General features: G+C 30.7%; 7 protein-coding genes across 8 annotated transcripts in view; 5 read left to right on the forward strand and 2 right to left on the reverse strand.

The window, feature by feature from the left end:
- Positions 1-6,252: 6,252 nt before the first annotated feature.
- On the forward strand, positions 6,253-14,053 carry LOC109801985 (Sugar isomerase (SIS) family protein). Its single transcript, XM_020363163.3, has 23 exons — positions 6,253-6,428; positions 6,519-6,595; positions 6,721-6,802; positions 6,906-6,953; positions 7,091-7,246; positions 7,340-7,436; positions 7,523-7,565; positions 7,748-7,815; positions 7,917-8,001; positions 8,261-8,309; positions 8,654-8,726; positions 8,829-8,889; positions 9,306-9,372; positions 10,134-10,190; positions 10,291-10,344; positions 10,435-10,563; positions 11,278-11,341; positions 11,441-11,514; positions 11,751-11,804; positions 11,909-11,977; positions 12,690-12,779; positions 13,028-13,135; positions 13,819-14,053. The coding sequence occupies exons 1-23, from the start codon at positions 6,387-6,389 to the stop codon at positions 13,867-13,869; spliced, it is 1,698 nt and encodes a 565-aa protein (XP_020218752.2). The 5' UTR covers positions 6,253-6,386; the 3' UTR covers positions 13,870-14,053.
- A 9,130-nt stretch (positions 14,054-23,183) lies between these two features.
- Positions 23,184-32,030, forward strand: LOC109801761 (protein ESSENTIAL FOR POTEXVIRUS ACCUMULATION 1). Of its 2 annotated transcripts, none has more exons than XM_020362884.3 (9): positions 23,184-23,403; positions 24,776-24,864; positions 25,013-25,927; positions 26,011-26,140; positions 26,784-27,524; positions 27,676-30,352; positions 30,833-31,029; positions 31,162-31,221; positions 31,441-32,030. In XM_020362884.3, the coding sequence occupies exons 1-9, from the start codon at positions 23,337-23,339 to the stop codon at positions 31,800-31,802; spliced, it is 5,238 nt and encodes a 1,745-aa protein (XP_020218473.2). In that variant the 5' UTR covers positions 23,184-23,336; the 3' UTR covers positions 31,803-32,030. The 2 variants fall into 2 exon arrangements, with proteins under 2 accessions (XP_020218473.2, XP_020218475.2); XM_020362886.3 differs by having other exon boundaries at positions 23,185-23,403; positions 30,836-31,029.
- A 1,510-nt stretch (positions 32,031-33,540) lies between these two features.
- LOC109803062 (uncharacterized) lies at positions 33,541-34,824 on the reverse strand. Its single transcript, XM_020364527.3, has 3 exons — positions 34,429-34,824; positions 34,124-34,324; positions 33,541-33,815 (listed from the first exon to the last, which is right to left on the reverse strand). The coding sequence occupies exons 1-3, from the start codon at positions 34,642-34,644 to the stop codon at positions 33,756-33,758; spliced, it is 477 nt and encodes a 158-aa protein (XP_020220116.1). The 5' UTR covers positions 34,645-34,824; the 3' UTR covers positions 33,541-33,755.
- Positions 34,825-40,260: 5,436 nt separating this feature from the next.
- LOC109803023 (DUF620 family protein (DUF620)) lies at positions 40,261-42,123 on the reverse strand. The gene is made up of 3 exons (XM_020364477.3): positions 41,689-42,123; positions 41,159-41,506; positions 40,261-40,949 (listed from the first exon to the last, which is right to left on the reverse strand). Exons 1-3 carry the CDS (start codon positions 41,962-41,964, stop codon positions 40,437-40,439), a joined length of 1,137 nt encoding a protein of 378 aa, XP_020220066.1. The 5' UTR covers positions 41,965-42,123; the 3' UTR covers positions 40,261-40,436.
- Positions 42,124-50,725: 8,602 nt separating this feature from the next.
- LOC109802739 (uncharacterized) lies at positions 50,726-53,287 on the forward strand. Its single transcript, XM_029272274.2, has 2 exons — positions 50,726-50,855; positions 51,082-53,287. Exon 2 carries the CDS (start codon positions 51,121-51,123, stop codon positions 51,880-51,882), a length of 762 nt encoding a protein of 253 aa, XP_029128107.1. The 5' UTR covers positions 50,726-50,855; positions 51,082-51,120; the 3' UTR covers positions 51,883-53,287.
- A 3,622-nt stretch (positions 53,288-56,909) lies between these two features.
- Positions 56,910-61,635, forward strand: LOC109802385 (DNA ligase-like protein). Its single transcript, XM_020363733.3, has 11 exons — positions 56,910-57,544; positions 57,640-57,694; positions 57,787-57,886; positions 57,972-58,155; positions 58,597-58,650; positions 58,733-58,872; positions 59,253-59,835; positions 60,022-60,133; positions 60,245-60,294; positions 60,475-60,618; positions 61,150-61,635. Exons 1-11 carry the CDS (start codon positions 57,059-57,061, stop codon positions 61,390-61,392), a joined length of 2,151 nt encoding a protein of 716 aa, XP_020219322.1. The 5' UTR covers positions 56,910-57,058; the 3' UTR covers positions 61,393-61,635.
- A 2,122-nt stretch (positions 61,636-63,757) lies between these two features.
- Positions 63,758-71,289, forward strand: part of LOC109802452 (alpha-1,6-mannosyl-glycoprotein 2-beta-N-acetylglucosaminyltransferase) — a 10,769-nt gene continuing 3,237 nt past the window's right edge. The window contains exons 1-13 of the mRNA XM_020363831.3: positions 63,758-63,937; positions 65,027-65,235; positions 65,786-65,922; positions 65,996-66,106; positions 66,230-66,331; positions 66,432-66,540; positions 66,631-66,831; positions 67,130-67,298; positions 67,383-67,464; positions 67,554-67,647; positions 67,942-68,038; positions 68,818-68,911; positions 70,871-70,943. Coding sequence (XP_020219420.1) covers positions 63,925-63,937; positions 65,027-65,235; positions 65,786-65,922; positions 65,996-66,106; positions 66,230-66,331; positions 66,432-66,540; positions 66,631-66,831; positions 67,130-67,298; positions 67,383-67,464; positions 67,554-67,647; positions 67,942-68,038; positions 68,818-68,911; positions 70,871-70,943 — 1,491 coding nt within the window. The 5' untranslated portion in view covers positions 63,758-63,924. The remainder of the gene's footprint in view (positions 63,938-65,026; positions 65,236-65,785; positions 65,923-65,995; positions 66,107-66,229; positions 66,332-66,431; positions 66,541-66,630; positions 66,832-67,129; positions 67,299-67,382; positions 67,465-67,553; positions 67,648-67,941; positions 68,039-68,817; positions 68,912-70,870; positions 70,944-71,289) is intronic.

Here is a 71,289-nt window from a genome sequence, read left to right on the forward strand (position 1 = left end):
ATAATAATATAGCGAAAATGAAATCTGTTATTTGCAAATAACAATAAAGAACACCTACAAAATAGGAAGAAAAAAAAAACAGATAATTCAATCAGACAAGAAACATAAAAACTTTTAACATAAAAAATCCTTAATATAAAGATAAAAATCATGAGTAATCTAAATAAAAAAAATTTCAATATAATCAATAAAGATTACAAGAGAGTCTCCAATTAAGCACTAAATAGTGCTTACAATCAATCAAAACAAATTAAACACAATTGCTTATAAATAAAAAAATAAAAAGATAAAAAGTTCAAAAATAGAGCTATTACTCTGAAATGTTTTTTTTTTTTTTACTTCATACCTCATTTCAATAATCCAACCATTGAAAATAAAAAATCACATTCTATGAACTTGTTATCCAAAAATCAACCTAATTTAACATTGAACGAATCTTTAGTTGAATTCGAAAATAGCTACCATGTGGGTATGCAAATTGAACAACGAATTTTCTTTCTTATATTATCTCAATGTTTTGTTGTTATTCTCTTTTGATGATGAATTACTCTTTCAATCATAATCTGACTCTTATCCACTTGATTAAGTAAAATATAAATGGACTTACACATTTGGGTCAAATTAGGATTGAGAGAGTGACTCATCATTGAGAGAGAATACCAGCAAAACACAAAGAGAATAGGAGAGAAAATCTATTGTTCAATTTGCATATCTACTAGACAATAATTTTCAAATTGCAATCGAAAATTTGTTTATCATTGAATTAGGTTGATTTTTGGACAGCAAATTCATAGGATTCATAGGATGTGATTTTTTATTTTCAACATTTGGATATATAAAGGAGATCTCAAGTGAAAAAAAAATTGGCAGTAACACCTTTGTTTTTTGAACTTTTCATCTTAATGACAATAATGAGTCACTCTCACAACTCTAATCTGACTCTTATCCATTTGATTAAGTAAGACATAAATAAGTTTTCAGATCATTTGGACCTATATCCCACCTAAAAAAAGAGCTCAAAATCCAACATAAAATAAGAGACACACAAGATTGTCCTAGGCTATTAATTTGGAGAACTCATGGTTATAGTTGAATATCCCTTTTCCTCCCTCCTCCTAATTTTATGGGAAGATTTTCCTCCTCAAAATATAATATTTCGATCATCAGCTCCATGTTATCTTTGTTGTTAGGGAAAATGAACTTCACCATCTAAATTGTCTTCATATCCAACATGAACTTCTGCATAATAATATTATGAGGATTGTTTGATTTGTAGTCGAACTCAATCCTTAGAAAACACATGTATAAAATGAAAATTGTATTAATTTATATACTTTATTTTAATTTTTCTTTATCCATTAAATATGGTTTTATTTTTTTATTTTTATGATAAGGTACATGTCTCATTATATCGAATAAGATTAAGTTTTAAATTTTCACTCTATTTCGTTTTTTTTATTTCCATGTTATTTTATTGGTATCAAACACAGCGCAATGGAGAAGATGAGAATAAGAAAGTGAGGGTGAGAGAAAAATTAGAAGAAAATAAAATTATGGTGGTAAAAAAATCAATAAATTGTTAAGTTCAAACATGTTGTGTTCAGCGGTAGGGGTTGATCCACGCTTAAGCAAGGTCAGAGGTTCGAATCCTGTCTTGTGTATGCAGCCGCGTTAAATCTTGGGGCCAGCTATCCCACCCTTTGAGGTGCCTCCAACCTAGATACTCCAGGGACGAAAAAAAAAAAAAAAAAAACATGCTGTGTGGCAATTTGTGGACGTCAAAAACTGCAATTTAACCGTCGCAATGGAAAATCTATTTACCCCATCAGTAACGACATTGACTGTGTCAAAAAAGAAGGACTAAATTTGTATGTTTATCAAGTTGGGACCAAATTCATTAAAATAGAAGTAGAGACATATTTTTCTCTTCTTATTTTTGGCATCGCAATCATAGTTGTCAACTGTATTTATTTATGGGTTTATATTTGGTAATTGGCAATGGTTTTGACCTTTTTTGTTTTAAAATTGTCACTAGTTTTATTAAAAGGTCAATAATGTTTCTCAACACGTCATTCAATATTTTTAAATAGAGTTATGTTATTTCTATAATAATTTTATTATATACAAGTTATAGTTTTATACAAATGTTGCATGAAATAAATATAAATAATGTTTTTAGGACAATTTCAATTATATAAATTAAGAGTTTAATAACTGATGATGTAAATTACTTTTATACTTCACCATTGGTATATTTTTATTTATTTATTATAAAATTAATAAAGTCATTATATAGTGATTTGTGATGAATTTAAGTCCATATAGTTTTTTTTTTTTTCATAAATAACTACTATTATTTACTTGTATTTTTATTTTAATTTAAATATAAAATACAATCCTTTTATTTATTTTTAAAGATTTGTATACCAAATATAACAATAATAATAATAAATATTGATGGAAAACAATAGGACTGTCTTTTAAGGAGATATCTTATTAAAGTATAAAATAAAAAAATAAAATAAAATATATATTTTATCCATTTGGTTTTTATTTTTGTAGCACATGTTGACCATTTTTCTAATTTTCTCTAATAATTCGTCATACTGTCCAAAAGAATATTGATGACAACTTATTTTTGTTTCATTTGTTTATATCGGAATTTGTTGTATGTGTGTTTTTTATTTATTTTCTACAATAATTTATGTTACTTTAGACATCAAAAAAATTATCTATCTTAGTTTAATGAGTACGAGATTATGGATATTTAATCAAACATTATAGTGGCATGGTATAACTAGATTTAATATGATTATAATATGAATCACTTTTTTTAAAAGAAATAATATGACTCACTTATAGACTGATTTATACTCTTTTATAAATCTTAGGCCATTTTTCCCTCTGAAAATATTTTTTTTCGAATTAATCCTTATATTTATTTTGTTTGAGTCCTTATATAAAGCCGACCAATTTTCTTACCTTTTAACTTTCAAAACATATTTTGGAGAGAAAAAAAGATTAACAAACAAGTTTTTTTTTTCTAACACTAAATTTTTTCTCTAACAGAATTACCAAACGAATTTTATTTTTATTTTATTCACAAAACATTTTTTTAAATGCTTTACAAAATAATTTTCAAAAGCTAAAAAACAAAAACGCAAAAAAGGCCTTAATAGTTTTGATAAATATTTAAAAAAATATATGTCACATCAGTGTTACTTTTTTTTGACGCTATAATTATTTATTTAATTAATATGTAATGTAATATCCTAGTGTATATATATATATATATAAGTAGTGTTATAGTAGAATTATAGACATAAATGCAGAGAATTTATGTATTTGGAATCTAATTTTTTCACTCATTAATCTAAATAAATTCTGCAAAAACAAAAATTTAATTTTTTTAAATAATATATTTATTGAAACAATTTATCTAATATCTCTTCATTTTTCTCTTTTATCTTAATTGTTATAATTTTACAATTCATTGATAAATTTCATAACTTCTTGAACCAATAATTGATTTTATGAATCAAAGTTAAAAAAAATATATATTAATTTTAATATATATATATATATATATATATATCATTAAAATTACCTAAAAAAATTTACATAAATTTTCCAATAAGAAAATTTTTTCTTTAAAGAAATTATAATGATTGTTGATTGTCATCCATTGAATTTATCATCTATCATGGGTAAATTTTTCAACAATTGGTAGCCATATTTTACGATTTACTATAATTAATATAACATCAAAATAATTGATTTCAAGAGATTTTTTTTAATATAATACCAATTTTTTAATATATATATATATATATATATCATTAAAATTATATAAAATATTCTAAATTAATTTGGCAAAAAAACAAAAATCTAATATATGTTTAAAAAAAAAATATCTAATATCTCTTCATTTTCTCGCTTCATATTAATCATTAGACTTTCATAATTCATTAATAGATTTCATAATTTTATGAAATAATAATAGGTTTTAAGAATAAAAAAATATTTTTTAATATAAAAATTTAATATATATATATTAATTTTATAATTTATAAATTAAAAATAATTATGTATTTCAATGATAATTTAGAGTCATACTTCTTTAATTGTCGAAATAATTTTAAATGATATATTTGGTCTATTTAAATTTTACATATCTTCATAAATATTGTTATTTTTTTCTCTATCTAAAGTTCCCTTATGTTTACATTCTTTCAATTTTTTTTGTACTTCTTCCACTTTTTTATTTATTTATCATATATTAATATATATATATAAGGCAAATAACTTTTTCAATGATCGACACTTATAATACTAAATACTAAAGCAAGGCTATACATATTTCATTATAAAAGTGAATAACTTATCTAATAAATACATGTAGGAAAAAAAATTATATTGATAAACATTCTTAATGACTATCATTTAAAACACTAAATATTAAGAAAAAACTTTCAAAGATTCAGCTATACAAATTTCGTTCATGGAGTTATTCTCATCACATAATTTTAACCTATATATAAAAACAACCTTCAATCATTATATTCTTACCATTATATTTCTTTTCATTCCCAAGTGATTCGTTAATATTGAAACATGATATGTTTTGCATATTATCTGTTTAGTAATTATTTGTTGTTTCATTTGAAAATAATTTCTAATGCATGATAGTTTCATTTTTATTTTGTATATAATTTAAAAATGCATATTATGTTTTGTAGATGGAGAATCTAATTCATAATTACCATCATGTATTGGAAGATAATGAATAATGCATAAATGAATTTTCATTGAAAGATCATTATTGTTTATATAAGTAAAACTAAAAGGAATGGTAGACGATCAAAATTATTTGAGAAACCTATTGTGTTATCTAATGATTTCATAAATTTTCTCTATGTTTTATGAAATATCTGTATTATGAAAAAAGTTTAAATTTTGATTCCTTATATTTATTATTATCCTTTCATTTGATTTATAAAATTTTATAAAATACATGTTAAATTGTAATATATGATTGATTTTTTTTTTTCTTATTGTATACATTTAATAGTACATTCCTTTAAATTTTTTTATGAGATTATTATGTTGAAATTTGAAAATCCTATTTAAGTAGTGGAAAAAACAGACAATATGATATACTTTATTGTTGACTAAACCATGAATAGAAAAAATGATGCATATCAAACAAATTAAAAAAAAGGATTTTATATCATTTTTTGGAGTGTTACAAGTCAAGAATTACATTTACTTAAATATTATTTAGTTGTATTATTTTAAGTACTAAGATTTAAGTTATTCTTTAGAGTTTATATAATGTATTATCTCAGCCAAGATATTTTATGAGTTAGTTGATAGATATTGTTTATATAATATTGTGATAGTTAAATAATGCAATTTTGTGTTTTTTGTTCTTTCATTTTAAGTATATTAAATTTATAAAACTTAATCAATTGATGTAATTAATTATCATAAATTTTGAAAGATGAAACAACTCAATCAATCAATAATTTCAATATATGTAAGTTACTAACATTTTTAAGTCAAGAATAAAACAAAAACATAATTTTACATCTTTAAATAAGAAAAATATTAAAAAAAATTTGTACAATTGATAATTAAGACTATATTTTTTTTTTCTTTTCTTTGATAAGGATGCATATCTCCTATAAAGATAAAGAAGTATTTATGATGATCATACTCAAGTTAGGATCATCTCTATTTAAAAAGGTATGACTACGGAATCATTTGAATTAATTTTTTCTTTTATAAATGTTACATAATTAACTTATTATTATTATTATAAAATAAACATAACAACAATTTTAAAGTATAAATAAACTGCAATTTAAAACAAAATTAATATAAAAAATTTATTATATGTTATTATATAAAATATATTTTAAATTGATAATCCGTGCATACATTAGTTGGTTAATAATACTCGTACTCCTACTTAATACATAATAAATAATAAAATGTTTTAAATAATAATATGAAATAACCTTAAACACGTAGTTTAGCGGTAGGAATTGATTCATACTTAAACACGGTCAGGGATTCAAATCTACTTTATGTATGCAGCCGCGTTAAATCTTAAGGTCAGGTATTTCCAACAACTTAATCAAGAGATTAATCACTTCTATTTGAAATAGATCCTCTAGGAGCCAAAAATATAATAATATGAAATAATTTTTATATTTCTAATAAATGCTTTGTACTTTTATTCCGTGGACGTGTAACCTTCGCCACTCGCCAAGAAGAACCAAGTGAGCTCCGAGGAAGCTCCTACTTACATTCAACGCACAACGCGAGTCTCGAACTCACTCTCTCTCTTTCACACACACACACTCTTCCTCTTTCCGCATATGGCTCTCATCTCCGACACCCAGCCATGGAAGGACCTCAAGGTAACGCAACGGAATTGATCCACCTTATTCTTATTTCTCATCGTGATTCCAAAATTACTCTTAAACGCCACGCGTTTCCACTCTGAGCAGGCACATGTGGACGACATCAACCAAACGCATCTACGCGATCTATTGACCGACGATAACCGGTGCCAGTCCATGCTGGTGTAAGCAGTGTTATGTTTATATTCATTCTCGGTTTCTAAGTCCAAAACAGGATAATTCTGAATTCCGATTATTCCTGTTTGAAATGCGATGGAAGTTAATTTTTGTGAATTTGCATGCTATTTAGTGACTTCGATGACATTCTGCTCGACTATTCGAGGCAACAAGCCACTCCTGAAACTATCCAGAAGCTCTTTCAATTAGCAGAGGTTGTTCATTTCACATTCATGCCTGAATTTTTTATCAATCGGTAAAACACAAAAAGGACTTTCGTAATTCTGGTTAATTTTTTCTGGTGTTAATGTTTTGTAGGCTGCATCGCTCAAAGAAAAGATTAACCGCATGTACAGCGGGGAACATGTAAGCCATTGTATATAAATCTTACAAAATTCCATAATCCACACACATAAACACACTCATGCCTTTAGCTCGTGTTAATATTTTTTTTTCGATTTTTTTTTATTTATCATTTTTGGATAATTTGGATTCACTTTCAGATAAACAGCACGGAAGATAGGTCAGTGCTTCACGTGGCCCTTCGTGCTTCAAGGGATGCTGTCATACAGAGTGATGGGAAGAATGTTGTCCCTGAAGTTTGGAAAGTTCTTGACAAGATTCAGGAGTTCTCTGAGCGGGTTCGCAATGGTTCTTGGGTAATGTGCTACTGCAGTATCCTACATGGATGTTTCGTGAACACTTGAACTAGAAGTTGTTGAATATTAACTACTAGGTCTTGTTTTTTAAAGGTTGGTGCTACAGGGAAGCCTTTGAAGGACGTTGTTGCAATTGGTATTGGGGGAAGCTTCTTAGGTCCCCTGTTTGTACACACTGCTCTTCAAACGGGTTGGTTGGTTATAGCATGCGCACACACACATGTAGTATTTTGTGGAGCCATTGTCCTTGGTTGAATATATGTTTATATCTTGCAGACCCTGAAGCTATTGAATCCGCAAGGGGTCGTCAGCTGCGCTTGTAAGTATCTAATGTTATTGATGTCTTCAAAGTGTGATCGCAAGGATTAGTTGATTGCAACTATATGATATTTTCTTTTCTGAATATGGCTTACTGTAGCTACATATCTTGAAGCAGGCTGTAGCCGCTGTACCATTTCCATAAAATCAATCTCATCATCTTCTATTTGAATCTATCTGCAGTCTTGCAAATGTTGATCCTATTGACGTTGCTAGAAATATCACAGGATTAAATCCTGAAACAACTCTTGGTAAATGATTATATATAATGGATAAATAGATTGATAGATAGATAGATAGATATGGAGGCTTATCTTGCATGTCTTATTGTTGTTATTTGTGATAATTGCAGTTGTGGTTGTTTCAAAGACTTTTACAACAGCTGAAACCATGCTGAATGCACGAACTCTTAGAGAATGGATTTCATCTGCACTTGGGTAAGTGAAATATTAAGAGTAGTTGTTCAAAGATAGTAGTGCTGGTTGGGGGTTTGGCAGATGCCTTCCTTTTTATAAGGAAACTTGCAGAACTGGATTTGGAACCTATACTGCCCGACTTAATGTGATATACACCCAACTCCCTGTCCCCAGCTTCTAAATATACTCACTGATTATTCAAAGGATAGAAAGTGGAAAATATTGAAAATAGACTGATAATGAATTGAAGACTGTCTCATCATGATATCATTGCTTCCAGGCCCTCTGCAGTTGCAAAGCATATGGTGGCTGTTAGCACAAATCTCACGGTATTACCATGTTTTCCTTCTTTTGGCATTATCTGATTGATTTTTCTTCAACGTGTAACTCTTTGTTCATTCATGTATCATTTCTTCTTTTGATTGATCACTACTGTTTATCTTAATACAGACATCCAGTGGCCTTGCTTTCTTAAATCCTTAACTATGTGCATTTTTTACAGTCACGTGCTATTAAAACATTTTTGTGCAGTCAAATTTCTTTAGTATTATGTTTACATTTTTGTGCATTTTTTCTTTAATAAGAGAAAAAAAATCATAAAACATACATTTTATGTTTATAACTATTGTTGTACCTCTAACTAATTTTCTTTCTTCTTTCATTTATGACGCAGCTTGTGGAAAAGTTTGGAATTGATCCTAACAATGCTTTTGCATTTTGGGATTGGGTCGGTGGCCGGTATAGTGGTGAGTAATGTTTCTTCTATTTCCCCTGATTTCCTACTCTGTTAAAAAACATTTGAAGTTTTCAAGTTTCAACTGATTTGATTATGATGACCTGAAATGCAGTTTGCAGCGCTGTTGGGGTTTTGCCATTATCTCTACAATACGGTTTCTCAGTAATAGAGAAGTATGTCCTTCATTCTTAGTATGATTCTAATCTGTAGGCACTTCTTCTAGAGGATAATGTTCCTAGAAATAGTTTAATTTATTGTGGTTTGACTCAATTCTAGGTGCTTGTTGTCTATTGCACCCTAGAATAATATTTGTAGGTTGGACTGGCTTTATTATGCTTCACCTTCTTCCTTAATGAAATAATCAACTTCATAGATTACATGAAGGATGTAGATAAGAATTTTTTATATCTATGCTACTTCATGACTTTTTCAGAAAGAGATATAGTGTAGTTAGGTCTCCATTAGTATGTATTCAAATTTCAAATATGCTCTGCATAATATTGATCCTGGTTGTAAAATACAACCTAGTTTTGAAATTATGTCACACGTACTTCTATGTTTTCTTTATGACTGTGTCTTTTTTCTAAAGGTTTTTAAGGGGTGCTTCAAGCATTGATCAACATTTCTATTCACAGCCATTTGAAAAGAATATACCTGTAAGTGCCCCTTTGCTAACCTTTCACACTTTTGAGTTTTGAGTTTAATTGTACATGACTACATGTGGGTCTCTGCATGTTCAAGCATTTTTTTTAGTGTTTGTGATACTTTATACAGGTTATCCTTCCAGTACTGTGAAGGAATCTTACAAGAGATAATTTTATATTCTGTAATTGTAATATAATTTTGGGTTCGAATGTTTTGTATGGATCTATTATTTTTAAATTTAATGCTTCAAATATTTTTTGTATTCATATCTTAAATTATTAATCAAAACTAATATTAAGTTTTGACTGTGAGTAATAGGTATGGGAACTCCTTTCAGCTTTTTCCCCCCTCTCTGGACTACTTTTCTCTTTTAATGCATTCCTTTTTTGGAAGGGAAAAAAACTGTTGGGGGGGTATTTATGAGAATTTGACAGATTTTAAATCATAAGATGTTTGATTGCTGGAAGATTTTTAAAGAGGGAATGGGAACCTCCATTCAGCTGTTATTTCCTCTCTTTTACCCCCTTGTTTCTTTCACTCTTAGGAGCATTACCAATTCCCTAGCTATGGACCATTTTTTTCTCTTAAATCTTATTATATATTACTTTTTATGGAAATAGAGATGAAATCATAGGGATGGGTATGAATTTGGTTCATTGTTATTTTTTAGATCCATTGATTCAGGGACCTTTGGTTCTCTTGTAATTAAGGTGTTTTGTACTTTTGTCAAATACATGATGAGATGCTCATTTACATTTTATGAGTACTCTAGGTGCTTCTGGGTTTGTTGAGCATATGGAATGTTTCATTTCTTGGATATCCTGCCAGAGTGAGTACTTATTTGTCCTGTTCTCTACAGAATTATTTATTAGGTTTATTTGTTCTTAACTGGCGTTTGGTGAAAAATGAAACTTTTGGTACTCTTACAGGCCATCTTACCTTATAGCCAAGCTCTGGAGAAGTTTGCCCCACACATTCAACAGGCAAGTTTGTTGCAGCATTGTACTTGATTGTTATTTTAATGCTTTTTTTTGTTCTTATAATATGTTTTATTATTATTGTTTTTTCCTTAGGTTAGCATGGAAAGTAACGGCAAGGGTGTTTCAATTGATGGTGTTCCTCTACCATTTGAGGCTGGTGAAATTGATTTTGGTGAACCAGGAACTAATGGGCAGCATAGCTTTTATCAGCTCATACATCAGGTGATTTACTTGATATTCTATAATAGGGTGTTTGGCCTTAGAAGGTTTAATAAACATTTGTGAAAACTGACTTGAAAATGCTACTTGTCTAAAGGTTTACCAATGTTAAAATTATTAATGTCAAAAGTACTGCTGTCTGGAAGTTAGTTTTGGTTTAAAACACATTCTAATGAAAAAATGTCGACAATTTCATGTTGCAGTTGATATTTCAATCCTAGTTTTTACTTTTTACTTGTTTTAAATTCTAATCCTTGGGTCAAAATAGAGATTTTGACATGTACAAAATCAGGAAGAAATTTCATGTGTATTTTCATCCTTCCTTTGTCCTTCAAATCAATATGAGCACAAATATGCTCTGGTATAATGGCTATCTACTTATCTTTAATCTGTGTTTTTCCTCTAGGATATTTAAAGTCCAAGAGCACAATTCTTCTATGTTAATGTTTCAAGTGAGACATTCCTATATGCTGCTTTTCTTAATATTTCCATAGCTGACCTGAATTTTCTGCTTTGTTATTGGCCTATTCAAATAACATAGTATGGCAAACAGTAGGTATTTATATTTTAGCAGTTTAGAATCTTATTTTCTTGTTGCCTCTATTTCAATTTTAAGTGGCTTATCTTTTATTCCTCCGATTAATGTTTTTACTGTATGAAAAATATGAATATTTAGGAACTATGCTTTTTGTTGAGAAATTTCTATCTTACTTTTAGGGGCGTGTAATTCCTTGCGATTTTATTGGAGTTGTGAAAAGTCAGCAACCTGTCTTTCTGAAAGGTTAGGAGTATAAATTAACATTATCAAGTTTTGTCATGGTAGTTTGCTTGTTTGAAGTCAATGCTCTGATACTATTTGAGGAATGCATTTTATAATCAGGTGAAGTGGTGAGTAACCATGACGAGCTAATGTCCAACTTTTTTGCACAGCCTGATGCCCTTGCATATGGGAAGGTACATTTATGCTTGCTTCATTCTTCTAAATCATATATCAGATAAAAGTAAATAAGGCTATAAGTGATGAAATCTGTGCTAATGCTACCAACTTGAGGGTAACTGACAAGCAGATTTAGACAGCACTGAACTTATAGAAATACCTGATAACTATTTTTCTCAGTCGTGGACTAGTTTTTTTAGTAATCTTCTCTTCTTTAGTATGAGGAATATGACCATCAATCAAATTCTTGTAGACAGCAGACCAGCTGCAAAAGGAGAATGTTTCCCCACACCTTATTTCTCACAAGGTGATATTACGTCTGCTTCAATGCAACTTGCAGATTTAATAGTTGAATCCTTGGTCCTTAGCATGCTCCATTCTTATTTCATTTTTTAAAAACAAAATCTGCAGACATTCAGTGGCAATCGACCTTCTCTCAGCCTACTGCTTCCATCATTGAATGCTTACAATATTGGGCAGGTATGGAAGTCCTCAAGATTGTGTTCAGTAATTAGAGCAAAATGGTTGATTCCTGTTCTTAGAAATTGTCTTGTCAGTTACATATTTTCTTGAGCTTGTTCAGCTGGAAATTTTAGTAATTCTTATGAGAGTTATGCACAATAATATATTGAATATTCATATCATTGAAATATGGACGAACATTTAATTTATTTTCTCTCTTTTGAAAAGCAATTTGTCATATTCCGAACTAGTCGGTCACACTGGAGATTGAATATGAGAAAAAGGCATTCACTTTGGAAGGATTGAAGGGAGTTTTTTTTTTTTTTTTTTTTTTGGTGTTCTTTACTGTCTATTCCTTCGTGGATGTGTTCTTTGACAGTTTAGCCCTGTATCAGAATAACTGCAGCAAAAAATACCTCTGGAAAATAGTTTTCATTAATTTTTCCTAGTGTTCATATTGTTTTTTCTATTGCTCCAGTTTTTTCTATTTCTATTTCTATTTTTATTTTTATGGTTCTTGATAAAATATGAATGTGCCATATTTGGGTCTTCCATGACGGAGTTGTAAATTCTACATAAGTTGGTCACTTATCTCTCTCATGATATAAGGAGTAAGTCAGTTTTTGTTTTTCATGATGCGATCACTCGCCAAAGTTAGTGTATGTTTTCTTCCATGAGGATCTATTCTAATTACTTCATTGGTCCTAATTCCCTGGTCTATGTTCCTCAGTTGTTGGCAATCTATGAACACAGAATTGCTGTCGAGGGCTTCATTTGGGGAATCAATTCTTTTGATCAGTGGGGAGTAGAGCTGGGGAAGGTATGTTTTAGAGAAGCGTTGTTATTGTGTTGTTATCGAAGAAATTTCTGACAGACTTCCAATTCTTATATGAGAAATATATGTGCAATTTCAATCTTAGTTTTCTTCCCTGTTGTTATTGTGTTGCTATCTAAGAAATTTCTAACAGACATCTAATTCTTATCTGAGAAATATATGTACAATTTCAATCTTAGTTTTCTTCCCACTTTTTCTCTTGATCGTTTTCATCATATTTAATGATAATGCAGTCACTGGCTACTCAAGTCAGAAAGCAACTTAATGCATCTCGTACTAAAGGTGAACCAGTTCAGGGCTTTAATTTCAGTACTTCAACAATGTTGACAAGATATCTTCAGGTATAGAAACCCCTTTGCCTTTCTTCAAAGAAGGAAAAAAGGAGAACCATATATTTACCGTAATGAAATACTACTTCTGTCCCTATATATATATATAAAATAAATAAATAAATAAAACAAATGAGTCTTAGTTTAGTCTTAATATAAGAAACATGGTCTACTTTTTAATGTATTAATTATTGTCTTTTATATCTAATTTATTATGGATTTATTAATGAGTGTTCTATTCGTCTCCATGAAAGTTAATGTATTTTTTTGAATAACTAATATTATAAATTATGCTCATTGGTTGAAAATATTATTCATCAGCTTTTGAGTCATTAAATACATCTATCACCTATACTATTTAATTTTATATTTTTATGGGTATTTATTAGTACAACTAACTTATTTAACTATTTTTATTAGTTTTGATAAATTTAGTATTTGTTTCTTATATATAAAACGAGGTATAAAGTGTTTTTCTGTTGCGTGCTTATGAACATGTGAATACATGCTCATCCTGTTCTTCTATTATGTCACTTACTCATGTTAAATAACTACATTGGTTTTGACCTCTAAATTATAGGCTTGAATCAATTCTGGATATTTTTGTCTAACCCATTTGGGTTCTCTTTATCAGCTTCATGCTAATCCGGTCTGAATTAAGGGGATTTTTTTATTTTTTTTTCTTCATGTGACAGGCAAGTTCAGATGTCCCAGCAGATCTGCCAACTGCTTTACCGAAGATATAGAGTACCTTTTTGCCGTTTGTTATTTTGATGCTGAATTAATAAGGAAATAATCGGGTGAATCCTATATGTTATGTATATACTATATACAGCATGCCTACGGACAATTTTATTTTTCTCTCTCTTTTTTCTGGTGTTTTAACTTGTTTAGCACGATACTTGGATATCCTATTTTATTTTTTCTCTAGCCGTTGAGTTATCTCCTGATGAGAAAAGAGAAAAGTGAAAAGCATTTTGGATTCTAATTTTTGTTTGGACTTGCCCATTGACATGATTAGATATCCTCACTGTTTTCTTTAAATTGTTTAGCACGCACGATACTTGATCATACTTGCAAGGCTTCTTAATATTTCTGGGATTACTCAAATAATTTATTTTACTTTAAGGACAGTTTAAGAACAATTTAAGAGAGGAGGCAATACTTGGGATCAAATTGGTCTATTTGCATGATTAGTGTCGTTGGTCCTTGCTAACTGGGTCTGAAAATGTTTATAACATGAAAAGACTTCATAAAGAATTAAACATGCTTTAATCATTGTCTTTGTTGTGAACCTATCATCAACAACGTGTTTTACTCGCTTACAAATATAACAATTTCGATCTTATAAAGGACGGATACACATGTATCCTAATGGGGGCACTTGCCCCCACTAACATTTTTCTATATTTTATTAATTTAAATATATATATATATATATTATATTAAGATTTAAATGTGTTTTTATTCTCTTAATTGTAAAATTATTGTTTTTAATTTTTATAATTTTTAAAAAAAATTGTTTTAGTCTCTCAAGTCATCAATAACATATATAAAAATGACATATCAAGATAGTAATGTAGTATCAATTGGATTTGATATGTTGTTTTTACGGATAAAGATATCAATAGATAGATTTTAGACAGCAATATTTGATAGATTTCCTGACAAAATTTGAGTATAAAAATTGAAACAAGATTTTCTAAAATTTACAAGGATTAAAAAGACCAATTTTTAATTTGAGAGACTAAAGACAAATTTACCTTAAATTTGAGATATTAAAAACATATTTAAGTCTATTATAAATTTATAATAATGTACTCACACTTGTCATGTTAAAAACTAAGTGTTCTCACTCTTTTCTATATTTTTATTTTGTTAAAAAAGTCAAAGTTAATATATTAAGTTTTTTAAAAAAATAAATCTTAAAATAAGTGTCATGTTAGTTTTTCAATATAATATTAATTATCTTTTATTTTTCATTTATACCCTTCATAATATTTTTTATAAAGTGAATATTGTATTGTATTATTTATAATAAAGAAGATTAATTATAAGTTTTTTATTTCTAGTTTGTATGAAACAACCTAAAACGATACTTATTATAAAATAAAGGGAGTATTATTAGTTATAGTTAAATCAAACTAGTAAAGGGATTAAGGAGTGATAATTGATCTAAATTTATATTATACTATTTTTAAAATGAAAAAAGGTTAAAATTTTGATACGAGATATAGAAAGAGATATTTTTGAAAGTGTTAAAAATGAGAAAATCATTCAATATTTTTAAAATATAAAATCTCATAGAAAATAATTTAATGTATATTTATATTTAAAAAAATGTAAAATTATATATTTAATACTATAAATTTATGTATTAATATTGTCCCACTATTTAAAATTTCTGGATCCGTCACTTTATATCTGTGCAAAATGTATAGTTTTCTGTTTTTAGACCCAACCGATATAACTATTTTTGTTTTTAGTCCCAACTTTTATATTAGTGCAAAATATATTAATTTGTTTTTAGTCTCTACGAATATATCATCTCGGCCAAAACCAAAGTAAATGACTACAAACATTATACAAATAAATTACCTGAACTAAAATTGTGACATATGTAGGAACATAAAACAAATTTAGAACTTAAATCTACCTGTATATTACACATTATAATATGCAATTAGAAGGACTCTTACTCTCCTCGTTCTTTCAGTTAGAATGAGGCTATTTGATATAGAATAAAAGGATTTCTGAAAATTTTTCTATTATAAATAAAGAGTTTATAATATAATTTTTTTTAAAAACGTTTATTGACTTGTATCTAATTATGCTTTTAGACATGTGAATATTTTTCCCTTTCTTATTTAGAGTTGAATTTTACGCACTACCTCCGAAATTAGCTAAAAGTTTTTTTTTTCAACCATTATAAACAACCTTTTTTTTATTTTATATTTTTATCTTATTTGTGTATTTGATCTTCCTGATTGTCTATCCTTTTCAACGTATACTTTATTTTTTTATTTTTAAATTAATTTTCAATATCTTTCTTAAATATAATTGATAGTTAAAAATAATTTTATGTTGTAATTTAAATTATTCATCGAGAATATCAAATACTACTATAAGTTATATATTAAAAGATATTTATTTATTGTGAATTATAATTAGTATATATATATATACACTAAGAATTTTAGCAATATATTTGTTCTAAAATAAGGTTCTGTATCAAATAAGTTTATTTTAGTTGAATTAACTTATAAGCTAGTTAAGAAAGCTTATAAGCTTTTCAAACATATGTCTGTGTTTATAGATGTTTGTGAAATTTTACTTATTAGATGATTTTCACCATATTTATGATATATTTTTTTTGTTTGAACATTAGATTTTTTAATACTCTAAATTTTCTAAAATTATTAAAAATATATTTTGATTAGTTAAAGGGATTTTTATAAAATATTCTAGAGACTTTTAATAATAAAAATTGTTTTGTATAATATTTATTGAAGAAATATTTGTTTTATGATATATATAATGTTAATTACTATTATTGTATTTTGTTATAATTAATTGTGTTGGTTTTAATAATCATTTTAATTATTTTTATGTGGATATGTATGTATTATAAAGTTTTATATTTAAAGGATTTATTTGTTTAATTGTTTTGAGGGAAGAAGTTTGTAATTAGAGCTAATTGTTTTAACCAATGGGTTAAAAGTGGTTAAGTTTCAAAAAGGAGTTTATGATCAATTTTCTTTTTACGCTCATCTTTTTCTTCACTTGTAATCTTGTTCTTTAAAGGCTCTAGAGAATCAGAACTAGTGAGAGAACACCCCGAAGATTCACGTCCATCTTCTAGCACACATCAAGGTAAAGGAAAGTGAATAATTTCGCTCTCGGTATGAAATAATTATTAGTAATAAGATTGACCCTAACCTCTTTTTTGTTGTATGCGAAAATCAATTTGTGTCTGTTCCTTAAATTTTGTCTTCTATATGATTTTTTATTGCTCTAGTTGATGATATTGTTTTAAAATGACTAAATTGAACTTAATTCAATTTTTTTTGTTGATAAACTAAGGGATCAAACTTTAAGCATGTATTTAAAAGACAATATTATTTACTAATTATGACATATCTTGTTCGTTAAAAATATATAAAAATAATTGATATTTTAAGTTGTGCAATACACATGTTAAATATTTATTATATGTCACTAAATTTTAAAATAAATTGTCTATATAAATAAATATTATATTTTAATATATAAATTATATTTATAATTTGAATAATTATATATTTAAATATATAAATTATATTTTTAAATTTGTGATAAATGATTTGTATTGTAGCATAAAATTATTTTTATTTATTGATTATTTATTTTAAAAATATTTAAAATTTAATTCATAAATAATTATGACAAATAAAAATCAAATTAGATATGAAGAAAAAAATATATAAAAAATCACTCATCGAATAAAAGTCTTTAAAAATACTCGTGCAAGATAGTCATCGATTTTATTTATGACACACACATAGAAGACAATTCAAGTGAGAACACTGGTTATATGAGAACATAAAAATAACTAATAACAACTCTTAAATTAAAATAAATTATTTAAATTAAAACAATATATATAAATGTATCACATATCGCCGCCATCGTAATTTTTTCTTTATTATTGTTGTTAACTCCATCACCTTCACTACACCTCTATCACATCACCACTATTACCATTCTCGTTGTCGTCACCGTCTCCAACACAACCATTAAGATCTGAGTACAATGACAACGTTAGGGATGGTGGTGATCTGACATAGGTGGTGGCGATAGCGATGTGGTGGAAGCGACGACGACGACAACAATAGTGGTGGTGGAAGCGACAATTATGATGATGGCAACATTGATGATAGTGATAATGGTGGTGGTGGTAGTAATAACGATGGTCATGTGACAACAGTGCAATGGAGGTATTGGTGACAATGACAATGATAGTAGTGATGCGGCAATAATGTGATGGAGGTGGAAATGGTGGTGGTCGTAATAACGCGGATGAGAACAATAATGATAGAAAGAACTATGATGATGATGGTACATGATAACATTTTTTTTAATCTAAATCCCTTATTTTAATCTAGGGGTTGTAATTAATTGTTCTCATGTTCTGATATTAGCAAGTGTTTTTCTCACTTGAGTCGCTCCTTTCCCCCCTCCCACGCATACACACAATGTATGTATGTATGTACATATGAGGAATGATTCACTTACTCCAAAAGTAAGTCTACCTAGACTTACTCTACTAAATAACTCATTTCTACATCTAATTTTAACCTTAAACACTAAAACTTTTAGACCAACAATGTGTCATTAGACGAAATATACAATCTTACTTCACAAAGTTTTAAATACATATAGTTTATCATAAGTAATGACTACTTGGTACATAACTAACCGGTTCCTTAATAAATTGAACAAAGAAAGCTTATTGGAACTCACAAATTTGTTAAAGTGAATGAATTCATGCTACGCACAAGAAACAAGGACAAATAGATCTTTGAAATCATGAAAAAAGTTAGCAAAAGTTGATGCAAAGCCTGCTTTATGTTGACACACGCCACAAAAAAGTTTGTTTGGTATCCTAAAACTGATAAGTAACCTTATTGATCAAATAATAAGTGACAATTTGATGAAGTGCAATTAATGCAAGCATTTAATGTTTCAACGGACACTTCTCATCTCAAGAAACTCATAACGAAGTCAAACAAAACGAGCTTATGAGGAACACTCAAGATTTTGTAACGGTCATCTTCATCTAGGCTACTATATAAGGAACTTCAAGAACAACAAGAAGAAGATTTTTAGCATAACTCTTGTACAAACAAATCATTCTTTTTATAAAGATATTGTTCTTAATTGATTGCATCACGTTTTGTTTGTAAGACAAACAACATATGTAAGATTTTACTCATATATAACTGTTGTTATAGAGTTGAGCTTGGAATGATTTGTTTGTTAAAAGAATATTCGTTTGAGCCTAAAAAGACTTGTTAGTAAAAGAATACTTGGTTGAGTTTAGAGACACTTATTTGTAAAAGAATATTTGGTGTTGAAGTTTGAATAGACTTCGTGTTGAAAGAATAATTAGATAGATTACCTAAAGAGGCAATTCAAAGAACATTTAGGTTTGAGTCAAAAGTGATTTGTTGAAAGAATACTTATATCTTTTTAAGATAGTGAAACTCAATCTAGTTGGATTGAGAATTGGACGTAGTCTTGGTTGTTCAGACGAATTAATATAAAAATTATCATGTGTTTTGTCTACCTCTTCCCTCGCACTCTTTATTGTTAGTGTTATTATTTCACATCTCAGAAAAGTTAGTTTTTAATAAATACTATTCAATTTCTTATTCTAATGTCTATTTTTTTCTCCACAACTTTGATGACTTACAATTTGAAGTTAAATAAATTAAGTAACGTCTTGGTATCGAGGATGATTTAAAGTGAAAACTTAGTCTTAGGACTTTATGTTTTCTTGATTTTGGTTTATTATTGTTGGTTTTTCTATTTAAATTCTTTAGTATTTTTTTTTTGGTTATGCAATGAATTTAATAGTTTGATGTTATGAATAATATTTTAAATTGTTTGAAGTTTGAATTATTGTACTATGACTATGTTGGAACAATGCATTTAGTTTGTTAATTCTGAAAATTTTCATTGTCTACATATTGAGTATATGTTTAGTACATGTTGTATGCATGACCTACAATATATGGAGTATTTCTCTTATAACCTTTGAATTGTATAAGTTGTTTTTGATGATGAACAAAGGAGGAGAAAGGTATATATGTTGTTTTGCAAGTTGTTATAAAGCAAAAGTGTACAAATTACAAGTTTTTTGCATTTTAAAGAGGATTGATTAAAACATATGAAAGTTTATATAGCCTATTGAAAGGATTTGTCATCATCAGAGAAAGTTTGTTGATCAAGCTCAAGTAGAAAAAAAAGATTGTAAATGTTTTGATGATTACAAATGTATTTTATATAGCCTATTGAAAGAAAAGAGTGCAAGTTGTAATTTATTGTATGTTTTGCTTTGTGCATTAGTTAGGTGCTAAATCATTCTTAATTTAAGATTCTTCATTTAGAGTGATGATTGGTGATATGCGAGGTTTAAAAAGGATTTGGTATGAAAAATCAAAGTATTGAGTTTTTACTCAAAATAATCGATTATTTTTAGTAATAATCGATTATTTATTATGTTTTTCAGTAATATAAAAAATCTTTTTTTAATAATCAATTATGTAGTCAAATAGTTTATTATTTCAAAAGTGAGCCTCTAGGATAATCAATTATCTTAAGAAATAATCAATTAAATCGTTATTGGTGAATTTATAAATTTGTGAAAAATAAAATAATTGATTATTCTTAACAATAATCGATTATTTCTATCAAAAAATTCTATAACATTTTTTCATTTTTAGAACTGAAAAGAATTAAAACTTTACAAAAATTGATCATTGAGTGAATTCTAAGAAAAATGTTTTTCTTGAAGAGATATTTGAAACCATTTATGGAAACTTCTAGCATAAATAGAGTGAATTGTCAACATCATTTACTTGAAGGATTATGACTAAGTGGTTTAGTCTTAATATACTTGTTCGTTTTGTTTTGTACTTCAAGTGATATATTTCCTTTAACTTTTTGATTACTTGAGTAGGTTTCTCAAGGTAGATAATATTCTTGAGAAGGTTTCTCAAGAAAGATAGGTATCCTGTAGTGGAGTACTACCAAGGTACTTCTTGAGATTCAAGAAATAATTTATCTAATTTGCTAAAGTATTTTGCATATGATTATGTGATTGTAAAACTTATGAAATTAAAGAATAGTATAAATACTCAATCGAATTGATTGGGGACCGAATGTAGGTCACTAGTGAAAATGATTGAATTAGTATAGATTGTTGAGAAAGTTTCTCTTACCCATTCATTGACTTGAATTTAGTTTTCCATTAATTTGATTACATGTTTATTAATATTTTTTTTTATATCTTGAATATTGCATGTAGGGTAATTAAAATCTGACTTGCATTAATAAGTGTTTTCAGCATTCTATTTCACTTTGACTTAAAATCAATTGATTTAATTGGAAAGTCTTTAGAAAAAAATTTATCTAAGAAAATTAAGAAGAATTCTTAAAACCCAATTCACCCCCCCTCTTGGATCAACCATCTTTTCTAACAAAGTCTACTTAAACTTACTTCACTAAATAATTCATGTCCTACATTAAATTTTAATAATTTAATTATTGAATTAAAAGTTCTTAATACATATATCAAGTATGCAAATTTAAAAAAATTTAGAGAACTATTTGATACTTTATTTCATTAATTTAAATTGAAGAATAATTATAAAATTATTTTATACGTTTATTTAAATTTATATAATGAGATATCAAATAATTTTTAAATATTCTTAAAAATTTATAAACTTAATACGGGTATTGAAAATTTTTAATTTAACGGTTATATCATTGAAATTTGACGTGTGTGAATATATATATATATATATAGAGAGAGAGAGAGAGAGATAGAGAGAGAGAGAGAGAGAGAGAAATCTATTTACTCAAAGAGTAAGTTTACTTATACTAACTTTATGTAGACTAACTCCAAGAAAGTTATTTGATACTTCGTTATATAGATTCAAATTAACGTAAAATTTTTTTTATTATCGTCCATCAAGCTGAATTAATGGAATTAAGTATCAAATATTTTTTAAATTTTTAAAAATTTATAAACTTGATTTATACATTAAAATTTTTTAATTTAATAGTTTGATTATTACAATTTAATTTAAAACGTGAGTTATTAACGAAAATAAGTCTACCAAAACTTATTATTTGAGTAAAAAATCACCCCTCTACAAAATGTAAAACAAGATAAAAGAAAAAAAAAAGTCTTTAGTAATCAACACTGATATCTGATATGTAGAGATGATAATATATTGGTCGTTAAACAATAGTCTATGACCTTACTTGTTTAAAACATGGTTTGACCTTTTTAATAAAAAGAAAAATTTGATTTTAAAAAAAGTCTACTTATTTAAAAAAGTTGAACTTAAATTTATAAAAAAATTTGTTAGATCTAATAGGTCAACTTATTTATCTATACAATATAATAAAAATAATATACATATTATATTTTAATAATATAACTAAATAAATAAATTTATAATAAAAAATCAAATTATTAATATTTTTGATAGTTTCACTAACTTAATTAAATGTTTTGTATTTATATTTATACGAAATCAAGAAATGGAAAATGAAAAATCTAATGGTTGCATTTTTGTCTTTTCTTTTATCTTCATAATTATTTATTTAGAATATTCTAAATGAGATATAAGAAATATTTATAATTTGTTAAAGATTATTTTCTTTAATTATACTATGCGTGAATGTATATTAGCGTATATATGTGTATGAATTGTACCTCTTATGTTAATTTTTTATTTATTTTAAATTCTAAAGTTTAATAATAGTAGAATAAACATTTTTAATCATGAAATTAGAATAAAGTTTACAAAAATATTTAAAAGTAGATTTGTTGACTTATTTAAAATTAAATTTATTAATTTATTTAATATTGTGAATGTAAAATATTGGAGATGTAAAAATAAATTTATTTACTTATTTAAAATTAAATTTATTAATTTATTTAATGTAAAATAAATTTTTAAATAAATTAATAAATAAAGTCAAAATTTTTGAAAGGTCAAATCAAAGTATGATTTACAAAAAGAAAATCAATAACAAATAATAGGTTAGAATTAAATTTTAATATTAAAAAAATCTCAGTTAGATATTGAAAATCTAACAACAACAAAAAAATACTGTTCTAAGAGTTAAGCACAAAACTCTTGACCCGTGAGAAACACCTATAATAAAGATAGACGGCGTGAAATTCACGCATGGCTCCTTGCGCGTAAACATTTATTTCCCAGCATCCCAATATAAGTGAGGAACTGAAACTCGCAAAGTGGTGCATCCGCTAACGTGAGCCTGTGGGGTTTCACCCTTTTAAGTTTTAACGTGCACCCCATCATTTATCATCCATTTGAGCCTTAACCTATATTCACCTCTCTCACCCCTTCGTTTCAGTGCACAGTTGCTTCAATCGTAATTGTCGAATACTCTTTTACTTCGATCAACCATGGCTGACCGCACCTCCGTCACTCCCCTCCACATCTCTGCCGCACCTCCCTTTCCGATCCCCAAAGGTCCTTTTCCGTATTCTCTATTTCTAATCTCTCATTTCCAATTCTCTTCGCCTCCCCCTAAACCCTAGCGCCTTCCCGTCACTCACGCCAACCAATTCGTTTCTCTGTTTTAGTTTGGGTTTTGCTTCGTCTCCCAAGTGGTTTTCTCTTCGTAACTTGTTTCGATGCCCCTATGATTAATTTTAGGTCTCGATTACGAGTTTGGGGATGACATTGATGAATTGCGATGCATTCCGCTCATTTTTTTAAATTGTTTTTGAATTTTGAACTGCCTGCGAGTGACTGCTACATTGATTCTTATTTTTTAGACTAGTTATTCGTTTGTGATAGTGGATTCTATTGTTAGTTTGTATGAAACATTATTGTTTTTTCAAATATAAGGTATTAGGTTTGGTGATGTTTGAAATTTGAAAATGTTAGAACATTGTGACACTGTAACTGTATTACTGTAAGTAATTTTCCAGAATAGGTGACACTTTATAGTAGGGTGTTGCCTTGTGATTCTGTTAGATTTAGTTTGATATACTGACGTATAGATTTGCCCCTCTCCCCATGAGTTGATTATGGTTCACTGGCTTTTTAATTAATTGAAATTCTATGTAGACTTTTTTAGTATTGCAATATGAATTAGAGGTATTCAGAGTGCAGACATTTGGACATGTGCTAGCTTCCCTTATAACTTTAAGGTTACAGAGACTAGCTATGCATAATTTCTGACACTGATTTTAGATCCATCCTGTTGTTTATTTGCAAATTTGTGTATGTTTATCCCTGTTCCCCTTTCCCCTTTGTCTTTCCCAATTTATTTTTTTACACTGGCATTTTTTTACAAGTAATAACTGTTAATGTAGCCAACATAATCAGATGTGCCATGGATTTTTCTTTTCAATCAGAATTGCATACCAAAATATTTTAGAAAGGATTGATTTCTTTTCATTATTCTTTTTTATTAATATATAATATTTATTCTATTAACTTCTTATTGTGAGAGACCACATATATGAAAAAAAAAAATTTCTTCGATGAAACTTTTTTTGCTTCTCTTTGTTTTTCTTGGTCTGCATGTGCTTTCTATTATTTAATTTTCAATCGTAAAGAACAACAGATGATAAAACTATTTAATTTCTTATGCCAATTGCCCATATATATATATTTTTTTACTTTTTAATACAAAGGAGTTTGGCAAGTTGTGTTCTATTTCTTAACTGACCAAAACAATATTAAGTTTTTCTTTTATCTTATGTGTTCTTCTCATGTCTGTTGTGAATCTTATATCAATAATTTCACCGCCCCTAGATTCTGCTTTGAGAAAATTTTGAGTTTGGGTAACATTTTCATTTCTCTTTTAGTAAGCATTTTCTCATTTTTGCAGATTTCCATGGCCCTGACAATCCGATTCCACTTTCACCACAGTGGCTTCTTCCAAAGCTAGGGGAGAGTAAATCTGCAATAGGAACTGTGGTGTGTAATGATTACTTACTACTGTTTTTTTTGTTCTCTTTGCACTTCTGTAAAAAGTAGATGTGCAAATCAGATTTTTGTGCAAATTTCACTACATAATTATAATTGCTTCAAAGCCTACTTCTCTTTCTTATTACTCATTATTCAGGAAAACCCTGTGATCTCAACTCCACCAAATGGCAATCGCTCAGAGACTTTTAAGACATCTGGAAATGGAGAGGATGTGAATGATGGCCATAAGAAAAAGGATGTCTTTCGACCATCCATGTTTGACTCTGAAAGTGGACGCCGTGACCATTGGCGTGATGAAGAGAGAGATACTAAGTCCTCCATACACAAGGATCGCTGGAGGAGTGGAGACAAAGACCCCAGTGACACTAGGAGAATGGATCGAAGGACTGAAAATTTATCCACGAGGCACTTTGGAGAAGCACGCCGTGGCACATCTGATAGATGGAATGATTCAGGCAATAGAGAAACAAACTTTGAACAGCGACGTGAGAGTAAGTGGAACACACGCTGGGGTCCTGGTGATAAGGAGCCAGAAGGTCTTCGTGAAAAATGGAGTGACTCTGGTAAAGATGGTGATCTGCATGTGGAGAAAGGTTTGTCTAACATTTTTAATCTTGTTAAGGATGAAAAGGAAGGAGATCATTATCAGCCATGGAGACCTAACTCCTCACAAAGCCGTGGAAGGGTAGAGCCTACCCATCACCCGAATGTGACACCAAACAAACAAGCGTCTGCGTTTTCATATGGGTGGGGCCGTGGGGAAGATACACCTCCAGTCATTTCTTTTGGACGTGCTCGTCTTGGCTCTGGTGGTAACTCTATTAATGGCACATATATGCATTCTCAATCTGGGATTTTAGTGGATAAAGTTGAATTTGAGCATGGAGAAGCTCATCACTTTAGATATAGCAGGACAAATTTGCTTGATGTGTACAGAGTCGCAGATAAGCAAACAAATAGAAAACTAGTGGAATTTGTGCAGGTGCCTTCTATTACACAGGATGAACCATTGGAACCTCTTGCTCTTTGTGCACCAAATTCTGAGGAACTGGTAATTGATGCTACTGTATATTTTTATTCTGAATGCCTCTGTCATCTCTAGTGGTTTAATAGAGTGCTTTTCTGTTTGAACAGTCTGTATTAAAGGATATTGACAAAGGGGAAATAATTAGTAGCGGTGCACCTCAGGTGCCAAAAGATGGACGGAACCCAACAGAATTTATGCATTCAAGACGAACGAATCTTGTAAATGCACATTTCCAAGGTACATCAAGTTTATAAGCTTATGGATAGTATGAAAGTGGGTTAGCTTTTTTAAGAACCTGATTGCTTTGGCTGGGAGTTTCTGACCATTTGAAAGTGTTCAAATGAATTTCTCCAAAGGCTTTTCAAATTAAAAGCAATGATACATTTGTAGCTATTTCTAATAATAATGAAAAGAACAAGGATCTTAAGACATCCTCTAAGTGGTTAAGAAATGAAGATGTTGCTAATGGAAAACTAAATTAAACTTCAGAAATTTTGCCTTTTTATAACAACTTAACTAATTGTGATGTAAGTTTTGTTTCTATCTGGATTTTGAGGGTGATGTTTATATTGCCTTGTAGTTGTTGTGTAAATTGTTTGGAGCATGGAATGTTTTGTTTCAAATATCATTATTAATGGGTTTTATTTGTTTGCATGTTCATCGGTGGACTATCTTGTTATCCGGGTTCTTGCTTGCCCTTTACTTACCTCTCCAAAATTTACTGCATTGTCTACACCATCTTATTTGGTTTCAGCTTTCATAAGTGTAATTAGACTATTTTTTCCCTACTTCATTGCACTGTGCCCTTTGCTAGATTTAAAAACTAGGAAGATTGAATTTTCTTTTCCCTAGGAGTTTTTCTAATACTTTATCTTTACAGATAGAGCTGAAGATACTGGTTCTTACAAAATGGCTGCTGTGGTTCCTAGTAATAAAGAATCAACCTATGAAGAAAGTAATTCTGTTCATCTTAGTGCTACATGGCATGGCACTCCTCTTGGTGAACATGCAGGCACACTCATGCATGATAGCAGAGACATCTCTGGTGATATTAAATCAAGAAACTCAGAAATGAGCCGGTCACACCAGCCAAAAGATACTCATGTGGCTAAGTGGAAATCTAATGGGGATCCCATTAAGAGGCAGTTATCTGGCATTTTGGACAGTGAATTTGAATCCAGGAGAGTTCAACAGACTTGTCCAGAGGAGTTATCACTCTTCTATAAAGATCCTCAGGGTCGCGTTCAGGGTCCATTTAAAGGAATAGATATTATTAGTTGGTTTGAGGCTGGATACTTTGGCATAGATTTGCCTGTTCGCCTGGAAAATCCAGCATCTGACTCGCCATGGCTACAACTTGGTGATGCCATGCCCCATTTACGAGCTAAGGCCGGACCCCCACCTGGATTTCCTGCTGCAAAACTTGACACTACAGAGGCATCTGGGCAGCAAAATTCCAGTACCTTTGGGAACATGCATACTGGTTTAAGTGAGGTTGAGATGCTGAGAAATGATTCTATGCATAGGAGTTCTACTACAGAAGCTGAAAATAGGTTTTTGGAATCACTGATGTCTGGTGGCAAGAGCAGTTCCCCACTTGATAGTCTCACCCTACCAGAAGGTTAATAATGTTATTTTGTTTTCTATTTTATACTTCTGAACATAAATGTACTGCCATTAATTATTATTCCTCTCCATAAAATCTTTTATATACTGTATTGATTATGTTTTGAGGTGGTCTGATTTTACACTAATCATACGTGTATTTATAGGTTTACAAGGGTTTCTTGGTAATAATTCTGTTAATTTGGGCCCATCAGTGGATAGTGGGAACCTTTACTTGCTGGCCAAGAGGATGGCACTTGAACGACAGAGATCCGTACCCAATCCTTATATGTCCTGGCCAGGGAGGGATGCAGCATCACTTCCACCAAAATCAGACATTTTTCCAGATGCATCACCACATTCAAATATCTTGTCTGACAATTCTTGTCAGCTTCAGTCCCAAAATTCTGAATTGATATCAATAATCCAAGGATTATCTGATAGATCAACCACAGGCTTAAATAATGGCATTGCTGGTTGGCCAAATTTTCCTTTGCATGGTGGATTGGATCCTATTCAGAATAAGATTAACTTGCATCATGATCAAAATTATGTTCAAATGCCATTTGGAATTCAACAACAAAGGTTGCAAACACCAAATCAATTGTCCTTAAATAACTTAATTGCTCAAACTTCGGATATTCCATCTAGTATTTTGACAGCAGAGAAGTTGCTTTCTTCTGGTTTATCACCAGATCCCCAAATGTTGAATATGTTGCAGCAGCAACACTTGCTACAGTTGCATTCTCAGGCAGCTGCTCCTTCACAGCCAATGCCTTTGTTAGATAAAATTTTATTGCTGAAGCAGCAACAGCATCAGGAGGAGCAACAGCTGTTATTGCGTCAACAACAGCAACTGCTTTCTCAAGTACTGCAGGAGCATCAGTCTCACCAGCACTTTGGTGATTTATCGTATAAACAGTTGCAGGGAGGTGGAATACCTCTGGGGAATTTGCATGTGGGTCTTTCTCAAATTCAACCACCTAAAGAGATTTTTCCCATGATGCATGATGAGCTTACTACTAATTCTTTGGATTTACCGCTGAGTGTTAGCCAGGACACTAGCTATAATATAAGCAGTGAATCTTCTGCCCAGCTGCCTGACCAATTATTTGAGAATATAAGTCATCAAAACAGCTGGGGTGCTACACATCCTGAGCAAATTAATTACAAGTCCCAGAAGGAAACATTGCCTGTATCAGCTTCTGTTGAAGGTTCCCCATTGCATGAACTGAACAGAGCCAAAGAGGAACCTGACATTGCCCAGAATCCTCTATCCTTTTCTGACTATACTGCTAAATCCATCAAGCAGATGCCAGACAGTACTTGTGCTGTTGATGTGCATGTGAGTGCAACTTCCGAGTCTGGTCAGAAATCTCATCCTGAACAGTGTGTTGCACCAGTTGCTGTGTCAGCAGGTGGATCTTATGGTCCTGGGTTACCACTAGGTAGTCAATTGAGTAAAGATGTGGAGATTAAACCAGATAGTCTTGAAGAGCAGCAGGGTGGGCAAGACAGCTCAAATATTGAGTCCTCTGTGGCAGATGTAAGAAGTGTTGAAGCACCTGAACCCAAAAAACCTACTGAGAAGAAATCTAAGAAGCAAAAACCTTCTAAATCTCAGTCTTCTGATCAGGCAAAGGGACTGCTAAAAAATGTGACTTTGCAGCAGTCCAAGAAGTCAGAAACTGAGAAGCCGAATCATAGTGAAAGAAATTTGGGAGAAGGCAACAAGGGTGAACCAGTTCATGAAACATATCTTCAACAAACAAGGGGTAAGGGTAAACAATCTGCAATTGTTACTGCAGAAATTGATGATCATCAAGAAGTGAGTGGTCGCTCTACTAATATTCCAGGAAACATCACTGAAACAGTTGTTGAGAATGAGTTGAAGGCAGTCAGTTCTGTTGCCACACAGAATACTGAATTACCTTCAGGGAGAGCTTGGAAACCTGCTCTAGGTTTCAAGGCAAAATCTCTCTTAGAAATTCAACTGGAAGAACAAAAAAAGGCACAGACCGAAATGCTTGTATCTGAGGTTGCTACTAATCCTGTCAATTCCATGAGCTCAACATCTCCCTGGGTTGGAGTTGTGGCCAATCCAGACTCTATGAAGGTATCTAGTGATAGGCGCAGAGAAGCAGATAATACTGAATATCTGGCTAAATCTCAAAATAGTAAAAGCAAGAAAAGCCCATTGCATGATCTATTGGCAGAAGATGTACCAAAATCTAGTGAACGAGATGATAAGGTTCCAGTTAGTATGCTCCCCTCACAAAATATAGCTGTTCATTCAGAACCACTAGATGATGGAAACTTTATTGAAGCTAAAGACACTAAAAGAAACCGGAAAAAATCTACAAAGTCAAAGGGTTCAGGAGCTAAGGTCTCGATGTCAGTTGCTTCTAGTGAAGTGCCCACAAGTCACATTGAAAAGGGAAAAAGCTCCCGCTCTATTCAGCAGGATAAGGAACTACTGCCTGCCATCCCTTCAGGACCCTCTCTGGGAGATTTTGTTCTTTGGAAAGGAGAGCCAACAAGCCCATCTCCTCCTCCAGCATGGACTACTGATTCCGGTAGGATTCCAAAACCTACATCCTTAAGAGACATTCTAAAGGAAGAGGAAAAGAAGTATGTTCTCCCACACCAACTGCCTACACCTCATAAATCACAGCCTGCCCAACCTGCACGGAGTAGTGGTTCTTTACGGTCAATTACAGCTTCATCTCCATCAAAGACTGTGCCTTCTGGCCAGATGAACTCCCAAGCTTCTCTGTCAACATACAGAGTGGATGATGAATTGTTTTGGGGTCCAGTTGAGCAATCTAAGCAAGAAAATAAGCAGTATGGCTTCTGTCTCTTCATTGTGCCTATGGTTGCTACTATTTAATATATTGGCTTGATTTGTCTTACTTTATATGTACTTTACTGAAATTGTTAATTCTGGCATCTGTTATTTATATACATGTTTGGTGTGTAAGCTAGAAGACTTTGTTCTACATTACAACCAGCTAACAAAGAGCAAAACAATTGGTGTAAGAAAGGAAATGCTTTTGTAACTGGACAACATAATTTCAGTCTATATAATTAAATTGACATCATTAAATCGGTACTAGGACACCACAGAAAGTACCGATAAACATGGTGTTGAATGGTGATTGATTCATTATTAAGGCTGATTTAAGATTTGGGACCAACAAACTTGGAATACTTGTTGGTTCTGAACTAGCTTGGACTTTACCTCTATTGGAGCAGTTGTTTCCTTAATAATCCTGTTTTAATGGATAAGTTGATTCAGTGTTATATTATGTTCTTTTTGTTAAGCAGGTCAGATTTTCCTCAGGTTGCTAGTCAGGGAAGCTTGGGTTCTAAAAGTGTTTCCATGAAAGGTAATTCACCTGGATCATTGAGTCGACAAAAATCTGGGAGTGGCAAACCAATTGAGCGGTCTTTATCATCATCACCTGCCTCTTCTCAATCTCTGCTAAAACAGGAAAAAGATGCAATGACCAGGAATTCCGGTAATGATATTTGCTCGTTCATTATTTCCGCAGTTAATTCCCCTTTATATATATATATATACTCCTTTTGATTGGGTCATTGATGATAGTTTAAATATAGTGAGTTACTTTTGTTTCTTTTTTAAATTTCAGAAGCCATGGACTTTAGAGTTTGGTGCGAGAATGAATGCGTTAGGCTTATTGGGACCAAAGGTATTTATGATTTCAGATTTGTTTTCCATGCTATGTTTTTGATGGATTAATCCCCATTTAAGATTGATTTACGAATGTTAACTGACAAATCTATTTCACCAAAAGTTATTTTCCCGTAAAGAACAGTTAAATACGTATCTGAAAGTGGTCCAGGCATTTGCTGGTCACGTTGTCTTGAAATTTTTTTTAATGTAATTTTGACCATTTTTGGGGTGGCAGATACAAGTTTCCTTGAGTTTTGCTTGAAGCAGTCCAGATCTGAAGCAGAGATGTATCTCGTAGAAAACCTGGGATCATATGACCCTGATCATGAATTCATTGATAAATTCCTCAATTACATGGACTTACTATCATCAGATGTTTTGGATATAGCTTTTCAAACCGTGAATGATCAGAAAGTTGCTGGAGGCATGATATACGGAAATACAGATGTACAGGATCTAGGTTACTATGATGGATCCTTCCCAAAAGTTGGAAAGAAGAAAGGTAAGAAAGGAAAAAAGGTTAGCTCTTCAGTTTTGGGATTCAATGTCGTGAGCAACCGGATAATGATGGGTGAGATCCAGACTGTAGAAGACTAATATTAACACAGGTTATTGCGGAACGTGTAAATATGTTTTAGCCATACTTTGTATTTTTGTAAATAATTTTTTGTTTTTTTTTTCTTGGCTTAACAGTAGCAGCATCAATTGGATCTGCTCAAGCAATTTTGTCGTCATAGTGTAGAAAATTTTTGACGTTTGATCACGCTGACAAATTTGTAATCTCATGTCAGCTTTAACCTGATTCAATTAATTTTCTTTTTATTATCTGCTGAGGAAGCTAAATCCTGATTGGAAAAAATGTTCTGATTCTTTTTCTTGGCAAAACGAATCAAAATCTGCGAAACAATACCACACGGCAAAGGAGTGGAGGGGATGTGTCCGTTCAATCCACGCCATTTTAGTGATGGGCAAATAAAGAGTAATGTTGAATGTACATTTACAATAAAAAATGTACAGCAATTTTACACTATTTATTTATCTTTTTTCATCGCATCATTTATTACATAGAGATATTATTAATGATGAAGAGGGATATAAAAGTAATATTATAATTTTTTTATAATTTTATATATTTAACATTACTCATATTTTAATATGAAATTAAGAGTAATTTTATCATAATATAAAATATATATTTAAATAAATATTAAGTTATTTTAACACGTTTCAAAGTTTTCCACTGTCAACACATCACTAATTTCTTCACCTTAGCATTCGCTTTTAATGATTGAAAGTAAAATGAGAGAGAAGATAAAACAATTTTTAAATCAAATATTTTGTTACGGTAATTCAATTTTCACCAACTATGATTATGTTTTGAACCCATTTGCATAAAAACATGAAGCAAATTGTTTCTGAGTTAGAAGGTTCATTTGAAAGAGTTTGAACACTATCCCAACCACACTAAGTAGGTTGAAAATTAGACATTTATTATTTTTTAAAATTACATTTTTCATCTTATAATATTTAATTTATTGATTTTGGTTTCTAATTTTGTAGTTTTAGTCTCTTAGTTGTGTGAAATTTGTTATATTTAATAAGCTTAAATATATTTTTAATCATTTAAAAAGGTAAATTTATTTTTAATTTTTCAAATTTAAAACTGATATTTTTGATCTTGTAATTTTAGAAAATTTTGTTTTAATCCTTATACTTAAATTTTGTTAAATATTATTAAATAAAATTTATTTACTAATGTCCCTCTTAATGAAAACATTGTATTAAACCTAGTTGATGGTAGTGTATAATTGTCTTAATTTAAAATAAGATGTTTGAAAATTACAAGAATTAAAAATAATAATTTTAAATTTTGAGGGAGTAAAAATAAATTTATTTTAAATTTTAAGGACTAAAAAAATATTTAAATCTATTTAATATTATATTTAGGTTAAATTATATTTAGTTTTTATTTTTTTTATAAAACTGATAAAAGAGATAAAGATAAGAACTAAAAATATAATTTAACTTAAATATTAATTATTATATTATCTATTTAATATTATAATTTTAACTATCAATGGATGCATATTTAAAAATTGGATTAAAGCTGTGAATTTTATAAAATTGGAAAATTAAAATTTAAAAAATTAACGTTGCAGATCGATTAAAAAGTTTTATTAAGTTTATATATCTTAAGGTAATGGTTAGGTCTATAATTGCTTAAACTTAGTATGAGTCAAACAATAATTGATAAACAGAGAAGTGTTGTAAAAATAGATATATTTATTTGTGATAGCTAAATTGCTCTTCGGCTGTCATGGGGGGTATATATGTGTGACGAGTAAGCGTAAGGAATTTTAGATCTCATGGCAACACAATTGCAATGTATACAAAAATATGATCAAAAGCTTTGCTTACAATGACAAAATTTACGCAAATACTTTGATTTCAATCCTGACCTAAAACATATAAAGATATTTATAATTGGTTTGGGTCCTTTAAAAGGGATTATTTTGTAATACTTCCTCTTCATATGCAAAATGAAGGGCTCTAGTTATTGGTCACTGTCCTATTCTTTGCTTGCTTAATTTTTCTTGATCCCGTGATGCTCTGCACAAGCCAACCATGAAAAAGTGAAAACGTGATTTTTCTCTTAATAAATAATCAAGTTGAATTATTGTAAAAACTAGAATTTATTTTTCGCCTTACATAGTACATTTCTAAAAATTCAGGATACCAGAGACTCATCTAAAATAAACTTAAGTAACAGACCGTAAAAACATAATTTTATTAACCCAATCACAAGGGAAGTGAGAAGAGGAAAAGAGAGAATGTGTCTGTGTGTTTGAGAGGTAGAGAGAGGAGAAAAAGGGAGTAGTGATAAAGTAACGAAGGAGGATGATAGAGTTTTGGCTTACCAAGTGTGATTGAAGAGGAAGAGAGTGCAGAGACATCTTGGCAATTTCTGAAACGGCAGCGTCTCGGACAGTAGGAACATCACTCACCAACTGCTCGTAAGCAGCTTCAAAAGCTTCCCACCAAAACTTGGGTAGTTTTGTATGAGTGCGACTGTACACATCCCACATGTGCCTCACCACCTTCTCTCTCTCCTCCACCTCCTATTTCCCCATTCACACCAAAAACACCAACAAACAATATTAAAGCTTGTCATAGATAAGTATTAAGGAACATGACACAAAGTTATGTTTTGTTGGGTACGTACCAGCACATCGAGAATAGTAGAATCAAAGGGATCGTTGTTGGTTGCAGACCATTTGAGGGTGATGGAGCCAGCAAACATGGACCAAAGAGCTATGATGATAACCGCAGCTAAGACCCATAACAAGAACTGCCTCTTACGGTTACGGTTGGCCATTCCTGAATCACCATCATGGCTTCCTCTCTTTGTCATTGTTTTTGTTTCGGTTGAAGGTGTCATGGGTAGATATTAATTCGTTCTTTGGCACAAACAAGGTTTGAAAACGATCGAAGTGGGTATGGTAAGGTGTTGATTAATTGTAATACGGTGGTGAATTTCTCCAATAAAAGATGCATGTCTCTCTCTCTCTCTCTCACTTACTACTTAAAGTCCAAATGGTAGGCAAAGGCAAGTCGTCGTTGGAAGAGGTTAGTGGGTTCGGCACTTGCTGGTCAGACATGGACTTTCTTCATCTGCTATTCGCCATTTGACTATATTATATTGTGGTAACCACTACCCACCATGATACTCATCAAGGGAAGGAGTGATTCCATTACAAAAGGAATAATTCATTATACTATTATATAATGCTCATCATATTCACCTACCATGCTGTCAAATTGTCAATTGATTATTTAGATTTGACATTATGTTACAAAAATAAAGATAGGAACATACAACCTTAAATCAACACATCTATTGCAATATATTGTGTTTACTCTTCAAGACACCACTTTAAATTACAATGCACACATCATTCCTCAGGATCGCGTTCCACCTCATCGAAAGGAACACGAAAACTTGGCGTCTCAAGAATATTTTCCACTCAAGATTCAAAATCACAACAAAGCCATTTCACCGACAAGAAATAGCAGTAGAACAAGCAGTAACCGAACACATACCCTATCCTGGAAATGTAAATTAAACAGCCAGCATTCATGTATAGAGCCTGTTTAAATACGAAATAAAAAACGTTTTTGAGTATTTCTTTAAAAAAATATTTTTTATTTTCAATAGAGTAATTCCCGGAGACTCTTTTAATTTGTATTCAAATAGACTCGTAACATAAAATTGCAATTGACACCTCATGCTATATCAAATGTCAACTGTCCGAAGCAGTGATATCCATCCACGACCTGGATAAAGATTTTGTGCGCAATTGAAGTCAAATCGTCTCGAAGAAGTTGACAATTAAGGATGGACAAACTAACAAATTCGGCTCAATACAATTTTGGAGTAGCATAAGGACAAAAAAAAGAGAGGAAGTGCAAACCTTCAAACAACAGCATACTTTTTTTATTGTCCTATTTGCCGGATTCTCCGCACCAAGGTTTGGTTCAAGAAAATGGTACTGGTAGTGCATTAAAAAAAATAGAAAGAAAAAAAAACTCCAAAAAAGAGTCACAAGAGTAAAACAATCATTTTCTTAATAACAATATATCATGGACAGCAGCAAGCTTCTTCAGTACCTCGTTATCCATCCTTGTACAAGCCTTTATAATGGATCACTACCAATTACCAAATAACAAAATGTGAGGGCCATCCATGAAGCCAATGTTTATAACCAATGGAAGTAAAAGAAAAGAAGACGTGATTAAATAACAGTGGATTAGTATTCAATACCAAAACAAGTAGAAATACAATTATAATGTTGTATGATGGAATCCGAATTACAGAAAATTAGAGATTTTCTCACTATTTCTCTTACACATCATCACATTTAATCACCCATCAAGACCTCGTCATATCACAGAAAGAATGAAGAGAAGGAAAGAATTTCAGTAAATCAACAAACATTTTAGATTATAACACAAATACTGAATATAATATGATTTGATTAATCTTTGACGGTGAATGCAAGAGAAAAGACAAGGGTACGAAAAAAACACACATAACAGCTTAAGAAAAGTGTGTTCATTCAAACCAAAGACTAAGTGTACTTCCCAGTAAAACAACTACAAAGTTATATGAAAGACAATTACATCGATCTAAGAAATTTATATGCTAACTAGAAAAGCAAAATGAATTTCAAAAAACCAATGAGCCCAGCATGCCCAATACACAGCGAATCCTAATCATCATGACTATGAGGCTGCATGGGCAACATCTTGGGGAAACATCTCTATAAAAAAGAAGAAAAACACCTAATTACTCATCAAATCATAAGATAAATAATAACACCCAAAAATAAGCATCTCATTAGCTTACCTTGCTCAATTTTTTCAAGCTCCTCAAAATCTTCATTTGAAAATAATGAGAAAGGTGTTGCTTTTAGCCAATCTTGTAAGCAGACAATTGCTTCCGTCATTTTAGGTGTTAAGGAACTACGATAAGGATCAAGCATCCTTCCATCCATATTAAAAGCATATTCTGTGGCTACAGTAGAGACTGGTATGGCCAGCACCTCTCTAACAATATTTGCAAGGATGGGAAATCGGCTTGAATTGAGCTTCCACCAATTTAAGACATCCAAATCTGAAGAGGTCTCTATGGATTCTTCCAAATACTTGTCTAGCTCAGATTTGGCATTTGATTTGCGCCCAGTTGATTGTAAAAATTGATTCCAATTATATGCATCATTATTACCATCTTCATTAAATGATGCTTTCTGTGAACCACTTTGAGACCCTCCATTTAGATCATTATATTCTTCAAAAAGTGACCTCAAACAGGATTCAATCTTCTCTTACAAATTAGTTGCCTTGCTAGGATAAAAAATCTAATTGATCGACCAATTTACATATTCCATTTTGTATCGTGGATCAAACACAACAGCAATTAACAATAACATGTTTAGGCCATTGGAATTTCCCCAGTACTTATCATATATTTTTCTCATCTTTTTTGCCATCATATTTATACCTTTATCTTTGGACTCACACATTTGACAAATTCTGTTCCCAATTCCAAATACCTCTAACATGTAAATGTTACTAGTAACATAAGAGGAACTGCAAAGGCGCAAAGTAGCTTTATAGAAGATATTCAAAAATGGCAAAATTAATCGAGCATAGTCCCAATCTTCATATGTGGGCACACCTTTACCCTTTCTTAACTTATCAACAAACTTTTTGTCTTGCAACTCAAGCTCCACAAATGCTTCTTGGTGCATCAAAGCAGCCTCTAGCATCAAATAAGTCGAATTCCACGTAGTTTCAAAGTCCAATCAAATTGTTTTATACTCAATTTTTTTCTTTTCAATGCATGCCTTGAATTTAATCAATCTAGAAGGAGAAGATGTTATGTATTTGACTGCTGCTCGAATTCTTGAAATAGGATCACCAATCTCTTTTAATCCTTCATTCACAATTAAGTTCAAAATATGTGTACAACAACACATATGAAAGTAGTCTCCCTTCAAAACCAAGTTGTTCCAAGACATTAGTTTGTTCTTTAGGTATTGATCCCCAATATCATTTGGCAAAGCATTATCAACTGTCGCACTAAAAATGTGTCTCAATCCCCAACTATCTATGTATAATTCGATAATTTTAGCCATAATCTCTCCTGAATGGGCTGTGACTTGGCAAAAATTCAGAATCTTCTTATGAAGCTTCCAATTATTATCAACAAAGTGGACAGTTAAACACATAAAACTCATATTTTGACTTGAAGTCCATATGTCAATGGAGAGGCATACTCTTTGATAATGCTCAGAGAAAAACTTCTTTAAATTTGTTCTCTCTATATTCCAAAGTTTCAAAATATGACGCACAAAATGAAAAGGAAGCCCAATCACCACAAACATCTTCACAAGTTCATTCTGACAGGCTTCTTGGTCAAATTCAGCATATGAAGAAGATGAACTAACATTCGATTCCAAAATTTCCGTTATATATAAACAAAGAAAAAGACTAGAAAGTCAAATTAGATATCTTCTTTTAAATAACTAATTCAAATAAATTTGACATCTAACAACAAAGCATATAATATTAAGTAGAATAATAATATTTAAATACTCTTATATATAAATATGGCAATAATATATATATATATATATATATATATATATATATATTTATTTATTTATTTATTTATTTATTTGTTTATTATAAAATAAACCATTATTTTAGTTTTTAAAATATCACTCACTCTCCTAAATAGTTCTTACACTAATAAAATTATATTAATAGTCTCTAAAATATTAAATATATATAAAATTAACCCTAATCTAAACTTTTTCTTAAAAAAAAGTTATTTAGATAATATATTTTATGTTTAAATATGTTTTTAATCTTTTTTATTGTAAAAACACTAAAAAGTTCATTTGTGTTTCACACATTTATTGTCAAGTAAACCAATTGAAAAATATTAACAATAATTTTTAAAATACTCTTTTTTAAACATCACTCAATATACTAGGTGAAGAAAGACACCCCATGCCTCTGCAAAAATAAAATAAAATAAATGTTTTCGTAAAACAAAAAGTGGGAATTTATTATCTTTAAATAGGACACTTATTTTTTTATATACATTTTTTTCCTATTTCATCCTTTGAAGATATATTTATGGGTAAAAAATTATTAAAATATAACAAGAGAGTATATTTATTTTTCAAAAAGTGTAAATCAAATGGTGATATTTTCTTTTTATATTGTTATAAATATAAATTAAAATGATTTTTTGCTTTATAAATATTTTATTATCCTCACTTTTTCATATTTTTCTCATTTGAATATTTTTCTCTCATGAAAAGGTGAATTCCATACCCCTAACTTGCAATTATATTTTTCATATTAAATTTAACAAGTAGTAACTGAATATCAAAATAAAAATATATTTTATCTTCAAAATTCATTTAATTGTTGAACCAAAATTGTAGATTTTACAAATTTAAAAAATTAAATTTTTTTATTCCTATGGTCCCTATAATTTTACGAATATGCAATTTTGGTTCTTCAATTTTTTTCTTTTTTTGTAAATTTGATTCCTTAATTTTTAAAATTAAGTAATGTTAGTACATAATTAACACGTCATTTAAGATTAAATAGAAAATACTAACGAGTGTATTTGAGTGATATTGCCAACAATATTAGTTAATCACATAGAAAAAAATAGTATTAAAAATAAAAAAATTAAATTAAACATTTTAGTAGATTGTAAATTTTAATTGAAATAAAACAATAAACATAAAATATTTATAATAAAAAGTAATATTATTCTTTATATGAAAGTTAGTGTGGCTAATTGATTAGTAATGTTACTTATAGAAATCATAATATTTTTATTTAATTCTGAATGATATGCTAATGGTAGATCAATATTTCTTAATTTTAAAAATTAAAAGAACAAATTAACAATAAAAAATATCTCTAGAGATCAAAATTTTACATTCACTAAATTATAAAGACCAAAATAACTTTAAATCAAATTAAAAATATTCAAGAGATTAAAATTATGGATTAAGAAAAATTTATTCTAATATTTTTTAAGTTAATCTGCGTTTAGTTTGTTGTTTACAAACCTCCAAATCTGTATTTAGACATTTCAAAGGTAGAAATGAAGAAACAACAATACCAATAAATCGGGGAAAAAAGTTCAACCCTACATTTTTTCCAAGCATAACCTTAGTATTAGTACATTTGTCCTCTTTATCAAAATAAGAAATGAAATTAAAACCTTTTTCTTTTTAATTAAAATTTATATTTTATAATTAAAAACATTGTAAACATCAATCGTAATTAATACGAAAGTGTTTTCCGTCAAAACTTCGGAGGATGTATCATTGCCATAACGCGTTTGTTCTTCACTTTTTCAATTCAATTGAAATCGTCAACTGTAATCAAATTACAATTTCTAAATTTCAATTGGCAGTTGCTGTTATTTCTAAATTAAAAATGTGAATCCATCCCAACATTTTTCAAACGCGACTCATTTTATGTCTCACCGAAAAGTTCCCAGTTAAAAAAATGGAATTACATCCAAGTACAGGGTATGAAGTCACCCATATACTTGTCTATGTTGTAATGTATTTAGTATTTACACTTCCTATAGTTGAGGCAGCAAAGATAATGAGAAAAATTGGAGCAATCCTAACCCATCCCCACTGCTTGCTCTGCACCATCGTGTTCTTTCTCACCATCAGATGGAGGCATAAAGCAATCCATGGACAACCCAACAACGTTAAAATCAACCTCTTCAATCGTCCACGTTTCCTCAATTAGACGTTTGTGATTATGCGCTGCACCGTATCTATAAAGCGTGGCAATCGTTTTCCCACTGTGCGCTATGTTAATGCCATCTATGTATCTATAATCTTCAATCATGGACTCGATGGTTGTTTCCCAAAACACTGTCTCTTTCCCTTTAGCGGCCTTCATTTTCACCAACTTGGTGTCCTCGAATTTCACAAGTAGCCCCGTGCGTTGACTGAAGTACCCCAACATTATGTGCATCACAATTTCGGTATTGGACGTGCTTTGTGCTAGTAGCACGTGCTGTTCCGTTTGCAACTTGAGCATGAAACAAACCTCGTTGTTGATGCTGTTCTCTCCTACACATTCTGCGTCCAGGAACAAGTTAGCCGTGCACCTTGGGTCCAGTCCCTGATAGTAACAATCACATCTATATCATTAACCATCTTTTTTCGATTTAACATATATTCATCTACCAATTTAAAAAGAGAAATATTGCAAGCTAGCGACACACTCTTAAGTCTTAAACATTGTCTTTCTAACGTTATTCCATGAACATAAATTTAATTTTATGAGTCTTATTGTTTATTAAGTGACATGATATACAATTTGCATGTTACCTGAAAGAAGCGACGAAGGGGTCTGGGAGGACCTTTGTTTGCGTGAAAAGGTTGAGAAGAAGATTGGTTCCAAGCTACCTTACCATCGCTACCTGCACTGACCTTGAAACCGGAAACAACCAATTCAACGCACCATAAATCAGGGTTCTTCTGCCATAACACAAAGCCTCCCACTTCAGGTTTGCCTCTTGATTCTACGTTATCATCACATTCATCACCTTGACTCATCGCAGACCCACATATTCTCACTTGTCCCATTGCGTACATACTTTCCAGTGAATTCAATGCACCTGCTCCTCCTGTGGCCGCCACGTATTGTTGCACTATGTACTTAGCAGTCGAATCTCTCTGCCCATTAAATTTAACCAAACTATTATTTATTCAAGAAGAGAAAAATAAAACAACTTTATAAGAAAAAACAAATGTCCAATTGATGTTTGTATCTACAACATTTGTGATTGTGACACACTAACGCCCACGTGTTCTCCGAAAGAAATAAGGAAAAATTATGAATCGTTGGTGAGGCTTACAATGGAACAATCTTTGAGGGGGCGAGTCAGAGTTTGGTCTGATGGGACCTGGAGAGGAATAAGGGGGGCAGCCACAAGCTTGACCAACACAACAAATTCATTGTTTGAGGGTGCAGAAGACTTGTCAACAAATTGAGCATTCATGAGAGTTCGCAGGTTTTGCCAGCGATTGAAGCCAGTGGTGCCCATGTCGCTCAACATTTCCTCCGGAATCGGCACCTCAAGGATGGTCTCCAACCCATCTTCCTTGTCAAAATTAGGACACAACTTCCTCATGATTTCAAAGGACTTTATATTATTAGGCCTAACTGATTAATTAAATGATGAAGAAAGAAGGAAAGGAAACGTTTTAAGAAAAAAACAGAATCCTTCCTCTTTCTGGGCCTGTGCCCCCTCCCTGTGCCTGAACTATGGAATTGTGTCCCCAGTGAAAGGGGAAGCAAGACACGGGACGAAGGGGTCTTGCATTTTCTTTCCTAGGTGTTCCTTGCTCGTAGGGGTAGGTGCCTTTAGCGGCATTTATATACTTTTCCTTTCTTTTTTTTACGTAAATTTAACACGCACAAACAAAAGTGATCGTGATGTGTCTTCTTTCTTTATATATATTTTTTACTATCACTATTTTCCACCTCTATAATTGCATAATATATATTTCAAAATAATATGGAAGGTATCATAATTCTTTATATATTTCAAGAAGGAAAAAATGATATACTACTAATATATATACCTTTTGTTACGGTATGTAAATAATACTTTAAGTTAGGATTATTTTAGTCATTTTATTTAATGTGTATATACCCCTTCTTTGTATCACATTCATTGATTATTATTCAATACACATATATTTTCATCTCTTTTTCTCTCTTCTTCACACCTTTTAAAGAGACGAGATCACAATTCAATGGGCAATATCAAAACTTAAAGGCATGTTTAGATGATAGTCTACTTTAAATTTTTTTTAAATTAATTTTTAATTTTATGATTTAGATTTTTAGTTTATTTTAATATATTCAATTTTTAAAATTTAAATTTTACTATGTTATCACGATTTCTTCGTTCAAGCATGTTTGGAAACAATGGTGGCTAAACAAGGGGAAAGTGACAATGAAGACAATTAACAATTCCTAGTAGTGGCAATCATAAAGATATTAATGATTAAATAGCAATTAACTTGTGACATTATTAGTGTTGTTAACAATGATAGAAAAAACAGTAGATGTAGCTAATTGACATGTATAATATTATAATGTTAGTCCATAATTGAAAATATAATTAATTGGAAGGAAAGACATTTTTTCATAGGTTAGAAATAAACATTATATAAATTAGAAATAATTTTTATAGATTTTAGTCCTCAATGATCTCTACCTTCTTTTCAATCAGTTTTTTTTTTTTTTTAAATGAGTTCTTGCTCGAGTACCTCAAAGTTTGGTGCTTTGTTGTTAACATGTGTTGAGTGATTGTGGTAGTGATGGTTACTCATTATATGTTTGTTTCCATTAGGACCTGAGACGTGGTTTCTTCTAATGTTCACCAAGGTGAGAGTAATAAGATTATCTAGGAAATAAGATTGATCAAAGTTGTTCCAAATTGATAAAAATAAGAGCAATCATTCTCCTAGATGATGCCAATATGTTTCAATGTGACCTAGGAAAGCCATCACATGCTTCTCGTGCCTTGTACTTGGTCACCGAGGGTAGTTTGCTCCTAGTATGTTACTATAATGCATTGGCTCCTAGTTAAAGAGATGTAGGGAGGCCACTTTTAACACTTCAAAAAATATTTGCTAAAATTTATATCAGTTGTCGGTAGAACTAATGTAGATTTGTGTACAAATCTACATCGGTTGTTAGTAAAACTGATGTAAATTTGTGTTAAAATCTACATCAATTTTACTGACATGTAGATTTGTAGCAAAATCGATGTAGATTTTGCACAAATCTATATCGGTTTCAAAATCGATGTAGAAATGTATGTATTTCTATGTTGTCCTATTCTACATCGATTTTAGAATTGATGTAGATTACCTCACAGAACCGATGTAGATAATACATCTTGTAGTAGTGATTTAATTTATTTATATATTTTTAAATAATTCATATATGTTATTAATTAAATTTTAATTTTTGTAGTGCATTAAAAAATAATAAACAATAAAGATCTTAAAAAATAAGAATTAAATCAAACTTTTAGTTAAATGAGTTTTCTTAACTTTATTATTATAATTTAAAATTAAATTATTTACATATTAAAAAAATAAGTAAAAACAAAAAAAAATTATATTTTTAATTATTGTAATAAGTTAAAAAAATTATAAAATAGATTTTTCTCTTCTAGATTAGGTCAAACAACTACTTAGATTCAAGTTTAATTGTTATGTGTAAATAGGAGCTTTTAAATTATCGGTCTAGAGGGTAAGTTAACATTAATATTGTTGGAGATTATCTAGGGATGATAAGGAAACTCATCCATAGATAACACTTGAACTTGTTTCGATTTTAATAAAAAAATATTTAGCTTAACCGGATACAAGTATGAGTATGGATAATACTCGATTTATTAACTCAGGTACGATAACAGGAATGAGGATAGATATATAGTAATTACTTACCATGTACTTGTACTCATTTTAAATTTCTTGAAACTTAATTTATTTTTTAAAAAAATTGCTTGACATTTATGTAATTTTTACTTTATTTTAAATTTATGTGAAATGAAACTTAACTAATTTAATTTTATAATTTTTGCTCTATGTTAAAATTCTTGTATGTGTGTATTTTTTTTAATATTTAATTAATTTATAGATAAATATAGATATATATGATATTCGACAAAAATAAAAATAAGAACAAAAATATATATAAAGTATGAGAATGAGAAAAAAGATAAAAATTGGGATAGAAATAGTGAAACTCGTACTTATTTTTTGAAAGATAATGATTCTAAGAATAGTTATGTTTCAACTATATAGTTAGAGAAGGTGAAAGTCTTACATTGACATGAAAAATAAGAAACACATAAAAAAGAGAAGAAAAAAAAAATCAATCGTAAAAATGTAATTTACACTTACTTAATGAAAATTTTTACTTGAAGGAGAAAATCATCCCATTAAACACCCTATACGCCAACTCTCCCTGCACCCCTTCGTTCCTTATTTGTCTTTTTTTCGCATGTCACTTATTTGATACGAATTATTTTCCATTACGTCAAAATATACAAAAAAAAAAAAAAAAAAAAAAAAAAAAAACAACAACAACAACAACTTTTTTATAATACAGTGGTACTAAAAATGATATGTTTTTTTGGCATACAAATTTTTATTGATCGTTTTAATCCTTAATTTGCAAAATATTTTTTCTCTCCTTTTTTTCTTTAGTTTTTATTCTCTCTCTTTTTTTATATATTTTTCTGTAAATTTATTTTTTAAACTTCTTACACTTTGTGTAAATAATTACTCAAAACCATTGACTCATATTTAATTTAATTTATTTTTATCTTTTAAGCAAAATATATGACAATATAAAATGCCTTTTTTCAGGCTAGTGTAACATTAACTAATTTTCGTGAAGGACATTTTTATTAAAAAAATACAAAAAATGAAATAAAATCAGTGAACAATGCAAATAACAGCCTCTTTTATGTCTAGGCTCCGGTTAGGACAATTGAGCCTTATCACTTAGGCTAAACGACGATTTTAGTGTAGTTTTAGAAACTTATTACTAAAATAAGGCTGTTTTGAAACATTTTACACTTTTGGGGTTCTTTTATTGGGTGTCGTTATGGGCCATAGCGACACTCATGACACGTGGCTTTTTTTTTTCCGGCTTGGTTGGGCTGGATCAGTGTCGCTATGAGCTGGCCCACCACAGCTGATGGGCTTAAAAAAATTATGTAGCCCATAGCGACACTGGGTAAAGAAAAAAATAAAAAAAAAGAAAATAATAATAATGTAAAATAAATATAATAAAGTGAAGTATTTATTATATAATTATAAAAAGAAAATAAAGTTTTAAAAAAACGTAATTTTAGAATAAATAAAATGTATCTTTTTAACACAGGCGTTGTGGCCCATAGCGCCTGGGTGGAGCTATGGGCCATAGTGCCCCAATTAATTTTCTTTTTTTACATTTTATTACTTATTTTTTAAAATTAATATTTTTTTCTTATTTCAATCTTTTTTTTTCCTTTTTACCCGTAATTTTTTTTATAAATTTGTAAAAAAAATTTATATTTTAAAAATATTAGATATATTTTTAACACAGGCGCTGTGGCCCATAGCGCCTGAGTGGAGCTATGGGTCATAGCCCCCCAATTAAATTATTTTTTTGTTTTTAAATTATTTTTTATATTTTATTACTTATTTTTTAAAAAATTAACATTTTTTTTCTTATTTTAATCTTTTTTTTCCTTTTACCCGTTATTTTTTTATAAAATTCTATGGGCCATGGGCTATTATTTTTTTCCCTATTATTAGCCATCCCCTGTTTATGTTATAACTACTGCAGTCTGCCAGTGTTCCCACGAGGGTGAGAAAGTTATGTTATTTCCACCCCTATGCCAATAAAAGGAGTTTCTGTCGGTGAATCTGGAAGTAAACATGTTGCTTATTATAGAGAGGGGTAAATCTGGAAGTAACCAACTTACATCTAAACATTCCATTTTACACATGATCATACAGAAGAGAATACAGGAACTTGTTCATTTCCAAAGCGCTATGGGGCATAGCGTCTGTGGGGCGCTATGAACCCTAGCGACCCAGTATTTAATTTTTTTTTTCATTTTTTAATTAATTCTCACATTATATTCCTTAAGTTTTAAAATTAATATTTTTTAAAAATTCCAATTCTTATTTTGGCTTTTATAGAAATTTTTTTATAATTTATTTTCAAATTTTTTATTTAAAAATAATTACTAAATATAAATTCATAAATTCCCACTGGCGCTAAATTACTACATATTAATGGAAAAAATGTTTATAAATAGTACTTAAAATTTATAACAGAAATAAAATACATAATTATAAATTAAATAACAATTATTAATTAAATAAAATACGCAAACTTAAATACTTTATAGCGACTTCTAAATATTAAAAAAAATTAATATGAAAATTTTTCTTACCTCAAACGAAGAACGAAGACGAACCAGCAGCAGCAGTTTTGCAAATACAAAATTACCTAATTTAAAAGTAAATATTATTATTAAACTAAACGTAAAACAAATACAAAATATTTAATAAAATAAATTTAAAAAAAAAAATAAAGAACCCACGTCCCAAACTTACCGGAAGAAGAACCAAATGAAAGTGAAAAGTGTGGGAGGGGGACACGTGGCAACCACGCCCAGCACACGCTTTGGGCCCTAGCGCCCATTTTTTATTTTTTTTTTTCGTTTTTAAATTATTTACAAATTATATTATATTTAAAAATATTAGATATATTTTTAATATAGGCGCTGTGGCCCATAGCGCCTGAGTGGAGCTATGGGCCATAACGCCCCAAATAAATTTTTTTTTTTTGTTTTTAAATTATTTTTTACATTTTATTACTTATTTTTTAAAATTAACATTTTTTTCTTATTTCAATCTTTTTTTCCCTTTTACTTGTTATTTTTTTATAAATTTGTAAAAAAAATTTAAAATTTAAAAATATAAGATATATTTTAAAAATATTAGATATATTTTTAATACAGGCGTTGTGGCCCATAGTGCCTGAGTGGAGCTATGGGCCATAGCGCCCCAAATAAATTTTTTTTTTAATTATTTTTTACATTTTATTACTTATTTTTTAAAATTAACATTTTTTTCTTATTTCAATCTTTTTTTTCCCTTTTACCTGTTATTTTTTTATAAATTTGTAAAAAAAAAATTTAAATTTTAAAAATATAAGATATATTTTAAAAATATTAGATATATTTTTAACACAGGCATTGTGGCCCATAGCGCCTGAGTGGAGCTATGGGTTATAGCGCCCCAAATAATTTTTTTTTTTTCGTTTTTAGCCGATTTGAGTCGCTATAGGCTATAGCGACTCTTTGAAGCTCTCCACCAGCTGCAGCGACTCTACCAATATAGCGTTCATGGCTCATATTCAAACCAAAAAATGCCACGTGTCATGGGTGTCGCTATGGCCCATAGCGACACCCAATAAAAGAACCCCAAAGGTATAAAATGTTTCAAAACAGCCCCATTTTAGTAATAAGTTTCTAAAACTACACTAAAATAGTCGTTTAACCTATCACTTATAATGTCTGGATTGAATCAAGTCCGAAACAATTATGAATTGGAACATTCCCCACCTCAAAATTGTATTCAATAGTTGTAAATAAGACGTAACACATTATTGACTTTTATACATTAATAAAAGATAAAATATAAGAAATATTTATAGGGCAGTGATTAAAATCCACCAAATGGCGGATTCAAAAAATTAAATTTCTTTAGAGAGGACGAAAAAATAGTTAATATTTTCACGAAGAAAAAATGATAAATTTTTACAAAATATACAATTTATAGATGTTTGTTTGTGTAATTGTGTCATCGTTTTAGTCTTAATATGTGTTTAATTTTGAGAATAAAAAAATTAATAGGTTAAAGTGGTAAAATCAATACCATTTTTTTATTTTTTTATAATTTGACTTAAAAATGTATTTAATTTCTGTAATATTTTTAATTTTTCATTCCTTTAATTTTATTTTTTTTGTTTCTAGTCTAAATATCATGTGATCTTTATTATTTACTTTTGTGTTATCAGATAATTAAGTGATAATCTCAAGTAATACTCTCAGTTGTCTTTGATACCATGTGAGCTTTCTACAAAATTTTATAAATTATTAAAATGAATTTTCTTAATCTTCCTTGAAATGATTATTTGAAACCAAAACTAATAACTTTATATTTTAGAGGGATGATTTTTTTTAAAATTATAGGGATGAAAATTAAAATTTGTTATATTGTAGGAATAAAAAATAATATGATTCCAAATTTTAAAGAGATGAAAAATAAAGAAAAAAAATTCCAAGAATTTAGGACATATTTAAATTTTATAATTTTATTTTTAAAAATGTGTTATGATGAAAGCAACTATTTTTTAAAAGATTTTTTTAACGGGCAAAAGTAATTTAATAAATATGATTCAGTAAAAAAAATGTGAGGACAATTTCCCCAACACAAAAACCTGACACACCTATACTTATATTCGTCACTAAATTACCTTATTTTAGAGGTGGATTTAGGTGGATATAAGAGAAAGTAGATGTGTGATTATAAATTTTCATATTTAAATACCAAATGTGGATAAGATCACGCAGTGGAAAGGCCGAAGGCTTCGTAAGTCAGGTGGATTTTGCACTTGTTTGGAAGTGAGTATTGTGTATGAGAAGATATCAGATAAATAATTATTTTTTAAATGATTGTTTTAACAAATAAGTTAATATGAATATATAAATTATTATCCATTTCTATCAAAATATTTTTTAAAATATAACATAAACTAATATGATTACACAGTGCTTAATACGTGTTTGAATTAATTTATCCAAAAAAATATAATGTAATATCTTAAGATGACGCAAACAGGTGTGGGCTGAGTCAAAGATACCGAAGAATGTGGCAAGGCATGAAATTTGTATGTTGTCTGGATATCTTTGTCTATTTGTCCAACGTATATGTCCGACTCATCTTGTTACCAAGTCAATGTGAAAATTTTGTCCCGTTTTGCATCTGGTGGAAGTTATGGTGCCAAAATATAAGGCCATGGCAGTGCGTCGAAATGTAAGTGATTTATTTAAAAAAAAAAAAAAGTTTAAGAGATAAGGGACAGGGATGGATTCATTCTTTTGCGGTTGGAACTGATCAATGTATTGCTGGACACACCTAGATATTTTTTTTATTTTTTTTTTAGATAAATATATTTTTTTTATTGAGCCTTCCATAAATATTGGAGACATCCCCAGTGGAATTTCCTCTTCACAGTTTAATTTAACCTCCCAATATATATAAGATAATAAGACTACGGTGTTTCACGTAACTTTGCATGGTCTAAAGTCTAAAGAAGAGTTAATAACTTGTTTTTTTAAGATATAATAGATTTTACTACGAATCTTACTCGGGGGCTAATCTTTTTGTCCGGATATCACTAACCCATTATGCCATCCACTAGTGATTTAGCGGGAGTTGATCCACGCTTAAACAAGATCAGGAGTTCGAATATTGCCTTGTGTGTGCAGCTACGTTAAATCTTGAGACCAGTTATCTCATCCTTTGAAGTATCTCGAATGTAGCAAGGAGTTTAGTCACCACTTATCGGTGGTAGATATTCTAGGAACGAACAAATTTTTTTTTAGCTCTTTTATTTAAATGATTTTTGCACAAAAATTGAGCACAAAATTTCATGTTAAATATATGTAAGATGTTTAGCCTTATGTCAACTAATTAAGTTCTCTAAGGTCTAATCTACTCGACACTATAAAATTAACATATCATTAAAATTTAATTATATATATAGTATTCAATAATTTAATTACTTGTTGATTACAATTAGATCATGTTCGATTTTTTTTAACAAAAACTTATAAGAGAAGGAAATGATAAAATAAAAAATTCAGTGGATTAAAATTAACTAATAAATTTTTTCAGTGAATTAAAATCAACTTATAAGCATCTTCGATTTTTATAAAATTTTTCCCACCTAAATATTTCTCCAAAAGCTTTTGTAAGAAAACTTTCAGTGTATATAAATTTTCAAAAGTATAAGAAAACTTTAATTTATTATAATTTCTTATTTTCTTTTTCTTTTATAAGTACATATGAAGAAATTTTCCAAACAATAACTAAAAATATATCAAATACAAAATTGAGCCGTAAAGAAAAAAAAAATAACAACATAAAAGTTGATTAAGCCTTATTTAATTTAAAATGTTAAATTCATTGGCTGTTCGGCGTTGATTACACCACGTACCAACACCTTTCGCGTAACATTTTGCATACGAAGTTTTCAATTGTCGACAATAAGTAATATTATAGCATTAACACCAGTCCCCTTGCTTCTGCGAACGTTATATTTTTGCAACTATGTGGGTGTCTTCATTGTGTAACATGTGACAGCCATTTTCGAACAGCACATCGTGAAGGAATTCCAAACTCATGACGACCCTTTCAGTTTCAGGTACAAATCACACTCTCACTTGGATTCGGTCAGAAACCATTCTCACCACTGTATCCCATTTTTTTCTTCATAATTTAAACTCAAAATTATTAATAATTAAATAAAAACAATTTTATATATGTTTTTGTCCTTAATTAAGTACTCCATATATACATGCCGGCCTTGTATTTTATTTCTCCTTATAAATAAATTATTGAGCCTTGAGTGTTTGTGCCACTTGCTTTAGGTTCCAAGTTCCAAGTTCCAAGTTCCAAGTATTAGTTTCATGATGGCGAAACGCTTCAAGCTGAGATTCAATATGCCTTCCTTTCAAATGTGTCGCTCAAAAGAAACTTCCTCCTTCCCAGGGAACCCAGTTCCCGCCATATACCGTCTCTCTCCCGTGAACCCTAACGCACGTGACACGCGCTATCCGAACGTGCCTTCTCCGTCACCGTCGAAGATAACGTCCATCGCACAAGGATGCAAAATGTGCCGCGACAAGGAGGATTCTAAGAGCGTGAGATCCAGAGGCCGGAAAAGCACGTCCAGCGTACCGTCACGGAGAAGCGATTATCTAATCGACAACATCGAGGAAGAGGAAAGCGAGACTCTGATTTCTTGCATGACAAGTTTCTCCGACGAGGGTGAGGCGAGAGATTTGAGCAGCAGCAGCAGCAGGCGGAGAAGGAAGACGAGCAGCGTGAAGAAGGTTGAGAGAGTGAGGTTTCACGGAGCAACGGCGGCGGCGCGGCTGAAGAAGACGGTGACGCGGAGCAGCGTGGAGGGGAAGGTGAGGGAGAGCTTCGCGGTGGTCAAAAAGTCCAAGGATCCTTATGAAGACTTCAAGAAATCGATGATGGAGATGATAACGGAGATGGAGATGTCTGAGGCGCAAGACTTGGAGCAGCTTTTGCAGTGTTTCTTGGCTTTGAACTCCCGGAGTTATCATGCAGTCATCGTCCATGCTTTCATGGAGATTTGGCAACAAATGTTCGTTTGGAACCCTACCTCCGTCAAAAATCTCCAAACTCATGTGGAAAAGTAAATCGTGTTTTGTTTTCGGTACTTTATATGTGAATGAGTGAATGTTTGATTTCATTTTTTCCTTTAAACAAATGATTCATGTACACTTCTATATTTTCACATTTCGTGAGGAAAAAAAAGAAGTGTATGTATAATAATAAGATAAGACAGAAAAGAGAAATATACAAATAATAATAATAATAATAATGAGTGTTTGAGAACATTAATTATTTTTTTGCTTTTGATGGGTGTGTGAGAATTGAGAAAGAGGCTTGTACGTGCACGCTGTATATTATATACTGTTTTTAAAAGTTTCATTTGGATTTTTTTCTTAGAAAAAGCATATCGTGTTTCAGGGATGACGTTCTCTTTATTTCTTAAAAAACAATGGATCGGACAATCTAATTGATGAACTAAAATTCGAGTAGATGAAGAGGTGAGGCTAGGATTATTCTCAACAGGGCTTTAGGGTTCGTAAATTTGATTTCTGAATGTGTTTGTGCAATTTGACGTTGTGTAATCAGCCAGTTGGGGTACAAAATTACGTGATTGGGATACAAACTAACTAGAAGTTGGGGTAAAAGTGAAAGCACGATTAAAAAAAAAAAACCATAGATAATAATATAGAGTTGATTGTTACATTATTTTTAAGGGTATAATAATATAACAATCTAAAAATTGGGGAGACAAGTTTGAAGTAATAATCACATCACTGTCAATGCCGACAATGTCAACCTTCACGCGACTAGGACCAGTGCCTTTTTTTACCAAAGGTCCCATTTTAACCATTAGATTACAGGGTTCCTACGAATGTACACTTTTATGCTTCATGATTTAATTCAAACTTTTTTACCCTCGAGAAATCTGGAAGCTTAACATTAGATTACAGGGTTCCTACGAATGTACACTTTTATGCTTCATGATTTAATTCAAACTTTTTTATTGTTATTTCTAATTCGGATTATCTTGCTAGCACTCCTATTATGTGAGGATTGTGTTTATTAATTGGAGGACTTTCAATTTCAGTTTATGATGATGTTAGAGCAAACAAGGTAATTCGATAATACTCGAAATTTAAGGGTGTTCTAAACTCGAGGGTGCTCAAAATTATAGGGGATCGAAAAAATAGTAAAAAGGAGCCCTGAAAACATGTAAAGTATAAGAAGAATCAGGAAATACTCAAATATATCTTTCGCGAAGCACTCAAAATTCTATAAACTCTACCACTCATGAAAATATTTCGCAACCTCTCGAAATGATGGAGTTAGGGGAACCCCGACTAAAAACAAGTCGAAGTAAATCAAAGGGATAAGCATTTGGAGGTTATAAACAGTTCCGAAAGTTATTAGAAGACGTGCATGATTGACCCACGATATGGAAGTTTAAAAACGATTGTACATTCGTGGCATGATAGATACAATTATTGTAGTCCTCAAATCTCTATAAATTAATAAGTCACGCTCGTGGAAAGAGGTCAGAAATAGTGTACTTACGAAGGTTCATAACACTCTGTCCACACATATGACTCTTGTGTACGAGACTGCTGAGTACGATTTCTTTACCATTTTTTTCTCTTTTCTTTGTAGTTTAGGTCTAGTTTAGTTTGTTAGTCACCCATTATTATCCTTATGCATTGTAATTCTGTCATTATTAAAAGTGAAGGATATGATTTCTGCAATCAATATACATGTTATTAGATTAATCTTAATGTTTACATGCATGAAATCGATTGTGTGATAAATATCAACGAACGCCTAGAGATTCTTCTATACTAAGCAAGTATAATTTTATCCTAAATAACTAACTCTGTATGTTGTATGTATGATTTATCAATGAAAAATTGTAAGAACTTGTCGCATTATACATACTTAAATTGAAATTTTGCTAGTTTGAATAAAAAGAACTTACAAACAAAAATCCGGACAAACAAAAATCCGGATAAACACATAAATACCATTAGTGTGGCAGAAAAGTCTCGCTGAATTTAACTTTCATGCATACCAATTACCAAGGGCTATGAATACAATAATGTTACGTTTTTATTACATAACATAACCATTCTGAATGGAACTTTGGCGTTGGATTCTGCTAACAAGATTTTCACTAATTAGTAATTATTGGCAGTCAAAAGAAAAATCATAGTCCTTTTCTTTTTATAGTAAAAATACAAAATAAGTAATAATATAATAAAAAAATGTTATAAAATAAGTTTGTTAGAAATCTGTTTTGCATTTTTGCTTACAATAGTATGCTTGATATATAAGTGTCAATTGTGTCTAAGGAATTTATTGAATTATGACACTTATCTAGCATAATTTTTTTAATAGAGTGATAAAATTATGACAAATATAAATAGAATCAAAAGGGCTTTTAAATAAAGTGATTTTGTGGAGTGGTGAATTTTGTGACCAATTATTTATTTGTTTTGCAGATCTGGGAGATTGGAACAAGAAGAAGTCCCTTGGAGCAAACGGTTTAGCCCTTTTAAAGGGTTGAGCGCTTTTAAGACAGAGAGTAACATAGGTGAAACAAAGGCAAAAGGGCTCAGTGCCTCAAAAAGGTTGAGTGGTTTGGCCATTGAAGAAGAAGCAGTCTCAGCCTCTAAAGCACTTAGCGCATTTAAAGGGCTTAACCCTTTTGAATACTTAAGGATGAAGGATTCTCTCAGGCGCTCAGCAGATTAAAAGGGCTCAGCCCTTTGAATTCCTTCATGATGAAAATTTCTCCAATCTGCTCAGCGCGCAGTTCCCAGGCGCTGAGCGGTTTCTTCTCTCTCATGCCTGCTATGTTTTATTTTCAACACATATAAAAGGATTGGGAGGAAAAAAAATAAATTTATCGAAGGTTTTGCGAAGAAAGAACAAAGAGAGAAAGACCAAACGCAACACCCTGGAGCTCGTGGGAATGTAATTCTTAGGATTAATCTCTTCCAGCTACCTTTCTTTTTGTTGATTTCACTTGTGATCTCCTTCACTATGGAGGGCTATAACTTTTTGGTTAGGATTAAATGTAATCATCGAACTTCTATGTATTCCTTTTTGATTCATATATATATATATATATATATATATATATATTATATCTATTATTCTGTGCCAGTGATTCGAATTCTGTTCTTAAAAATGTTTTGATAAACTGATCATTTATCATTGATCTTGTATTTAGAATTTGGTTGGAAACGTTTTATGAATCTAGTTTTGAAATGAATCACCTATTAGCTTTGAAAGCTACGAATGGTTTTGGAACTGATAGTTACAATAAGTTCTGATTCTTAATGTGAGACATTTAACTAGATGAAGTGAGGAATCATTCATTAAGTTAAATATCTTAGAATTTCTAATGTCAAGGAATTGGTTCATAAGGAATATAGAGAACTTAATGGTAATGAATAATAGAATTATTTGCAAGAATCATTAGGAATACATAGGAGAGAGATTGATGAAATTTAATCCCAAACTGCTTAAAATATCTGTATTTCTTTGAAATTAGTTTGGTTTTGTTTACTTAAGTTTAATTTACTGTTCATGTCAACTACTTAACATTCGTGAATACTTAAAAGTAGCAATTAGTATAATAGAAATCAAGTTTTACTTCACAAATCCTCGAGAATCGACAACCTTTTACTATATTGTAGAGACTTGGGTGTGCTTGCTCATAATATCAACAATGCTTTATATAATATTGTACAAAATTAATCAAAAAATTTAGTTTCTATTCCTTTCTTCTTAAATTTTTGTAGGAACTTTCCTTTATTTCTCTTCGGATTAAATAATGATGGTTATAATAAGAATCAAACTTAAGTTTCATGCTTTTTATTATCCTTAACTTCTTTCTCTCCGACCATAAGCAGGTATGACATTCTAAGCCGACTCTGTTAGTACCTGTCCGAACTCGTCCCAATTTGGACAGGAAAAATCAATGTTATTTGGGTTTGAATTTTTTTAGTTGGTTAAATCAGGAATGGGGGCGGAGATGAAAATGTTAATACCTGTCCCACCCCCGCCCCCGTACTCGTTCCTACCTCGCTTGATAACATAATTACAAAATTATCCTTATATATATAAATCAAAATTAGAAACCCTAGTATCATTTTTCTTAGAGTCATGAGTCATAACTCTCTCCTTTCCATCTCTTCACCTCTTTTATTTTTTATTTTAATTTTTTTTCATATTTAATAGAAACAGAAAAAAAAAGTCCAAGAGCGGGACAATTTAAATCTACGGGGACAAGGGATGGGAACATAAAACTTGCCCTATCCCACCCTATTACCATGCCTAACCATATGAGTGGTTAAAACTCTCCTTTACTTAAAAAAAATCATAAATGACATTTTATATTTTTAATCATTAGGACTAAAATAGGACATAGTAATATTTATAGGGATTGAAAATATAAAACTAGATAGAGTGATATTTGTAAGGATGAAAAATACATTTAAATTCATTTTATTTTTTATTTACTATTTTCACATCATAATTGTATAATAAATATAAATTAAAATAAAAACTTTAACATTTTTAAAATAATAGCATCTTTAATATTTTAAAAAACAACACCTCGCACACTAGTCAAATAAAAAGAATGGTGAAATATGTTTTTAGTCATTTTAAATTTCTCAAAATTTGATTTAATTTTTTTTTAAAAATTATAATTTTATTATCTATAACTATTATAAAAGGAGGAGATATAACCGCTTTTTGGTCTCTATTTTTTAATGGACTACTATATCTCTAGATATAAAAAAATTTTAATTTTTTTTTAAATAATTATACACAACTTTCTAATATTTTATTAGTGAACAACTATTAGAAGCAAGAAGTGTCTCTACCCTTCTAGTTCTAATTTAAAAATGTATATTTTTTATTTTCTTAACAATTTAGATAATATTTAAAGTAATTATAAAAGACTATATAATTATATAAAGTATTTTAAAAATAAAAAATATACTTCTTAAATTAAAGAATTAAAATATGACAAAATTTTTTTAAGAGACTAAAACGGATCATTGAAAGATTTTAGAGAAAAAAAAAAACATATTTCCCTTGGCGCGTTTTGCCGAGTTTCAAAAGCATTTACCGCCAATTCTTTAGGTTACAATCAGTGAATCATATAACGATTCGTTGTTATTTGCCGAGGCAAGAGGAATCTGTATCAGGATCGAAAATCGTGGTTCAATCAAATTCAAATCAGAATCGGCCATGGAGAGCGACGACGACTTTCAGCTATTGCCTCCCTCTCCCGTCCACGAACGAAAGCTCAAACGCTTGAAGAAAGCAACTAGGGCTCCCCAACACTCTCACCCTTCTGCGCTTCCTACCAATTTTCCTGAATCGGGAAACGCCGAATCTGGGCCCGAACTTGAAACTTTGGGCCCAAGCCCTCGGCCCAACACTCCCAAAGGTGTAACCGTCGAGGACGATGGCGTGGGCGCCAAGAGGGTTCTGGATTTTGATTCCGTGAGTGAGGAACACGGAAAAGTTGCTGAGGAGGCCGAAGAAGTTGGAGATCTGAAGACCAGCGAAGAAGTCGAGAATTTGAATACCGGCGAAGGAGAGAGGAAACGACGTAGTTTAGACGACTTGCCCGAGAAGAAAGAAAAGAAGAAGAAAAAGAGAGTCGACGACGGCGATGGCAGTGAGAAGAAGCAGAAGGAATCTACCTCCAATAAAAGAAAGGCCGAGAAGGCGCGTAACTGCATATTCATATTCTGTTAAATCGTTTTGAATTCCGATGCGTTTGGTTTTGGATTTACTAATTTGCAGATTCTGTGATCTAACAGGAAAGGCAGGAAACTCTCAAACAGCTTCGAGCTGAGTCTCAGAGACTTCTTCGAGGTATGAATAGTTTTTGAAAGCTTTAATCGATTTTAGATCTAGTTTTATTTCGAGTTTCCACTAATCCTAATAGTTCACTGTGCTTTTAAAAGAAACTAGAGATGCAGCTTTTAAACCCGCTCCTGTGGTTCAGAAGCCTATTTCTTCCATTTTGAATAAAATTCGGCAGAGGAAGTTGGAGATTTTAAAGAAGTAGGTGGATTTGCCTTAAGATTTTGCTTAGCACGCACTTCCTGTTAAACATTAAAAAACATACTCATGAGTAGTTGGTTTGCAGATCTAGTGCTTCTTTTGAAGATAATGATGACTTCGCGATGGATGAGGATGTGACTAATAAAGTAGAAAAGAGTGAACCAGTTACTTGTCCTGCAGCCACCAAGAGTGATTTGAACACTCCACCTATTGGTGATTCTAACGATGCTGCAAATAATTTAAGTTCTGAAAGCATTCCTTCTCCCATGGTAAGTCAAATTATGCACTTTATTTGGACTTAATATAATATTACACTTTGATTATATAATACCATTGGGTATTTTCTTAAGCTCAAAATAACAAAATCTAATGCATTAATTAGTTTTGGTCGAGTAACTCACTATGATTGGTCTAGCGGTAGAATTTGGAACTTTGGATAGTTTGCATAGATTCTTTGTTCAAATCTCGTTGTCATAGTACACCAAAAAAGTTCTGGTCACTGCTTAGAGTGTAGTATTTGCATCTGTTGTCATTTGAAATTTGATTAAAGTGTATAAATTGGAACATTTGAAATTCTAGATGGGACATGTCATTTATTTAATATGATTGCGTTTCTTAGTTCAAATTATTTAGTTAGTTTATTTGGATTTGCGTTTCTCTCACGATGAGATGCCATTGTCATCTAAATCACTGCATCTGTTGAGTTTCAGGCCAAGGATTCAGAATCTGAGCATGCATTTCGAGCTCCTATTGGTGATACTCAGGTTTTCCTTCAGCCATTTGCCAAGATGCTTGCCTTAACCATATATATTGTATACTAATTGCTTGTATGCCTGTAATTTCTAGGAACTCTTCTCTGATTCCGAGAGAAGTGATACTAAAGACGAGGCTGCACATGAGAAGTCTAACAACCCTTCAGAAGTTTTTGCTCCATCGATGCTTGCAATGAACTTGAAACTTGATTCTGCTCCTCCTGATGATGATGTGTAAGTGTTTAAAATTTTCATGTTTTTTTCTACAGATTTGCTTCTGCTGACTATTCATCATGTTCAATTTCAATGCTCCATTGCCTATTTTCACCACCTGTGACAATGTTGCTGATACTACTATGAAACTAGCATTCTTTCAGAACTTAAGTCTGGTTTTTACATTGGGTTAAAATAACAATGCGGTATCTTTATGTTTCTAAACTCTTCTTATGACGTCAAAGCAGTTAACTGATATGTGTAATTATGACCAGCGGATCCTTTTATTTGACAAATCATGACTTTTTAATTTTGTTATGGTAAAAGACTGGTTCATGGTTACTTTTGCCTCTCCTTGTTCTAAAAGTAAAAATAAAATGTCAACTGCTTCTTTTTTCCAGCTCTTCTGACGAGGAGGAGGAGGGCAATGACAAGGAGAACATAGATCCACATGTACATGGATCAGTTGACTTGACTTTATCACCAAGTGGTGATCCTGTTAGGGCTTTTGTCGACGAAGAAGCAGAAGAGGAAGATGACAGCGATAACGACCTACAGCGTTTTCAAGATAATGAAGAAGGTGAAGAAGATGATGATGAGATTGAGGAACTTAAGGACATGATTGCAACTCAATATGAAGAAAAGTCAATTGATAGAGAAAAGCGTGACCAACTCCATCAGCAGTGGCTTGAGCAGCAGGATGCAGCTGGAATGGATAATCTACTTCAGAAACTTAATTGTGGTTCCAAGTTGAAAGAAGCACCATTAATTGAAGAGGAAGAGGAAGAAAGCAGAGAAACTGAAAATGAATCAGATGATGAAGCTGAAGAATACATTGCTCGATCAGAAGATATGAAGATCACTCTGAAAAAAGTGAAGCAGATGATCCCCCTGATGTTTACAGATAAAGATGATAAATATGTATCATCTGATGATGAGGAAACTAAGGAGAAGCTTGCTAGACAACGCTTCTATTATAAAACTGTAAGTTCTCTCTTCTAAGCAACACTGTATAAATGTGTACTGAAGTTTATGATCTCTTCTATAAATGTCTGCGGTAGTTTACCATCACTTTGTTTTTACTGAAGTTCATTGCATTTCCATCTCTGCATGTTCTGAGATACTCGTGTAAGCAAATAGGAATTGATCTAAATTTGTAATGTACAACAGGAAGAGAAAGCTGAATTCTTTTCACTTGCTGAGGATGAAAGTAGCAAGGAAGTTTTCAGTCTCATAAAGAAGTTAAATGTGCCCGACACCAAGAGAAAAGGAAAAACTACTTGTAAGATCTATTAATTTCACCTCATTGCAGTGAGCTAACCTATGCAATGCATATCAATCATGCTTTTAGGTTGTGGGAATACTAATTTTTTGTCATTAATTTATTCTGCAGCCATCTTGGATATGCCGGGTATTGGACAGAACACAAATATATCATCGAAGGTTGGTTAGTGTAAACTGCCAGATTCGGAACAAAAAGCTATTTAATTTTATATGTTTAGATACTCTTATCTGAACATTTTCCACGATATACTTGAATCACAGGAATGTGTTCTCATGAGTATCTTGAGCTATATATAAGATGCCGTTTCTTAGTCTTTCATTGTGTTGTAAATATTTCAGTCATCTTTTATCGGCCGGGCTTCAGATCGTTTTGTGCCCCCTTCTCGAAAGCAGGGATCCTGCAAGATCCGATCTTATATATTTGGGCGAGATGACAGCAACAGCAGGAGTTCAATATTGATGTCAGAGGATTCTTCAGATACGGTAACGAACATCTGAAATCAGAAAGCTAGCACAGTATACCATAAACTTTTTTGTGCTTTTTGAATAATTGTTGCCATTACTTCAATAAGTTGATTTGAAGCACTACTATAGTAAAATGCGTATAACATCATCTTTGCCGTATATAATTAAAAGTTTGACTATCATAATGATTATATTAAAGTTAATCTTTTTAATAATATAACCGTACATTATTGGATCATAGTATAACTTTTTAATAAGGCGTGTCAAATACTCTTCCAAATATTTTTACTAGTAGGAAGGTCAACATTCCAATACTAATAATTCATCATATGAAAAAAATATTTTACAGTACTCTTTTGCATCTATGTTTTGCATAATATTAGTAGTGTTTATTGGACTTGATGCTAATGGATAATGATGATAACAAGTATGCAAATATCGGTTTCCATTTATATCCCTGATGGTTGACACTCAACAGTTAACACTGCGTGCTTGTTTTGTCAATTTGCCAATGTTGGTAATCCGTTTCTTTCCTGATGAACTTAACAGATTCCAAGGGAGAGTCAACCACAAAAAGCGGCTTCTGTCAAGTTCCAAAGAAATACACAGAACAAAAATGCCACCTTAAATTCTGCACCTCAAAAGTCAAAGGTATCTCTTTTGGAGATATTAAAGAGGTCTTCACATCAAGCAGAACACTCTATCCAGAATGCCACAGTTCAACCAAAGGAATCAATATTTGATGCATTCAAGTTAGTGAAGAAGCCAACCAAGACGGAGGCAAGAGTTTGATGGGAGTTTTGGTCATATTCGTATGGTTAAAACTAAACCTTCATCAATTATCATCTGATTTATTTCGACCCCTGAAATAATTTAAAAGAAGATATCATCCGCGTATGTGAAGTTAGAGCCAAGTTTTTTTTTGTCTATAAAATACTTTTTTTTTCATTTTATTTGTCTACTCTTAAACGAAAATCTTATTTTTATTTATTGTTTATTTAGAAGTTTAAAATAGTATCAATTATTATCTTTTCATTTATGTTTTTTATTTTTATCCGATTTTTAAATATTTAATATATCTAATATTAACACGAGATAAATAATGTAGATCATATTAGAAAGTTCAAGTTAAATTTCACAGAAATGAGGATGTAAATTAGATTTTGTGTTATCTTTTTAAATGAAAAGAAGAAAGAGAAACGGAGATGATATTATGGAATTTCTAAAGGGCCAAATGAAATACATACATACAAGTACAAAAGGTAGTAAGTAGTGACTCACAAAGTATTGGAGATTTATTTATTTATTTATTTTCCGTTTAGCATTAACAAAAAGTTGCTATTATCACTTTATCAGGCAATAAAATCTGAGAATGTTTTTATCGGTACTTCCGTCTAACACAATTGCTTGACCTGCAGTTGTACCCTGTAGGGTTGGGCCCACTAACCTGACCTAACCTTAAAGGAAACTTCTTTCCGAATTATATAATTATGCAATATAGGTGCACAGTTGCAAATTAATTGAAAACTTTACAATTTAAGAATGTACTTATATATTTTTTAATTGATAAAAATGTCTTAGTGTTATTTTTTAAAAACAAAATTAAATTTTTTATCATATCATTTTTTTTTTAAAATTAAATGTTTTGTTTTAATTTTTTAATCATCTCTTTATATATATATATAATACGAATTATTATTTTATGTGAATTTGTTTTTACTTTTTAGAAGTTTTTCTTTAAAAATTATTTTAATTTTATATTTAATTTAATTTTTATTTATCATAATTATTTATTAATTAGATTTTAATATTTTAAAATAAATGATTAATAAATAAATATAAATTTATGTTACAAAATTATTTGTTATAAATTTAAAATATAATTTACATATTTAAAAATCTATTTATTAAATTTTAAATATAAATTATGTATATAAATAAATTTATAATAAATACTTTATATACATTATGTTATAATTATAATTTATAATAAAAATAATTTTATCCTATAAATTATATCTTTAATTTAAGATGAAATTTATATTGTGCCATAAGGTAGTTTTTTTATTATTAATTATTTTAAAATTTATTAAATTTTAATTTAAAAACATAAATAAAAATATAGATAAAAATATGTAAAGATTAAAAAAATTTCTAAAGTATTTTTAAAAAAATATATCTAAAAACATTACTGTTAAAAAATATTCTCCTGTCAAAGAAGCACATGATCCTTAAAAATACTTTTATTCAATAAATAAATATATATATAAATATATATATATATATATATATATATATATATATATATATATATATATATATATATATATATATATATATATATTATGTACATAGAGAGAGGGGTGATTTAAGAAGACAGTGCACCGTTGCAAATTCCGAAATCAACACCTGGCTGTAAGTTAAAAAAAATGGACGAGAAAGGTTTAATGGAAAATCTACCGAAAGAATAACTGTACTCTTATAATTTCTAGACACCATTTCTGTCTCGTTTTTTTTCTCTCTCTACTTTTCCCCCTTCTTTTTCTTTCTATTACATTATTATCGTGTTTTATTTTTTCTATTTCTCAGTTATTTCTATCTCAAAGCAGAATAGACTATCATTACTACTTTTAAAAAAATTACATGTTTAAAAATATAATATTAGTTTTTTTTAAATTATTCGCCTCAATATTTAAAAATAAAATAAAATTATAACATTACTTCAATAATTTCAATAATGATTTTTAATATCATTTTTCTTCTTTATTTTTTATTTGCCTTTATAATGATAAGTTAAAGTATAAGACTTCAAGTATATTATCTCAATTCAATATAGTGGTTGTTAATATAAATTTTATTACAAAAGTAAAATTTCAATCAATTAAAAAAACTAACAAAATAAGTTATTGCAATTAACAAATATATATATATATAATTAACCTGCTTGTATCATAATGTAGTAGTGACATTGACAAGGAGTACTGAACAAAGAATGAATAATTAGAAAGTCAAAATAATAAATATGATTATTTTAAGTATTGTAATTAGGGTGTGTAAACTTTGATATAGAAATAGCAATAGAAGGAAAATGGAGTATTTTTCATGAATATAAATTATAAAATGTTAAGTGGGAAAAGCGAAAGAGTGCGCATATCATTAACATGAAGTAGTTACTACTCACTATTAACATTGCTTCATTCCCTTCTCTCCCATATATCTGAATACAAAGCGAAAAATCTTTGCTACTCTCAAACAAAACGCGATCATTTCATTTCTCCCCTCTCCACCCACCATAGCAGTCGAACAATCTTCACCGATTCCGTTATGGCCAATTCCGGTTTGTTATCCACACTCCTTTCTCTCTTTTCACTTTCTCAATTCACAGTTAGTCGGTTTCGCAAATGTTTTTTATGTTTGAATTCGAATCTAATCTAACGACAAAAGCTTGCTGGTTTCACCTGTCGTGAGTTCTCGTTCCATACGCTTCAATTTGGGCGTAATCACAAGGATTGGTCGTTTTTGTGCGTTGTGTTTACAATTGCCGCGCCTTGTTTTTGTTTTCTTTTCTTTTTCCCTTTTTGATTATTTTTCTTTCTTATTTAATTATGGCCTTAGAGACCTAACGATCTATGACGGTTGTTAAGTCGGTAGCTGTCTAAAACGAGGTTTCGAAAGGCTTATGTATGGAGAATCTGCATGATCCGCGAGCTTGTTTTGAAATTTAACTGTGTAGTTATGTAGTTATGTTTGAAATTACTCTGTTCTGAAAATAACTTGAACTGAACGTGTGTGATGTGAGTGAGGAGCTATTTGTATGAATTCTGTGAAGAGGGTTTGGAAGTTTTGTGCAACCTTGCTTTTTTGTTTTTGTTTTCCCCCTTTTTTCGGTTTACTTCAATCTGGATCGGGCGTGTGTAGAACTTTGCAAAATCCTATAGCCTGTTTGGAACTGCGTCCATTATTCCCCTAAATGCATGTCCCTGATAATGCTAACCAATAGCCATTGTAAGGTATGCTTGGATCACCGGTACATTCAGTTGAGTGTGAATCCACTGTGAATGTAGGATCCTGTTGAACATACATTGGAAAGTATGTCTTAACTAAAACAAACACGCAGGTAGCTTTTTCATCAGAGGCTACAATTGACATATTTCTAATTTCTAAACGCTTTGAACCTGTTTCCAAACACTTATTTAATGAGGTCTGCGTCATGTATCTTGTGTCAATTGGCTAGTTGCTGTGGTTCAATGAGATAGAATTAGAAATAAAGTCTTAAAAGAGTGGCATGTTTAAAATTTGTATTATTTTGACTTTCTTTTGAGGAACAGATCCGTCTATTTTTAAAAACAAAAATTGCAGACAGTACTTTGATCTTTAAATAACTCTGTTGTGGTGTTTCCATTTAACTGGTTGAATCATCTGGCAGGAAATCCTCAAGATGCAGTTGTGCCACCAGTTGAAGGTGTTGCTGGAGGTGGTACAGCGTATGGGTGGAATGATGGTGGCACACATGGCTTGAGTGTCAAGGGACCAATTGACCCCACAGAAGTTCCAACTAAGGATTTAGTGCATGTGTGGTGCATGCCAAGCACAGCAAATGTTGGACCTCAAGATATGCCCAGACATTTGGAACCTGTTTGTATTTTTGTCCTATCTCATTGCAGTGGTTTATATTGCTATTTGTCTTCCAGTAATCTTATGGTGTTTAATTTTTATGATTTGTAACATGCTTTGGATACATAATTACATGTTTTCTGTGAGGATGACCTTGCCAGTGTTTGTTGTTTATGAATAGTAACTGCACAAGTAATAATAGAAATGATTTTTATTTCACATTTTTTCACATGTGATATCTACTTGTAAATTGAGTTTTGCTTTCATCGTTGCACAATTACATGCTTAACTGCAATTAATGCATGCCTCAAAATTGTATTATAGGGTTAATTAATGCAAGTGTTTGGCATGCCTATTTATAATTCTAAGAAGTGAGGGATATGGGTTGAATATTGTTCAGTTGATGCTCTTAAGACTTTCACTTTTGGAACTGTAAAGTTCTTTACCTTAGATTTGTGGATGGAGTTTATGCATATAGAAGTTGTAGAATCCTATTGGACTGAAGAAATTGTAAAACCTGAAACATTTTGTATTTTTCTTCTGACATCAGAGCTTTTGCTTTATCTTGTAGATAAACCTGCTGGCAGCTAGAAATGAGAGGGAGAGTGTGCAAATAGCTATCCGACCAAAGGTCTCGTGGGGTGGTTCTGGTGTTGCAGGGACTGTGCAGGTTCAGTGCAGTGACCTGTGCTCCACATCTGGAGACAGGTTGGAGTTTTTCATATTGTATGGAAAAACTACATCATTTACTTCCATTTTATGCTGACATCAATTTTGGCAGACTGATTGTTGGGAAGTCACTGCTGTTGCGGCGGGTGGTGCCCATTTTAGGTGTACCTGATGCTCTTGTTCCCATTGATCTTCCAGTCAGTCAAATAAACCTGTTTCCTGGGTACATGTCTGGTTAACTTTTTTAATTTTAATATTTCCTTCTAGTGCTGTGTGCACAAGTGCTGGATGGTTGACTACTTTTCAGTTTTTGTTCAATTTTTGGCATTCTTTTTTGCTTTTTCAGGGAGACTACAGCTCTTTGGATTTCCATTGATGTTCCAAGTTCTCAACCTCCAGGACAATATGAAGGAGAGATTCTCATTACTGCTATAAAATCAGATGCAGAGTGAGCATTTTTCTTTTAATAATTTTTTTACTTCTGATTTTGTGTTACACATAATTACAAGTTCTGTTTATCGAATTTGTCAACTTTAATCACTGCACAGATCTCCTGTTCAGAGTTTGAGCAAGGTTGAGAAACATCAATTGTATAGGGAGCTAAAGGGATGTGTTGACATTGTTGAACCCATTCATGGAAAACCATTAGATGAAGTGGTGGGTTTTTTTTCTTTAATTTTTTATTACTGTTCCTTTTGTTGACCTTCATGTTATTATGGTTCTCTCATGTAAACATCTCTATTTCAGGTTGAAAGGGTGAAATCTGCAGCTACATCTTTAAGAAGGATTCTTCTGTCTCCATCATTTTCTGAATTCCTTTCAGATAATGGACCAGTAGACATAATGGATGAGGATGCTTTTTCAAGTCTCTCTCTACGCTTAAAGTTAAATTTGACTGTTTGGGAATTTGTACTTCCTGAAACTCCTTCACTCCCTGCTGTATTTGGTGTATCCTCTCCATATTAAATGTCAGACAAGTAAATCCATTTTATTTGATTTATTTTTTGTAATGCTTGTAGAAAATGTAACTGGCATTTATATTTGTCTCAGTTGGATCATTAAATGATCAAAACTTATTAGTTACTTCAAACAAACTTGGTCACTGAAGTATGATATTGCTTCTTTTTGTTCAATTAGTGCTGCTTAGTTCACATTTTCCATTCACTGATGCACTTTGGATCTAGGTCTTTATGAAATTAGGAAAATTTATCTGTTGCACACTTTTGTTTCCTTTACTATACACTAGATATCTGATACTGTAATTGAGGATCGCTTTGGTGTTCAACAAGGGACAGCTGAGTGGTACGAGGCATTGGATCAACATTTCAAATGGCTTCTTCAATATAGAATCAGCCCATATTTTTGTAAATGGGCTGATGGTATGCGTGTTTTGACATACACATCTCCATGGCCAGGTATTTTTCTGAGGCAATAAGTTTGACAGAATCAATTCCAAAAGAAGAATAGCATTGCTGAAACTTCCCCTCTTGCTATTGTAGCGGATCATCCAAAATCAGATGAATATTTTTCAGATCCACGGTTGGCAGCATATGCTGTACCATATAAACAAGTAGTCTCCGGGTATACAGTCAGTTGTCCCCGTTCGCTTCTATCAGGTATATTTGCGATGAAAACTGATGAGATTCAACCCACCTGTTGATGTGCCACAGTAATGATGCGGCGAAGGATTACTTGCAGAAACAAGTTGAGATATTGAGAACCAAGGCTCACTGGAGAAAAGCATACTTTTATTTGTGGGATGAGGTATAAACATATGTGCTATCATTTGCAAAAATATAAAAGTTCGGGCCTAGGATGACATCATAGCTTAGATCTACATTATTCTATCTTTGGATTGGATAGTGATACTTAAAAATCAAGCAAGTGACTCCATCATTAGTCATTGATTAATTATTTTCACACTTTCCTGTTGACTAAATTTTTTTAATAGCTTCATTCTATTTTTACTGTCTTGTGTGGTCAGTAATAATATAAATATGAACCTGGTCCAGTTTACTATGACCCTGATAAGCTGATTAGCTTTCTTATTTTTTCCAGCCACTGAACTTGGAACAATATGATTCTGTTCGCAATATGGCCAGTGAGATTCATGCTTATGCTCCAGATGCCCGTATTTTAACTACATACTATTGTGGTATGTGTTATCTACCTTAAATTACCCTAACCTAATCTCTACAGTCTTATGTATAGACTTGATGATAATTTCTCCCTTATGATGTCTTTTTGGTTGTTTCTTATCTAGGCAATAGCCATGGTTTATTTAGCAAATGCACTTTTCAGAATGACTGCAAATATTTCACATGGTATTCATTGTGTTTGCTGACTGTAATTAATTATATCCTAAATTAGTTAATTGGATAGCAGGAACTGGCATCTTCCAGGTGCTCTTTACGGTTATATGATCTAAGAATAGCTTTGTTGGGGCAATGGCTTCAGTTTTCCATCTTTGTTCCTATATATTACTATATGAAAAAACATTTTCTCATTCATGGCAAATTTAACCTTACAATAAGATTTTAGGTAGAATGGTATATACATTGTTTACTGGCACATCCATGTGGTTTAATATTTTACCTGTCTCTAAATCTTCTTGACTGGAAGATTTTGACTTAGTTAGATTGTACCTAACAGTTATTCCATAAGTATTGTGACTGTTACCAAGGAAAGTAAGTCACATAATCTGTATGTTTATATGATACCGATCACAAATTTGCTTTGTTGATTATTGCTTTTGCTGTATGTTTCTGACGATTGTAGGACATACTTCCACAATTAATTCATATATTATTTGATGACTCCCTTAATTCAAACTTCTCAGCTTTCTTCACTTAGTCCTTTCATTTTAACTTACGTAGTTGAGTCTTGTTTTTTCTAGATGTAATTATCTTATTGTGTTATTCTGATTTTATGTAGGACCAAATGATGCACCTCTTGCACCTACTCCATTTGAGGCTTTTGTAAAAGTTCCAAGTTTTCTGCGTCCTCATAATCAAATTTATTGTACAAGGTATTGCTCTATATTGACTGTATACATATCAAAATTTTAGTACACTTAATTTACATGTTCGGGCTATTTGCTTAGCTTTGCGTATTTTTGACCAACAGTATGGCAAAAAAAGAAATTGATAGCTACTCTTGGCATTAACATATATGTTGGTATATTTTATATACCCATTTCATTATTTGTTTCTTTACCCACTTTAGTACTTTCACTTTGAGATCTATTCCCAGTTTAAACTGATTAAGCATGCGTTTGTTTTACGCCATTTTTGCTTTCTGATGCATGTTCAATGCCAATCCTTCTCTCACAACGGATTGGTGTTAAACGTGACTAAACGACATTCTAAACACATTTTACATTTTTAATCCAAACTTGGTATTGATATTTAATACTTTTTTCTGTCCTCACGTCGTAAAATCTTGGTTATGCAATTCCAAGTTGCGATTGGATGTTCCTGAAATATGTATAGTGAGACTCTGCTTACAGTGAAGTAATTTTGGAATCTCTTGGGATTTCCGATGCTGGCAATACAGACTACCTAGCCCATTGCGGGCTACGGAATAGTCTGGGTCAAAAAGGACTGGATTTGATTTGGTCTTCTAAATTAATTCTCAAATCTGATCCTGTGTGGGCTGTGGGTTTTTCAGGCTGGCTTGACATATTTAATTTTTTTCCCCCCAAAATTCAAGCTAGATAATTATTTTTATTGACATGTTTATTATTATAATGTAATAAATAAAATATAAATAACTAATTTACTCTATTATTATATTATGAAAAAGATTAAAAATTGATAATGTGACAATTGTTGTAATTATTTTTAATATAAAAAACATTATGTGTAATATGTTAATCTTATTTATCATTTTATAAAAGTTGTAATGAAAAAGTACCCATATATATAATATTTAACCATTTAGGCAAAAGTTTATAAAATTTATAATTTTATTTTGTCTTCTCTTATTTATTAAACTTTTCTTAGTCACTTAACAAAATTAAATGAGGAAGCGGACAGCCTGTGGCCTGATTGGGCTAGGTCCAAACCCATTTATAACATGAGCTTTGTTGGATTGGACTAAAAAGACCATATTTAATTTGGGCTTGAAATTTAGAGATCAAGTCCTATAATTTATCGGATGGGTTTGGACTAGGCCGACTAGCTCAACCAGGGCTAGAGCCAGAAATTTGGCTCAAAGGGGGCTAAGATTTCTTTTTTTAACACTTATATGTAAATATTGTATAATCATAAATAGTTCATTATCATTTGTACTTTTTTAATCTTTCTTTCTATTGCATTATATATCAACCCTATGAATATTTATTTCTTTCATTTTCTTTTCCTAAGTGTAAACTAACATAATAATTTTCATCTATTTACCTATAATATTTTTTATATAAATTTTAGGGGGCCAAAATTTTTTTTTAAAAGTAATTTTGATACATTCTAAAAAAATGGGGGGACTATGGCCCCCCTCCCTTTGCTCCTAATCTCGACCCACTTTGCCAGCTCTAGATTTACTTGATAAAGCAATTTCAGGATCTCTGTTTATAGTCAATGACACTTAAATGTTCTTTTCATTAAAAACAGATTACTCTTTTTTGTTGAAGGACTTTGTTGGATAAATTGGTTATGTTTTGTTGTTTGAATGAGAGGTTTTGTGCCTTCTAGAGGACCAAAGGTGACCCTTCTCCATTTTTCATTGACCACATTCATATTTTTAACCTTTTGTTATATGGATCACTTCATATCTATATGCATTACTTAAAAGTGAGTTGAACTTTAGTTAGGTTACTGAACTCTAGTGTTATTTTTTGGATACCTTGATTGATGGGCTTATTTCTTAAGTCTCATTTTTTGTGCTCGTGGAAGAAATAATTTTTGTGATGGTGGAAATAGAACAGGGAAGGAAGAAACAGAAGTCTTATATCATTAAGCATGCTAAGAAATTGAATGTGTCTTTGCAGTGAATGGGTTCTGGGCAATCGAGAGGACCTGGTTAAGGATATTATTGCTGAATTACAACCAGAGAGTGGTGAGGTAATATTATATAATTTCAGTTTTGTTATTTGGTCTGTGCACTAAAATTTTGTTGAGGTGGTTGATATTCATTGTTCCTCATCAATGCTAGTTGAACAAAATTTCGTCAACATAAGTAAGTACTCTTATTTAAGTCTACCCGAGGCTCAGGTCTATTCTTGATTGTTTTTCCCTCTTGTGTCTGCCACGCTCTGGATTTTGGAAACAGTATTAGTTCAACGTTTTAGGATGGATTCGTATAGTTATTTTATGACCTTGACATGCTTCCAAGGTTATATCCTTCAAAATTTCAGTGTATTAACTGTTAAAAACCAAGTCTCAGGTTGCCTTATTTAAGGGACTCATC

The sequence above is a fragment of the Cajanus cajan genome, chromosome 4 (assembly GCF_000230855.2).
Source record: "Cajanus cajan strain Asha chromosome 4, NIPB_CcT2T_4, whole genome shotgun sequence".
Lineage (NCBI taxonomy): Eukaryota > Viridiplantae > Streptophyta > Magnoliopsida > Fabales > Fabaceae > Cajanus > Cajanus cajan.

What these genes read in the sequence shown, in the direction of transcription:
- LOC109802739 (XM_029272274.2), top strand. Translation starts at nt 51,121, where the DNA reads ATGATGGCGAAACGCTTCAAGCTGAGATTCAATATGCCTTCCTTTCAA.
- LOC109803023 (XM_020364477.3), bottom strand. Translation starts at nt 41,964, where the DNA reads ATGAGGAAGTTGTGTCCTAATTTTGACAAGGAAGATGGGTTGGAGACC. An exon ending in CCCTCAAAGATTGTTCCATT is followed by an intron (nt 41,507 to 41,688) that starts GTAAGCCTCACC and finishes TTTAATGGGCAG; the next exon opens with AGAGATTCGACTGCTAAGTA. An exon ending in CCCTTCGTCGCTTCTTTCAG is followed by an intron (nt 40,950 to 41,158) that starts GTAACATGCAAA and finishes TGTTACTATCAG; the next exon opens with GGACTGGACCCAAGGTGCAC.
- LOC109803062 (XM_020364527.3), bottom strand. Translation starts at nt 34,644, where the DNA reads ATGACACCTTCAACCGAAACAAAAACAATGACAAAGAGAGGAAGCCAT. An exon ending in CTACTATTCTCGATGTGCTG is followed by an intron (nt 34,325 to 34,428) that starts GTACGTACCCAA and finishes ATGGGGAAATAG; the next exon opens with GAGGTGGAGGAGAGAGAGAA. An exon ending in TTCCTCTTCAATCACACTTG is followed by an intron (nt 33,816 to 34,123) that starts GTAAGCCAAAAC and finishes TGGCTTGTGCAG; the next exon opens with AGCATCACGGGATCAAGAAA.
- LOC109801985 (XM_020363163.3), top strand. Translation starts at nt 6,387, where the DNA reads ATGGCTCTCATCTCCGACACCCAGCCATGGAAGGACCTCAAG. An exon ending in AGCTCTTTCAATTAGCAGAG is followed by an intron (nt 6,803 to 6,905) that starts GTTGTTCATTTC and finishes AATGTTTTGTAG; the next exon opens with GCTGCATCGCTCAAAGAAAA. An exon ending in GGGGAGTAGAGCTGGGGAAG is followed by an intron (nt 12,780 to 13,027) that starts GTATGTTTTAGA and finishes ATGATAATGCAG; the next exon opens with TCACTGGCTACTCAAGTCAG.
- LOC109801761 (XM_020362884.3), top strand. Translation starts at nt 23,337, where the DNA reads ATGGCTGACCGCACCTCCGTCACTCCCCTCCACATCTCTGCCGCACCT. An exon ending in CACCAAATTCTGAGGAACTG is followed by an intron (nt 25,928 to 26,010) that starts GTAATTGATGCT and finishes CTGTTTGAACAG; the next exon opens with TCTGTATTAAAGGATATTGA. An exon ending in TAGGCTTATTGGGACCAAAG is followed by an intron (nt 31,222 to 31,440) that starts GTATTTATGATT and finishes TTGGGGTGGCAG; the next exon opens with ATACAAGTTTCCTTGAGTTT.
- LOC109802385 (XM_020363733.3), top strand. Translation starts at nt 57,059, where the DNA reads ATGGAGAGCGACGACGACTTTCAGCTATTGCCTCCCTCTCCCGTCCAC. An exon ending in AACGCTTCTATTATAAAACT is followed by an intron (nt 59,836 to 60,021) that starts GTAAGTTCTCTC and finishes AATGTACAACAG; the next exon opens with GAAGAGAAAGCTGAATTCTT. An exon ending in GAGAAAAGGAAAAACTACTT is followed by an intron (nt 60,134 to 60,244) that starts GTAAGATCTATT and finishes TTTATTCTGCAG; the next exon opens with CCATCTTGGATATGCCGGGT.